Source organism: Zingiber officinale, chromosome 5B (assembly GCF_018446385.1).
Source record: "Zingiber officinale cultivar Zhangliang chromosome 5B, Zo_v1.1, whole genome shotgun sequence".
In the NCBI taxonomy this organism is placed as follows: Eukaryota; Viridiplantae; Streptophyta; class Magnoliopsida; order Zingiberales; family Zingiberaceae; genus Zingiber; species Zingiber officinale.
The window spans coordinates 55,477,281-55,549,369 of NC_055995.1; the positions used below are offsets into that span (position 1 = coordinate 55,477,281).

Genomic DNA, 72,089 nt, shown 5'->3' on the forward strand with positions numbered 1-72,089 from the left:
AATGAAGGTAACTATGTCTATCAAGAAAAATATATAAAGAAATTACTTAAAAAATTTAGAATAGAAAATTTTAAAGAAACAAAAACACCCATGGAAACAAATGAAAATATAGACAGTGATCCAAATAGAACACCAATAGACCTAAAGTATTAGAGAAGTGTTATAGGTAATCTGTTATACCTAACTGCAAGCTGACCTGACCAGATATATTATTTGCAGTTAGTATGTGTACTATATATCAAATCCGTGCTAAGGAATCCCATCAGAAAAATATTTTAAAAAAAATTTAGATATCTAAAAGGTACGCAAAATATAGGAATATGGTACCCTAGGATAACTAATTTTGAACTCTTAAGATATTCTGAAAGTAAAATACAGTAATAAAAGAATAATAAAAGAATAAGGTTTAATGGAAGAAAAACCTTAACAAAATTTTCAGAAATTTTCTAGAAATTTTTCGGAGCTCGTCTGACGTATGTTAAGGGGATCAATTATTGGACTAGGGGAAAGTCTGTTTAAGCTACCCTATTTGAATGAGGAAATGTTTAAATTATTTTTTAGTGTGTTTCTTTTCCTCTTATTGTGTCGTGCCCTATTTCCCCCCTCATCGAACCCATCCCCTCCTCTTCTCATCGCTGCTTCTCCTTCTCTTCCCCCAAACCGATGGCGCCGCCTCGACGCCTCGTCTCCATCGCCAACAAAACCATTGGCCAAGGAAGAAACCGGTGCACATCTATTTTTCCCATTTCTCTTCCACTTCCTCTTCCTTATCTTCTCCTCTGCCCTAGCACCAGTAGTCGATCCCCATCCACCTTCGGCCACTACAAGGGCTAGCCAAACCATGATGAGCCTTCCTCTAACGCCGCTGCCCAAGATTGCTGGATCGCCGATCCACCATTCGCCGGCACTTGCGCACCACTTGATCGCCGACTCCTCTCCCTTCTTCGGCATCGAGAGCGTGGATTTACCAGTGGAACTTGGAGGGGGAGCTAGTTTCCTCCGATCTTTCTCATCCCTAGGGCTGTAAACAAGCCGAGCCGAGCTTTGGGGTGTTCAAGCTTGTTTGATAAGATAACCTAGCAGAGCCGAGCTTAAAATGAACCAAGCTTTTGAAATGAGTGTTCAAGCTTGGCTTGGTTTATTTTTTATGAGCTTGAGCTTGTTTGAAGCTTAACTTGAGCTTGGTCCATCTAGAGATGCATACAAGAGACATGATATGTTTGGTCTGACGACTCTTATGTCCGGATAGGAGGTCTTGGTGAGTACAACTTCTTTGCTTGTTCATTTTTCGCATTTCCTATTTTTGATCAGGAGACTGTACTCTATGGTTATTACTGTTAGATATATCTTACTATACATGTCATCTTGATACCCGCTGAGTTCATTGAACTTACCCCATTGCTTTATTTCTATTTCAGGTTGAGGTTGTCAAGAGGTTCTTGTCGCTAGTCCCCCACCTCGTGTAGATATGGTTTTCTACTTTCAGACTTTGTTTCCTTGTTTTGTGATCTACATGCGTGTGATATGTAGATCTTGTACTCGTGGATGTTATATCGAGTTTTGGTCTACTACCCTTGTTTTCCGCTGCGATGGTTTTCCGTTGTGGATTGTGTTTTCCTCGAGTAGTGGACTAGGTTTTATAATAAACTACGTGTTGTGATTTGTTGTGTAGTCAGCCAGAGGCTAATTTATTATAAACTATGTGGATTGTTTGTTTATATTATTGTATATGTTCCAGCCATGTTGGCCGGGGATTGTGAGGCCCTGCGGGTTATGTAGTCAAGTATCAGATTGTCACTCGTACAGGGGAGATGCTGCCGAAATTTCCTATGGCAAGGACTCCCCCGGGACATGACAATTTATTTGGTATCAGAGCCTAGTTTTGCGAGTTAATCTAGGTATTTTTGGATTTGTATGGATTTCTGTCAATTTTCAAGTTTCAGAATTTTGAGGTATTGTTAAACAAGATCATATTGGGGACTTGGCAGCGACGGAACATCTCCAGATGGCAAATAGGTATGATGATTGATTTTATAATTTTGGCACTTGTTGTAATACCTGTGTAATGATTTAACAGATATGAAGAAATCTACACGTGTTCCCACTCCAAAACATGGTGCAGGATATCCATGCAGTAGGACGATGGAATCCCTGGTGACGGAGTCGCCAGAGATGTCTACTGGGGTCGAGCCTGTCGGTCAGGGACAAACTCCACATGGTACTATAGGCGTGTCGGGCTCTCAGAATCCGATGGTTTTAGAGGTACCTACCTCGACCATACCTGTTGTACCCACTCCTATAGTATTCACAGTGCCTCTAGCGGTACCACCTATAGTGAAACATCCCGTAACCAACCCTCAGTTTTTTTTTTCTTTTTTTTTTTCATTTCATCAACCCACCAAACACAAACTAAGCATATACTTATGACATGATACTAAATCAAACATTTATTTTATCGGAAGTAAAAGCCATCATCCCACACCAGAGTTTAACAAAGAGAAAACCCCACCAAGAACTCTCGACAACACCAAAGCAAAAAACCCTTCCCATGGAGAACATAAGCTCAACACTCCTAATTCCCGGACAATGCCATGCATCCATCCCGCCTCCTCGCCTACTCCGTCCATAAGCCCTCCGTCGTGTCCAGAGACACATCCTCACCTGTAATGTAGTCATCATGAGCCTACAACCCAGCAAGTATAATCTCATGTGATGAAACATGACATCCATAAAGTAATAGGGATAGGGGCTAGATAGTAAACACATATCCAAAATGCTGTATAACAGAGAAAGAAAATGTGGTAAATAAAGTTCCTACACAGCTAATAAAGGTGAATATATTGCATATCCGGTAACCACAATTAGAGTCAATCAATCTAGTCCCATGATCCTAGAGGTACCTCCTAGAGAACATGCAATCATATAGCCGAAGCTAACATAAATTCCAGTATCAGTCAAGTTTGGATGGGCCCTCCCCGGAGCTCATCCCGGGTCACCCATCCCGTACTGCTACCACATATGCACATATTCAACCAACTAGCCACATAAAACTTATTCTACCCATATATATCAGAGACATAACATTAGCTCCATTCATTAAATTCTGTAACATGTCCGTTTACCATAGTTATCTGTATCCACAACACAATCATAACTTAAATCCAATTTCATTAAGTTCAGTAAATATGTACATTTACCATATTCAATATAAATATATATAACATAAGTAAGAGACAAGCAGCTATAAAGTCCATATGAATTGAGGAAACTGATATATTGCAAACAAAACTTGCTACGCTAGACTAAGTGCTTTAAGGAAAAGAAATCATTACCCATGGCGATTATCACTCCAGCAGGAACCAACACAAAATTTTATCACTAAGTGCAAACTACAAAATTTAACAATTCATTCTATGAATTCTCTACCAAACCGTGTCCACACAAATAAATTCTAACAGCATAATTCTTCAAACAAAAAAAAACTTGCTAACCAGTCTACTCAATTCCAGATGTAACACGAAATACATAAACACAATAGAGTCAGCTAAATCCCTCTTTTACACATACAGAAACGGAACAACCAAAATTTCCACCGAGCGAAATAATCAAAAACAAGCCCACAAATCCCACACACCAACCTCCGAAACGAAAGGTTCACAACATCTTCCCGAAACCCCAAATCAAAACATGTAAACGTTAACATTCACATAATAAAGGTATCGGATAGATCTGCCCAAAGATTTCAAAGAGAAAACAAAACCACAGAACTCACAAAACCAAGTCCAGATCCTCACGAAAAGCCTTATCCAAATCCCAAAACTTCATTCAAAGCTCAAATCACACCATTAACTCTATCTAACATTAAAACAAACAAGTGTCATGCAGCCTAACGCACAGCACACTAATCCCCATTCATCACGGAAATCTCAAAATTTCAACCTCGATTCAAAACTCGTCGAATGCTAAACAAACCTTCAGCCAAATCCTCAAACCAAAACACAACTCTACAGTGACAAAGCTAGTCCGAAACATTCACAAGAAAAACCGATCGGATGCGTCCACAAGAAAGACAATCGAAAGCATATACAAATGAACCAATCGGAATATCTCGAAGGAAATCCCATCATAACAGCCACAAGAAGAAAACCATCGAAATCCCTACCAAAACTCACCTTCCCTAGATGTTCCATCCCACCCTACCTCACAGATCTCAAGCTATCACCGTGAAATACACTTGCCTTTCTTGCCTTTCTCTTCCTCGTGTCGCTGTAGAATCCCTCGCTCAATGATGTCACGCCAGTAGAAATGTGTTTGGAGACCTCCGCGTCCGGTCGTTGAGCCCTCCACCACTCGCCGACTTGAGAAAAGGAGTCAAATCGGAGCTTAGGGTTCAGCGAGCAGTTCCGTCGAGATCGGCGGGACTGAGCAGGGAATGGAGAAGCGGTGAGGTTTGGGGAAACAGTGAATGAATCGGTGATAAACTTGGACTTTATACCTAGATATTAGAGCTCTAACTTAGGACAATTAATCCTAATCTGGGATAATTATCGTCAATCAGCTCCCAACTTAATTAGGTATTATATATATTTCCCTCAAATTTAATAATTCTATCCCCTAAATTATGTCATACGAGTTCATTTTAATTCCCAAAAAAAATCCCTAAAATTTCGTAAGAAATTTAGTAAATAAATTCCTTTATTAACGCTCGTGATACCTTAATTTGTTATTATTATTATTATTTTAAAATTAAATTCCTTAAAACGTGTCATACATGTTTATTTAAAATTCTGAAAAAGTTCTATAATTCGTAGAAAATTTTATTGATTAATCCCCTAATTAATGTTCATGTGACCTTAGGAAATTCTATAAATAATTTCCTTAATTTCACTCGTGGGACCTTACATATAGTACCAGCTCCAGTGGTTCTGCCAGTTCCCACGACGATCCCTACTTACCTTACTGATATAATTGCGGCACGAGCTCGAATCCCAACTTTGGCAGAGTCGATGAAGAGCTGATTCACGCTATTCCGCGGAGAGACCGATCCGAGTGTGGCTCAATCTTGGATAGAGACCTTGGAGTGGACTTTCTTCTATATGGCTTGGTCTGAGTGGAAGAAGGTAGAGCTGGCTGCTTACCATTTACGGGACAAGGCTGATATCTGGTGAGATACGCAACGCTCGATTATAGGTGAGCATCACATCACCTGGGCGAGATTTAGAGAGGCTTTTGAGAGCCGATACTTTCCACGGTCATATCAGATGACACGCCGGCAGGATTTTCTAAGTCTTCGGTTAAATAACCACACGGTGACGGAATACAATGCTTAATTTAATCAGTTGGCCAGATTTTGTCAAGAGTTAGTTGCTGAGGACAGGTCTCGTATGCTTCAATTTGTCCAGGGATTGGATGGGTATCTACAATTAAAGATTGCCGATTTTGGTAATTTATCTTACATAGAGGCATTGGGCATAGCCCTTATGATTGAGTTGGCTCAGCAGAGAGTGTATCCGGATAAGAAAAGGAGGTAGACAGACCGAGCTTTAGGATAGACCCGGCAACCACAGGCTATCGGACCGCAACAGAGTGGTCGCATTCAGGCGGGTCAGGGTACTTCTGGGGCATCTGGCCAGCCTCAGAAATTAGGGCGGACTTCATCAGGACATTCTCGGTCTTCTCAGCAGAACCGGAAACAGTCCTCTAGTGACATGCACTACACCCGATGTGGGTCCAAAGGTCACATCACATCAGCCTGCTCCCTGGGACAGTCAGTTTGCTATTATTGCAAACTGCCAGGGCACATGAGTTGAGATTGTTCGCTGAAGGCTAAACATGCGGCTTCCGGGGGTTTTGTTCAGGGAGGTCAGTGTAGTCAGATAGGGTCAGCGAGGGAGGTAGAAAGCCCAAACTTCGCATCGCCAGCAGAGGATAGCCCCTGCAGTAGCTACATATGGCATGCACGAACAGGAGTACTCCAGTGCCCTTGCGGTATCACAAAGTTCCGTTTCAGGACCTCAGTATCTGACGTAAGGGCAGTACTAGTCGCAGCCGCAGCCACTAGACTAGTATCAGCTGCAGTCTCATCCACTAGTGCAGTTTCAGCTGCAGCCTCAGCCACTGGTGCAGTATCAGCCGTAGCCCTATCCACCGGTTCAATTTCAGGCGTAGCCCTCATATCCATCTCTGGTACAGTATCCAGCACCGCCTTAGTGGCAGGCTCAGGCTCAGACGCAGTAGCCTCTGGCATTACTACCACATCCACCTCCACCAGAGACTGGACATATTCACTCAGTTACCACAGAGGATGCGCAGCGGGCTGACGGATCTATTTTCTGTGGTACGGTTTTACTTTATGCATTTTCAGCCGATATGCTAATTGGTACTAGTAGTTCGCATTCCTTTATTTCTCGTGCATTTATGAGGGAGATTGGTAGACTACCTATCCTTAGACCGTGGCGGCTGTCCATCACTCTACCCTCCGGTGATGCATTAGATGTCACTCAGGGGGTTAGAGGATGCCCATTGGACTTCGGTAACAATATACTCATTGTAGATTTATTAGTACTGGAAATGGTCGAGTTCGACATTATCCTTGGCATGGATTAGCTCTCAGTATATCATGCCATGGTTGATTGCTAGATGAGGGTGGTCACATTCTGACCTCCAAACCAACCCTCGTGGGATTTCACTGGCATCAGGGATGACGGTATATCGACCATTTTTGTGATTCAGGCTCAGAAATTGCTGTCACATGGCTGTTAGGGATTTCTATTGTCGTTAATTAATGCTGACAACAGTAGTAGTTCTCAGCTCTCAGACGTTCCAGTGGTCCGAGAGTATCCAGATGTATTTCCAGATGAGCTACCAGGCTTGCCTCCCCGAAGGCAAGTGGAGTTTGCTATTGAGCTAATTCTGGGGACCGCACTGACATTGAAAGCTCCTTACTGTATGACACCGAAAGAGTTGGACAAGCTAAAGGTCAAACTCCAGGAGTTATTGGACCATGGATTTATTCACTCTAGTGTATCTCCATGGGGTTCTTCGGTATTGTTCGTCAAGAAAAAGGATAGTACTCTGAGATTGTGCATTGATTATAGACAGCTGAATGCAGTGACCGTCAGAAATAAGTACCCCTTACCACAGATCGAGAATTTCTTTGATCTTCTCAAAGGTACATCAGTGTATTCTAGGATTGATCTGTGATCAGGATATCATCAGCTGAGAGTTAAAGATTCTGATGTTCAAAAGATAGCATTCCACACTAGATACAGATATTATGAATTTTTGGTAATGCCATTTGGGCTTACCAATGATCCAGCGATATTTATGGATTTGATGAACCGCGTCTTCCTGGAGTATCTAGATCAGTTCGTTATCGTCTTCATTGACGACATTTTGGTCTACTCGCGTTCTGAGGAGGAACATGCACAGTATCTTCGCATAGTCTTGGAGACTCTTCGACAACATTGACTATATATGAAGTTCAGCAAGTGTACTTTTTGGCTATCCTTAGTCAGTTTTCTGGAACACGTGGTTTCTAGTCGAGGTATTTCCGTAGACCCTCAAAAGATCGAGGCTGTCACCAGCTGGGAGCAGCCGAAGTCAGTGCAGGAGATCCGCAATTTCTTGGGATTGGTCGAATCTTACAAACGGTTTGTTGAGGGTTTCTCCTGCATTGCTATGCTGCTGACACATCTGACCAGGAAAGGCATGAAGTTCACGTGATCAGAAGCCTGCGAGACTAGCTTCCAGGAGTTGAAGCGGAGATTAGTGTCGGCACCAGTTCTGGTTTTACCTTCCGGAGAGGACAAATTCGTACTCTACACCGACGCTTCTTTACATGGTTTGGCCACTGTGTTGATGCAGCACGACTGGGTAGTCTCCTATGCTTCTCGTCAGTTGAAGGAGCATGAGCAGAACTACCCGGTACATGATCTGGAGCTGGCCGCTATTATCTTTGCTTTGAAGATTTGGCGGCATCATCTGTATGGTATTACATTTGAGATTCTCACTGATCATAAGAGTCTCAAATATCTTTTCATCCAGAAGGAACTCAATCTCCGATAGAGGAGATGGATAGAGTTCCTGAAGGATTATAATTATACCATTAGCTACCACCTAGGGAAAGCTAATGTAGTTGCCGATGCATTTAGCCAGAAGTCCGGAGGGACTTTAGCATGTCACCGAGGTTTGGTCATGGAATTGATTCAGGGTTTCTTCGAGTTGGGCCTTGAGGAGCAGGGACAGACAGAGCAGGGTATTCTAGTTACCATGATTGCTCAGTCGTTGATCAGGACGAGGATCTAAGAGGCCCAGGCTGGTGATCAGTGCTTACAGTCCATTGACAGCCGGATAGCTTCTGGGCAGCAGACAGAGTTCACTCGAGATGATGAGGGTATTCTTTATTTTCGAGGCAGGTTATGCGTACTTCAATCTCATCCGATTATGGAGGAGTTACTTTAGGGGGCTCATCGCTCTCAATTTGCGATCCACCCAGGCGGAACTCGCATGTATCAAGATTTGAGGCGTTCCTATTGGTGGAACGACATGAAGAAAGACATCGCGGAGTTTGTAGCTAGATGTCTAGTCTATGAGCAGGTGAAGGCTGAGCACCAGAGACCTGCCGGTTTACTTCAAAGGATTCCTATTCCGGAGTGGAAATGGGAACACATTACCATAGATTTTATGGTGGGATTGCCTAGGACACGACGTGGCTATGACGCGATTTGGGTAATCGTTGATCGATTAACCAAATCTGCACACTTCTAAGTGATTCGGAAGATAGATTCGCTATTGTCGGGAGATCATCAGGTTGCATGGTGTTCCCTTGAGCATTATATCAGATAGAGACTCAAGGTTCACGTCCTGGTTTTACGTTAGGAATTTCGGAGGCTGCTGGGAGGACCACTTTCCCTTAGTAGAGTTCGCCTACAACAACAGCTATCATTCCGCTATCCAGATGACACAATTTGAAGCGTTGTATGATAGACCTTGTCGGACACCTACCCCCTGAGAGGAGGTTGGGGAGGCTTAGCTGCTAGGACCTCAGAGAGCTTAGTAGGAGGCAGAGTTGGTCCGCACTATCAGATGGAGGATGTCAGAGGCGCAGGACTGCCAGAAGAGTTATGCGGATCGAAGACGTAGACCCCTGGAGTTCTCTACTGACGACCATGTATCTTTGAGAGTCTCACCCATGAAAGGGGCGAAGAGATTTGGTCTCCGAGGTAAACTAGCTCCACGATACATTGGGTCTTTCAAGATCTTGGAGAGGATTAGAGCGGTAGATTATCATCTGGCGCTACCACTTGCTATGGCAAGCATTCACGATGTATTTCATGTGTCTATACTGAGGAGATATGTGTCTAACCCAGCACATGTTCTGTCAGATTAAAGATTGTTGCTACCCATACTGTACTTTCACACACATAATATCCTATCTTGGAAAGCAACAAATCTAGGAGATTGCGCTATGTGCACTTGAACCTACTTACTCTGATGAGAAACTTATACCTATAGTGGCCATCGAGATATAACTTCCAAGGTGGGGAAGAGACAAACTGAAGCAATCTTAGCTAAAAGTGAGGAAATGAATACGGGTGTGACAACTTTGATTCTCAATGAGAATTTGTGTTTTTGTCACTTGATAATTCTAATATGCAATTTAGGAGGATGCATTCTCGTTCACCATCACTAGGCAGATCTAAGGCCAGGTATTATAGAACATCTTTCATGATCTTTTTGCCTAATCAAGAGTTGAGATTAAACCATGTAGCAGTCTTCATTCTTGACCTTTCTTCGCATTTCACTTGTATATATAGTTCTTTCTAGGGAAGTTTTATCCTTCTAAGTTGTTCGGAATATAAATGTATTTTTATATTGGTTAGTCAAACCCACTTTAACATGGTTATGCAATAGGAGTCTCTAAGTTTGAATCCTCCCCATGTCACTATCATGCATGTGATGGACTTAGGCCCATAAGTTTACTTTGTCGTTGACACATGAAAAGAGAGGAGAGGGTATTGAGAATATACCGATCACTTCAGAGTTGAGCATTGTGACAAGTCATCAGCCAATCAACCTTAACATGAGTATTGAATTTTCAGTTGTCCAATTTGCACATGCTCATTAAATAAACTAGTAAGATTTTACTAACACTAGATGTAGGTCATTTTAGTTGATTTGGGGATTTACTGTATCTCTTTCAAGACTTACTAGTCTAACATGTGAAAAATAATGGTATAAGCTGGAGGTTGAGAGACCTTAATCAAGCTTCTGGAAGATCAATGTTTAAGTTAGCTCAACAAATTTATATGATGGAAGAATTGTGAATTGGTGATGCATGCTTGTTTCTGTAATTGTTGGAAATTTCGTTATAGATTTGGGAATGCCAAGTTAATTTTGAAGTTGTGCTGTTTTTCTTCGATTGCTGGAATCTTAAGATAGCTTTGGAAAATATCAAGCATGCCAAATTGCCAATAGTTGTAATGATACGACTGGATAGTGCACATGGTGCTTGAGGAGCTTGTTGACTTGAAGAGATTGAGTGGTGGACTTAATGATCATAGATATCATGTGCTCAAGATTAGAGACTTAAATTGGTTGGATTGAGGAATTGTTTGGAAAGTTTGTGAGGGACTTCCTGATCAAAGAGGTTCGTTGCTAGTGTGTGTTATGGATTTTGGTGGCAGTTGATTACCCACAGTTGTCTAGATAGAAGTGTGGGAGAAGCGGAAGCAGGGTGAGCTCATAACCCACAGAGTCATTCTTTGAGGTTGGAGATTTGTTCATGATACTATGATAGAGTAATATATATGTATGCTGCTTAGTTGTTACCCTTAGATGAGGATTCTTGGGTTGAGCAGTAAATTTGGGGACCAAATTTTTATTAGTGGGGGAGAATGTAAAATACGGCAACAAATAATAATTAAATAATAAGGTTTAATAGGCAAATAGCCTTAACGGAATTTTTAAGAATTTTTAGAAATTTTTATAGAATTAATCGGAGTTCGTACGATGTATTTAATGGGGATGCATTGCTGGGCGTGATAAAAGCCTGTTTGGAATACTTATTTATTAGGGAGTTGATTATTTTAATTAACCTAAGGTTTATATTAATTACCTTAAGTTTTATTTCCCGTGCCCTATTCTTCCTCCCTGTTGCCGAACTCCACCACCTCCCCATGTCCTAACTCACAACGCCGAACTCCTCCTTCCCTCTCTTCCTTGTGTGCGCGCACCCCAGCAACCGGCGACTCTCCTCTTCTCCCTCGAGCCACACCGTCGGCTCTCCTCCTAACGCAGGCACCACAGGCCGCCGTCCTTGTGCCCTAGCATTGAAGCCACAGAGCCGCTGCCTCTTCTCATCGTGGATGCCAAGCACTCGCCGGAAGTCGAAGCCAACCCCGCCTCCCTCTTCTGTGCCCTAGCGTCGTCTCCTCTGCCCTAGTTTGGTCTTCACTGTCTGTAACGCCCACCCTTCTTACCTAAGGGCGGCGCTACGTTCTTATACTACTTACGTACATGTTTTACTATAACAGCGGAAGAATAAAAACTTTAAAGAATTTAATTTATTAAGCATAATATCACATATTCTGATTTGTTCAAATGTGCATATATTGAACTTATAACTAAAAATATTAATTTGTCCGAATCGTCCTAGCCGAACCACCACCACACACATCACTATCTACTCCTCCTGCTGCTCCGTTGTTCATCCAGCTTTCTCTTTTATCTGCGGTACAAGGAAAGTAAGCTATGAGCACTCATGGCTCAGTAAGTTCCTTTCCTACTCACTAAAACCGAGAATCATCGTATATCAAGAATTGATCAACATATCATCGTCTCAACTAATCATAACATAACATATCATTCTATTCAAACATATCATGCGTATTTCTTATTCACATATCATTTCATAGAAGCATGAATATCATATCATAAAACAAATAAATCACAAGCATAAGACATACAAGGGCATCATATTCATATCATAATATCACATGACATTATATCATATCATCATATAATTCAAGCACATATGAATGTAGGCAATGCATCGTGAATTTGAAAACTTATACTTAATAGTACTTGAAATTAATATTATCATCATTTGGGATCCCGGTTTGTACCACATACATAATGTGTAGGTCCAAGGTAGCAAGTCTTGAGCCCTACCATGCATACATACTAGGCCCGAGTCTTACTCCATCGACCTAGGGCACTCAAAGGCCCATTACTGACGAGGCCCGAGTCTTACTCCATCGACCCCGGGGCGTTTACGGAGCCCACCCTTGGTACAAACCATAAAATAACTTATCATGCATAACTATCATATCATGTCCTTAACAATCTTTCATGCATTTATTCTTTTCATTTCTTTTCATTATGTATAGCATTTTCTATGCTATCACATATCATAACATGACTTCATTTCTTTTCATTATGTATAGCATTTTCTATGCTATAACACATCATGACATATTTCATAATATAACTTCATTATGCATATCATTTCGTAACTAAAGCAATCATGCATTCTAACTTATTATCATATCATTTTCATACAGCATGGCATAGACATATTTAATTTTTGTTCTAGGGTTTCTAGGGCATCTATCCCTTCATGGCCGAACACATAATGATTCATTTAGGTCATACAAACATGTATCACATTCACACATTATCAAGTTTTCATAAGAAGTACTTTTAACCCCTTAGGTTTCATTTCCAAGGCCTCTAGGTCCTTTAAACCTTACTTGGCCGAAATTCATAGAATATAAACTTCCTTTAAGTGGCCTAAAGCATGGGAAACCTAAGTAAATTTCATAGCAAGATTTACTAAGAACATCATACACAAAGTTGGATCATAAACAAGCTAGGACTCTTGTGATCTTACATGTCATAAATCATGTAACTAATTTTCTACATTCCAATTAAACATGAGAGCATTAATCATCTTTCATAACATAATATCACAGAGGTCATTGAGCATATTAGAATTTTGTTTAAGCTTCTCTAAACCATCACCTTACCATGGCCGAAATATTAAGAGTAAGGTTCATGAGTTTCTTTCAACATACAAGTATACAACTCTTAAGAACTTTATATCATGTCATATAAGCATAGTTATTTTAAATTAAACATAAAAAATTTAAAAAAATAATAAAATAAAAAACACATAAAAAATGTAAAAAACAAGAAAAGTAAAAAAAGAGATTTTTTTTTAAAAAAAAATAGAAAAACATTAAAAAAAGAAAAAAAATGAAAAAAGTAATATGTATGGTTAGTTTTGTAACTAAGGGTAATACAACAAAATATTAAACTAGGTTATTCATTAAAACCTTCAAATAAATAAGTTTTTATTGTATTACCTAGGTTGAATAAAACAACATTTGGTTATATTTAATTCCCCATAACCTTGGTTATACATGATAACTTGAATCAAACGCACTCTAGTAGTCTATAGCTTAATAGAAGATCATACATCATCTCCTTTAGAGTGCGATTCTTTTACTTAGCAACTCCATTTTGCTTAGGAGTATAAGGAGATGTTGTTTAATGTCTGATCTAATGTTTAGCACACAACTCAGTGAATGGTGATATATATTCACTACCTTGGTTAGTTTGAACCACCTTAATCCTTTTATTAAGTTTATTTTTAGCCTCATTTTATAGAGAATGAATTTTTATAGCTTCATGCTTACTTTTGAGTATATACACATATAGTATTTTATGTAATTATCTACAAAAGTGATAAAGTACTTATTCTCACCATGTGACCGAATACCTTTTATGTCGTATACGTGGTGTGAATTAAATTAAGTAGTTCGTTGCTTCTTTCAATATGTTGAATGACCTTGTCATTTTTACTTTAACATACATCTCACACTTGTGTTTTGAATCAAGGTAGATTTTATGTATGTATTGCATGTTAATTAATCTATACAATACATCTTAGTTAACATATCTTAGTTTACCATGTCACAAATACGAAGACTCAAGTATATAAACAAAAGATTTTTTAATTTTATTAACCTTAGGTCTAATAACCATTACACTAACCTTGAATAGTCCATCGGTTTCTAACCCTTTCCTAAAAATACTCTATTTTTAGATAGAACAACTCTGTCCAACTCAAAAATAATATGGAAGCTATGCTTGCTTAACAATGATCCAAACACTAGATTCTTCCAAATCTTCAAAACATATAACAATTGTTGAGAGTCAACTCTTTGCCCGAGATCATCTTCAATACCATTTTTCTTAGCCCATAATGTCTGAGGTTGTAGAATTCCCCATGAACAGTTTGTCCCCATATTTGATTTCTTTAAAGTTGTGGGGAAGCTCCTTGTTACAGCATATATGTCTGGTGGCATCGATATTGATCCACTATTACTGAATGTTTGAAACCACCAGGTCCAGTTTGGAGACCATAGTATAGAGGTTGCCCATTTCTTGTCCCTCGTTCAGGTTGGACACTTTCTTCTTCTTTGCCTTTCTTTACTCTGAAGATTTATGATCGACTCTGTCACAATTGAAGCACTTCCTAGAGGACTTATTTTTGATTATGCCTACTCTGGGTCACATTTTGGAGGACTTGGGATTCTTTCATTTTGAGTTTTGACCATGATTGACCTTGTTGGTTTTCATAGTAGCTTGAGAGAACAACTTTCTTTCAGAAATCTTATTGTCTTCCTCAATTCGAAGTCTAAGAATGAGCTCTTTCACGTTCATCTCCTTCTGCTTGTGTTTTAAGTAGTTTTTGAAGTCTTTCTAGCTGAAAGGAAACTTCTTAATGATAGCAGCTACTTGTAAGGTTTTATTTAGAACCATGCCTTCTGAATGAATTTCATGTAGGATCACCTGAAGCTCTTAGACTTAGCTGATCACCATCTTGGAGTCAACTATCTTGTAGTCTAGGAATCAATCCATAATGAACTTCTTGGCCCCTGCATTATCTGTCTTGTACTTCTCATTCAGGGACTCCCACAACTCGTTCGTTCTCTTCTTGTTGTACACAACATATAATGTGTTGACAAGGTAGTTGATGATATAATTTCGATATAGGAATTTAGAATGAGTCTATGCTTCTATTGCACTGATGGTCTAGATATCAGTAGCATCCTTCATAAAATTGTACTATTGTGATACGATATCAAAGAATTAAGTACCGAATCTATCTACGCTAGTATAACATAGGGTCAACTCGAGTCGTCTCCCAACGAATGCAATGATGGAATGATAACTATAGGATTGTATGTTATTTATATTTTTAGATTTTTGATATAGAAATAAGATGGTACGGACATGTACTTAGACGACCAATAAATGCTCCAGTTAGGCGATGTGAAACTATGATAAACATGCATATCAAACGAGGAAGAGGAAGACCAAAAAAGACTTGGTTAGCAACAATAAAACAAGATAAAATTTATTTAAATATAGATGATGATATAATAGGAGATAGAGCTCAATGGCGTAAAAGGATTCATACAGCCGACCCCACCTAGTGGGAAAAGGCTTGGTTGTTGTTGTGATATGGAAATAAGGGTGTGTTTGGTTGAGGGTTATTCTTGATAACCTTGGTTATCCATCCAAGGTTATCAACAAAAACCTTGTTTGGTTTAGGTATTCAATGATTCCCGAGTAATGTTCCATGCCTGACACGTCAGCAAAAGGGTCATGCAGCCCGGAATCGGAAAACCTCATAAAACTAAAGTTTTTCTTGATTCCGGGGTTAACGAATTTTTTTTACCAAAAATACCCTCCGATAAGAAAAAACATGAAAAAAAAGAGAAAAAATGTAAAAAAAATATTTAAAAATGTAAAAAAATAAAAAAAATGTTTAAAAAAAATTATAATTTAATTTTTTTTTAAATAAATAATTTTTAAAAAAAAATTAAAAATAAAAATTTTAAAAAAAAAAAAATTTAAAAATTTTAAAAATTAAAAAATTTAAAAATAAAATAAATAAATAAAAATTAAAATTAAAAAATGTAAAAAAATATAAATATAAATAATATAAAAAATATAAAAACATTAAAAAATAAAAAAAACACATAAAAAAGTAAAAAAATATACCAGAAAAAGAAAAGTAAAAAATATTAAAAAATAAATAATTATAATAATAATAATAATAATATTATTATTATTATTATTATTATTATTATGTATAGTTGGTTTTGTAACTAAGGGTAATACGGTAAAATATTAAACTAGGGTATTCATTAAAACCTTCAAACAAATAAGTTTTTGTTGCATTACCTAGGTTGAACCAAACAACATTTGGTTATGTTTTCTTCCCCATAACCTTGGTTATGTGATTACCTGGTAATCACATAACCAAGGTTATACATGATGACTTGAACCAAACGCACCCTAAGGGTTTTGGATTTTGATCATAAACCAAACAAATGAGATAGCAAAACAAGTATGAAATTTACCTTAATGAAATGAACAACATCCTATCTATCCATTAATAGTAATCTCACAACGCATTGTCACTTTATACTACAATTTCACAATCAATAGAATTAATGATGGAGTCAAAGAAAGAGAGCAACAAGCTAACGATATGGATCATGGTCAACCCACTCTAGATATTAATGATGATCCATTATGCATCAAGGGAGGGTCAATTACAAGGGCTAAGGCTAGAAAGATGAAGGAAGCATTTAATGTACTAATTGAAAATGTGAAGGCCAAAGCTACCATTAAATAAGGTTTGACCAAGAGCAAGTCATTCGACATAGTCAACCTAATTCAAGCCTTAGATGAGCTTAATTAGCACTTAAGTATCATGTCTATGTAGTAGGGATATGTAGGCTCAATTTAGATTCAATTTCTACTTTTATTTGAGTTGTAATAAAGTCATAAGCTTAAAATGACTAAGTAGTCTACATAGGCCTTTACTAAATGAGTTTTCTTTTGGCCTTTTAGGGTTTTTTGGTCACCTTATAGCTATAAATAAAGGGGTGACGGCCACACATGTATCTTTGACATATTTTCAATCTAAAGTACGATGAGGCTCTCATATGTTGGTTCTTCATTGAATTATAACTTATCAAGGCATTTCCTTGTGGCGTTCGAAGACTTATCAACCTCCATCCCAAGGTTGTGGCGTCTTGCATCTTCTATACCAAGGTTCATGCTTTCCTAAGCATTGGGTCAAGGTTCTTTTCATCAATCTTATCGATTTAGTTCTTTCTTTTTTTCTTCCATTCGTTGTGGGTTCTTGAGATATTTTTCTCTTTGGATTCACATCAATTAAATTAAGGAATAAAATAGCAAAGCATTAAATGAAACATAATCTAGTAAATGAAAGACAATGCAAGTAAAGGAAAGTTAAGTCTAACCTAACTATAATTGCAGAAAATAAAAGACAACATAAAGTAAAGTAAGCATAGTAACGAAACCTAACTAAGCATAGAACGAAGCCTAGAGCATGTAACGAAACCTAAGCTAATCTATCCTAATTGCATTAAATCAAAACTAGAACTTAAAGAAATTGGAAGAATAAGACAAAGCAAGAATTAAAAAAACTAAAATGCATCAAATTAAGCTTAACTAATGGTTGAAACAATTCATCGAACATACTGTGTGCTTAAAACTATTTAAGCATAGTGCGTGCAATTCAAACATGGGGAATTAAGTTCAATACAAGCATTCAATCATAATTACTAAACATCAACATGAATAAAACTAAGTTACCACTCCACAATTCACACTCAACTTTTAATTCCAAATGACTACCCTTGCCATCACACAAGGGCCCGGAGATCAAACCTCTAACTCCGATGAACAGTAGCTCACTGTCAGTCTGTTGCTTACTTCGACAACAACGATGGATGACTCTTCACTTAAAGAAAGCCTTAGTGCTCGCCGCGCGGAGACTTCTCCCATACTTCCTCGCTCACTCGATAATCGGGATGACCAACAATCCCTTGGAAAGAGTCCTTCTCAATCCTGAGGCGTCCGGCTGGATGATCAAATGGATGATGGAGCTTAGTAAATTCGACATCCAATATCAACCCCGTACGGCTATCAAGGCACAATCCTTGACATATTTTGTTACCGAAGTCCAAAGCCCTGAGAAAGAGGTCGTTTGGAGGATATACGTGGATGATTCGTCCACTTGGCAGGGCAACGGGATTGACTTAGTCCTCATCTCGCCTCAGGAAGATCGGATGCAGCTGCCCGTCTGGCTAGACTACCGAGCTACTAATAACGAAGCAGAATATGAGACACTGATAGCTGGCCTACAAGCAGCTCGGCACATGGGAGCGGATAAAGTCCTCATCCACTCAGACTCCCAGCTCGCCGCTTAGTAACTATCCGGGACCTTTGAAATAAGTAGCTCGCAGTTAAGGCTCTATGCAGAGGCTTTTGAAAAGCTGAAGGTCAACTTCCAAGAGGTGGTTATCCAAAAGATCTCTCGATCGGAGAACCAAGCGCCGGATGAACTAGCAAAGCTGGCCAGCTTGTAAACGCCGATCGTCATAGGTCAATCGATCGAACAAGTATTGCTAGTGGCTCACATCAACTGTATGGAGGGAATCACCTTTCCAAACGACTGGAGGACATGCCTAACAGAGTTCTTGTGTTCGGGGATTGTACCTATCGATCTGGAGGATGCTCGCCTGATAAAGAAGAGAGCTGGTCGATTCACCTTGATCGGCGACCAGCTCTATAAGAAGGCTTTCGCCAGACCTTTACTCAAGTGTGTGGGGTCAAATGACGTCGGCTACATACTATAAGAGGTGCATCAAGGATCCTGCGGAGGGCATCCGAGCGGCCGCTCACTAGCGAGGAAAATTCTGCTGGCCGGATATTTTTGGCCGACCCTCCAAGAGGATGCTGCTCGGATGGTGGCCACGTGCTTATCCTACCAGAAGTACCACCACCTCTCGCACTGGCCTACAGAGAAAATGAAGGTTTCCACTATCTCTTGTCCGTTCAACCAATGGGGCATGGACATCGTAGGACCATTCCCAATGGTGACCGATTAGTGGAAGTTCCTGCTCGTTATGGTGGACTACTTCTCCAAGTGGGTTAAAGCCGAGCTCCTAGCCAAAATAACTGAACAGATGGTGATGAAGTTCGTATGGCAGAACATTATCTGCCGGTTCGGCATCCCTCGCCGGTTTGTCTCAGGCAATGGAAGACAATTCGTCGGTCAAAGGCTCAGGGAGTGGTGCGAGGGATATGGTACCCAACAGGCCTTCACTTCCGTGGCCTATTCGCAGAGCAACGGGCAAGCTAAAGTCACCAATCAGGAGATCCTTTGAATCTTGAGCGCTCGGCTTGACCACATGGGGGGGGGGGCAGCTGGGTGGATGAGATCTCCAATGTATTGTGGGTGCTCCGTACGACCCCAAAAGAGGCGACCGACGTAATCCCATTCAAATTGGTATACGGTGGCGAAGCAGTCATCTCGGTGGAGGTCGAAATAGAATCCGATCGGGTGCAGTATTACGACGAGGGGAACGTCGAGCGGAGGATGATAGAGCTTGACTTGGTGGACAAAACAAGGGCAAGAGCCGTCATTCGCCTAACAGCCTACCGGCAATGCATAAAGCAGAATTATAATCAGCGGGTGATCCCTAGATCCTTCCACGTATGTCGAGGACCTCGTCTGGAAGAAAGTGAAGTTGGTTGGCGATGTCGCCAAGCTCGAGGCACCATGGGTAGGACCATTCAAGGTCGTGCAGAAGCTCCGTTCGGGCACCTATTATTTGGAGGGCGAATAGGGGAGGCAGCTCGAGAGGTCCTGGAGCACGAACTATCTACAACCCTACAGGGCGGATGAGAGGTGCGCAAGTGAATCCTAAACTTTGCAGCTATTATGTGTTTGCCAAGTGCAGGGAAAATTTTGAATAAAAAGAGCAAAGACCTCTCTTAAGTGCGTTTCCATAAACGGGCGAGCGGCGACCTTAAACCCGAGTGCAAATATATACAAATCGTCGAGCAACGATGTTAAACGCGGGTCTTCACCAAATTGTCGTGCGGCGACGTTAAACGCGGGTCTTCGCCAAATCGTCGAGCGGCGATGTTAAACGCGAGTCTCCACCAACGGTTGAGCGGCGACTTTAGACCCTCGCCTCCACCAACGGTCAAGCGGCGATCTTAAACCCTCGTCTCCACTAATTGTCGAGTGGCGATGTTAAACACAAGTCAACTAGACAAGCGGCAACGACAGACCCAAGACTACGCAGGCGGTCGAATGACTGATTGCAGATAAGGGTTGTCCAAAAGCCCCCAAGAGGGAAAATGAAAGGCCCATTAAGAACGCCCCAGAATACTTCAGGCCCAACGACTTGAAAAGAAAGGCGAATCTAGTGGGCGCGCATAAAAATCACGGTCGGACGGAAGAATTATGAGGCTACAATACGGTTAGAGGAAGAACGGAACGAGAAAACAATAAGAAAAAGTCACGCTGAACGACGAAGCATGCATTAATACTTGGAAAAGCTTACAAAAGGGGGATTACAAAGATCAAGCTCTCAGCCTCACTCTAAGTAGTCTAACACGTCGTCGGGTAGAGCGGCTGTAAGCTTATCCCGACTTATGACTTTGCCCGTCACAGCGGTCGGTAAGTGGGCCCCCTCGTGAAGCTGGCCGATCGTCCCTTCGATCGCCAAGTCAAAAAGTCGAAGGGCTCGAACAGTGAATCTATCGCAAAATGCGTCCAAACAGAGGTAGGCTTGCTTCATGATTTCAAACCTGCTCCCCTCGGCGTCCTGGTAGGTACGTAGGGCCGCCCGGGAGCCCTCCAGCTCGTCCTTGGCGACGGCTATCTGGTCCCAAAGGGATTTTGTTTTGGTCGAGCGGCTGCTCCGCTCAGTCACTATAAAATCTTCGGCCTCCTTGAGCTTCTGGGCGAGCCTCCTAGCCTCCTGGTTCTTCAGCTCGAGGTCATTGATGTTCCGTTGCTTCCGGGTGGTAGCCGACTCTATTTTCTTGTCAAAGGTGGCGACTTGTTTTTTATATTCAGTCAGCATCACCTCTTGGTCGCCAGCCTTTTTTCGCTCAGCCTCCAGAAGCTTGTTACTCTTCTCCAGGTTAGCTTTCAGTTTCTCGATCTCGGAGATGGATGGCTCTTGGGAGGAAGAGGCGCCGCCCGAGACCTTCAGTTTCCTAAACTCATCCTCCAAATGGGCCAGCCTGTGGCACATGGCCAAACTCTCCACCAGTACTGCAGGTAAACTAAAGAAGGTCAGGGTCGAACGGAGGTAAGCGATGAATTTGCAATAAAGAACTTACTCCGGTGGTCATTTGAGTATGACTGTTGGCTAAGGCACTTGGAGGGAGCATCGCCACATGGGCCTGGGCGTCCTCCCAAACTTCGACGAGTTGCCCCCGGATGAGGATCCGGTGCTCGGGAATCCGAGACTGGGCGTTCGACTCGTTGTAATCCTCCATTGGCAGATGGAGAATCGCCATGAAAGATCGGCGGCCTCTCGGAGTCGAGTGGGAGGAGGCCGCTGGACCAGAAACCGGTAAGATTCCAGACTGTTGGACTGCTACAGGCTTTGGTGGTGGCGGCAGGAAGGCCACAGGCGCTGCAACCATGGCCCCTTATGGCAGCTCGGCCAAGGAGGGCGTCCGATCGGACAATGATGCCTCCACAGTTGCTAGGAGCGGAGTCAGAGTCGAAGTCTCGACCCTCTTGACCGATTGCGCGCCCGAGGTAGCAGAGCGCGAGGACGCCTCCGCTCGACGCCTCTTGCGTCGAGTTAGCGGCATGTCGAAGGAGCCCAATTGAGAGGGTTCCTCAGCAGGAATGATGGGGCGCTGCTCCATCTGAAGCTGGGAGCTCAGGGTGGCCCCTCCACTCAGCGCATGGCTGCCCGTGCTTTCGCCCACCTCTACGGGTGTTTCTTTGCTAAGCCTGAGTGGGTCTTCGTGAGGCCTGACTGGTTGTAGACCTCGGCCCGTCAACTCTTCAGTGGCCACCGCCTCGATCGCAGCGTCCAAAAGCTTCACTTTTCCGGGCACCCATGCTCACATCATGACTTCGGTTGCAGAAGAAAAAGAAAAAATAGTTAGCATCGAAGGGAAAGGATAAAGTTGTGGCATACCTAGGCTGGTCGGCAGCCGGGTGCGAATCGGGCTAAGCTCGTCCGATCGGGGGATTGTTGGGCCGATCGGACGAAGTGGGTAGGACGATCTCATGCCCGAGAGGGAATTCAAAGGTATTTTTCAGAGCTTCCGCGTCACCTGCATCAAACCAGGACTCCATATTGGTATAACAGAGTCCAAGAACGGCGACCGACAGTTGCAAAGAGCTCGCCATTGCGATGGAAAGCAAAAACAACAAAAGAAATGCGACCAAAGGAGCGAAGAGACCACTGGAAAGTCACTAGGAAGAAAGAGAGGTCGAAGATCGAAAGAGAATGAGGGAAGGAAGCTTACGGGATGAGGATCCAGAAATGGTCGAAGAAGACGCGCAGAAGGCCGCCAGAGGAAGAGAACGAAGGATTGCCGGAGAACGCACACAGGATCGCTGGAGAGCACAAGGAGCATGAGCACGAAGGTTGGGAATGCGATAGCAAAAGTGTGGAGAAGGAGGTGGGGCAGCGAGCTCATATCCCCTGGGCTCGGCTAACCAGAGTCGTCCGATCTAGGTCGTGAAAACCTATGTGAAGATCTGACCGTTGAATTTAAACCGCCAAACATCTCCATCAATGCCTGTCACATCAGGCGTGCGGAGGTTGTGGGCGTGACACATGGCGTGCTACCATGGGTCGGCAATTAAGGCTGACATGGGAACATGCTCCACCTTAATGAAAAGGGATTAGCACGCTTCCCGAGAAATCGGGGTGACGTTAGGCCAGCCTGCATTCGCCCGAGATAGACGGATGAAAAAGTCTACAAGTGTAGCCCTTTGATTGTCCGATCGGATCAAAGGAGCATACTCATGACCGAGCGACCACCTTCAAAAGGTCGATTGGCAAGGGTCAGGTCTAGCCTAATCAGGTCATACGGAAAGGAAGGCCGAGAGTACATTCATCTGCTCATGTAATAGTCCAGTCAGTTGGACCATATCCTCCTTTTACTAGACTTGAAGGGGAGGCATGCGATACGGTGATAAGGAGGGGCCCACCTTGGGAAAGGTCTTCGCCACAATGGAGGTCAAAGTCAAGGCAATCAATGCCTCCTATCACAGGCTAGGCGGGCGAACAGTTCGCCCGACCAAGATATGAAAGGTTCAATCCGACATCATCACTAGCTCGACCATCGGCTGAGCTAAGACGCTCTAGACATGAATGGATGTCAAGTGTCCGCAGAAGCATGCCGAGCGGCCACCCCGCTCGATTTTACATCAATGACTAGATCAGCAAAGTAGAGTCACGACCGAGCGAGCCACACGCGGACAATGCTACTACAGCCGAGCGGCTATCCCGTTCGGTCTAGACATGTAGCAACCAAATAGTGGAAGTATCGATCGAGCGGCTATCCGGCTTAGCCAAGTAGTAGATTCATCAGCCAGACTCCAGCCGAGCGGCCACCCCGCTCGGCCCAGCAACGAACGACACGGGGACAAGGAACTCCCAGCCGAGCGGTCGTCCCATTCGGTTGAGCAACAGACACCAGAGAGATATCCTTTAACATCCTTTTGGGAGTTAGAGTCGTCGACGGGTAGCGGGGTCAGGCAGAAGATCATACGGCGAAAGCTTCCATTGTCACTTCAGAGATATGCTCGGCTCATTAAGGTACTGTATCAAGGACATTTTACCGACATGACTATTCACGGAAGGTTTGGGACAGTTTGTTGGTGCAACCTTAGGTCAAGGTTGACCTGGTTGACCCGACTCGAAGTGACTTGACTCGAGTTGTATTTTGATGTTTGACTTGGGAAGATTGTCGGTGCAACCTTAGGTCAAGGCTGACCTAGTTGAGTTGCATGTTGATGTTTGACACTCGTGAGAGAGTTCTATTCTTGATGTGAGACAAGAATAGATGGTTGGGAGATTATTGGTGCAACCGTAGGTCAAGGTTGACCTGGTTGACCTGATTCGGGAAAAAGTCCAAGTATGGAGACTTGGCACTGGAAAAGTCCAAGCAGGGAGCTTGGCACGCGAAAAGTCCAAGTATGGAGACTTGGCACGGGAAAAGTCCAAGTATGGAGACTTGGCACTGGAAAAGTCCAAGCAGGGAGCTTGGCACGCGAAAAGTCCAAGTATGGAGACTTGGCACGGGAAAAGTCCAAGTATGGAGACTTGGCACGGAAAAGTCCAAGCAGGGAGCTTGGCACGAGGGAAAGTCCTAACTGGGATGTTAGGCAAGTGGAAAGTCCTGGTGAGTGAAGCCAGGCAGTGGGAAAGTCCTAACTGGGATGTTAGGCAGGTGGAAAGTCCTGGTGAGTGAAGCCAGGCAGTGGGAAAGTCCTAACTGGGATGTTAGGCAGTTGGAAAGTCCTGGTGAGTGAAGCCAGGCAGTGAGAAAGTCCTAACTGGGATGTTAGGCAGTGTGGAAACCCTAGTGAGTGAAGCTAGGTGAAAGTCCTGGTGAGTGAAGCCGGGCAAGGGAAAATCCAGATGGATCAAGGATGATCGGACATCTGGTGATGGGAAGTCCAAGTAGGTCATAGGAGTGACCGGATACTTGGCACAAAGAGGAAAGTCCAAGTGGGTCAAAGGGATTGACCGGACACTTGGTGGGGAGTCTTAGCAGGTCAAGGGAGTGACCGGATGCTAAGCATGATGTACCAATAGGTCAAGGTTGACCGGATATTGGTTTGAAAGGTTTGGGACTTGGTTTGGGCAAAAACCAAGCTCTGGATCGGTCTGCAGACCGATCCAGCGATACGTTTGTATCGATCGATCCGGTGACCGATCAGATAACAAACAGAAGGCAAAGCGCAGTTCTGTGCGCTTACTGATCGATCAGCATGAAGCCTGATCGGTCTCCACGACCGATCAGAGACGCAGCCGAGAGAGGTGGGATCGGTCTGTCGACCGATCCAGCTGTGTCCTGATCGGTCTACAGACCGATCAGGAAACGAACAGAAAGTTGGGCACTTTCTGTGGAGCAATCTGATCGGTCTAGGGACCGATCAGCCTAGGACCTGATCGGTCCTGGATCGATCAGGGTGGAGCCTGATCGGTCCACGATTCGACCGTTGAGTCACAACGGGTCGCTCCGTCTTCTCCGCTGGCTTCTGTTTTCAGTTATAAAAGGAGATCAAGGCTTTGGTGCAACTACTTCTTCTTCTCTTCTTTCTTCTCTTCTGCTGAAGATTTGTGGGCGGTGATAAGAGCTCTGTTTGAGTTCCTTCCGAAAGCTTCGCGTGAGCTTCCCCGACTGGAACAGCTGCTGCTGTTAGGGTTTTTGAAGCTGTTGTTTCATCCGGACTCCAGTCGACGAGAAAGCAAGATTGGTAGAGTGCTTGTGTATTCTTATTGTATTTCTTGCTTATTCTTTGTACTTGTACTCCTGTTTGCTGTTGCAAACAAGTGTGGCGAGGTTTCTCCACCTAGAAGGAGTTTTTATTAGCCGGTTTTCCGGGGACTCATCCACCGACGGATTGATTGGGTTCGTCCACCTTACGGACACGCCGAGGAGTAGGAGCATCATCTCCGAACCTCGTACATCACTGTGTTAAGGTTTGACATTCTTCCTTTCGTTTCTAGTTTATTTTTCCGCTGCGCTAACGAATTGTAGGAAGAAACGAGCGATTTGGGGCGGCTATTCACACCCCCCTCTCTAGCCGAGTACGAAGAGATCCTAACAAGTGGTATCAGAGAAAGGTCGCTCTTCGCCGGATTAACACCCGAGGGAGCACAAGCTAGAGATGGATCAACTCGGAGAAGACATCACCATTCCACCCTTCTACGATCGCGACGACTTCGCGTATTGGAAGGTAAGGATGAAGTATTTCCTTATGACTAACATTGAAAATTGGACTTGTGTACAATTAGGTTTCACTCTTCCGATGGATAAAGAAGGAAAACCTTTTGAGAAGAAGAAGTGGACGAAGGAGCAAATCCACCAATCCACAATCAACGACGAGGTAATGAAAATATTTGAATTCTCATTACCTAACGATATATTGTGTAGGATAGATGGATACAACAATGCCAAGGAGTTGTGGAACAACTTGGCTAAGTTCCATGAGGGGAACTCCACTTCAAGCCATGAAGAGGAGTCAAGTGAGCCAAGTAGCTCACATCATGGAGAAGAGGAATTAGAAGTTGAGGGCTACTCAACATCTAAGGAAGAAGAGGAGGAGAGTTCTTCTTCAAGAATGAAGCAAGAGGAAGAAGCTTCTATCTCCGGAAGGGATGAAGAAGAAAGCATACATCCCACCTCAACCCTAGGTAACTCAAGCATTTCAATTTCAAATAAATTACACATAATGTGCTTTGAGTGTAGGGAGTATGGACATTACAAGAGTAAATGTCCAAAGAGGGTTAGAAAGACTCCACCGGCACCAAAGGTCAAGGAAGCCGGAGTCCCAACACGCAAGGGCAAGGAGCACGTGATGTGCTTCCAATGCAAGCGAAGGGGACATTATCGGAGCCAATGTCTGAGAGGGAGGCAATCTCACAAGGACAAGAGATCGAGCACATGTATAGGGGGAGCTAGGGCAAACTCTAAGGTAATCTCTAAGGCACATTCTTGCAATTCTAGTAGGATGCATGCTAGTAGCCTTATTGCTATTGTCAAGAATGATAAGCATGTTAATTATAGAAATCGATACACATGCTTAGGTGCCAAACATGTGAGCCTAGATAAGGATAACACTAGGAAAGTCAACCCTAGAATTAACTCATCTAAGGCTAAGGAAAATCTAGGTAGAAATCCCAAATCATCTAGACATATGCCTAGGAATATCTCAAAGAAAAATGACAAATTAACACTTGAGGTATTAGAGAGGGAAAATCAAGTCTTGAGGTCAAGACTTGATAATTTAGAAAAGGCTCTTAAAAACATGGAGAAGTCATCTCTAGGGTTTAAGAGTCAAAAACCCAAGTCCAAGGACAAGAAAGGTTTGGGTCACAAACCTAAGTCACAAGTGGTCAAGCCCACTTATCATAGTGTTCCATTCGATTATGGAACAAAACCTAGGGCTAGGAAGACCACCACCAAGGTCACAAGGGGAGTCACCCCTAGAGTTGATCTTGATGAGTCCCAAATGACCAAGGCTTCAAAGCCTAGGAGGGTCATTAGGAGGGTTGCTAGGGAAGTCATCCCTAGTGAATATTTAGTGAACCCAATGAGCTCACATAGATATTGGGTTCCTAGGAGCATCTTCTCTATCCCATAGATGGGTTAGAGAGTGTCAACTCCAATTAGAATGGTACTTAACCCAACTTTGAGGAAATTGACACTCAAGGAGCATTTTCAAGGTTTTGATAACCTTTGAAAATGAAAAAGAATTATTATTTACTCCTTGAAGAGTAAAGTGTGTCATATTTGAAAAATATCGATTTTAATCTTATTTGGCATAATTTAAGAAAACCTAGAGAAATACCATAATTGGGATTTTGGTTTTCTCTTAGGGATATATGGGCAATCTAGGGTTAGATTTTAAGTTAGCTAAGGCTAAGGATACTTAGATAGGGAATTTAGGTATTTTATTTGTGCTAACTTGTCATGATTGGTTGCCATATGTCATGCCATGACATCATATTTAGTTTATTATCATTTGAAATGTCATGATAATGCTTAGGCTAGTTTATATGTCATGCTTTATTTAAGTTTTCAAACTTTATGCCATGACATCATGACATTAGCACATATTTTTACTTATGATATCATTATATGCCATGTTATCATCTCTTGCATTATAATCAATGAAATTGATTTAAGGACAAACATATAATTTGATATTGAGATCAAATTAGTGTTTAGAAAATGCATGAGAACTTAGCCTAAGTTGACCTTAACCCATATCTCACATCAAATTGACTTGAATGTGGTTTGATACACCTTAGATGTGTGTGAGATATTAGGATCATGAGTTAGGATCAAGGTGCAATGTCCTTGTACCTAGATGACCCTAATTTAAGAAATTAAGGATCATAGGGAAAGCTTGTGTACAAGTCATGTACATCTAGCCCTAAGATTATGGTCCTAAATTCAAATGGTTTTAAAAGTATTTTAAAATTGATTTGAAAAACCTTGATGAAGCTTTCCTAGTGATAGCATTCATCATTGAACATTGTGATACAAAGTTGAGTTAAACTTGAACGATTTCAAAGTTTTTGAACTTTGTATCAAGATTGAAAAATGGAAGTTATTTTCATAGAAAACTATTTTTTCCATGATAGTATATGTTATGAGGAATGTATCCTCAAAATTTCACAATTTTTCGAATTTTCTATAATTTTCTGTGAGTTTATGAACTTCTCCCGGGGAGAAAATCAGAAGTTCTGATTTCAGTGGCTGGATCGGTCCGGGGACCGATCCAGGGAAGATCTGATCGGTCTGCGGACCGATCCAGTGAGTTCCAGTAGCACGAGTGCGATCTGGTGAAGGGCTGATCGGTCCGGTGACCGATCAGGCGTGCCGAATTTCTGATTTTTCAGCTGTTGTCTGAAATTTCAGTTATGGAAGTGGTGTTGTTGGAACTCTCAAAGACATTGTTGGTACAATGGTCAAAGGGGGAGTTGACCTTTAGGGGGAGTTTTACCTAATTGTCAAGGGGAAGTTGACTTTTAGGGGGAGTTTTTACTCCTTAAGACTTTTGAGGATTAGTGATATGGGATTATCACTAAGTTGATTGTTGAGTTTAGTATCAAGGGGGAAATTAAGAGTTTCAATGAAAGGTATGGGACTTTCATTAGGAAGAAACTCTTGACCTTGATACCCTCCTTTTTCTTTTTGACGTGTGTCAAAAAGGGGAGAGTGTTCATTGGAGAATTATTGGAGAACCTAAGTTAGGTTATCGGGTTAACCTAAGCTAGGGGAAGAATGTCAAGGAATGTTCAAGGAAGAACATTGGAATTCTTTTTGATGTGTGTCAAAAAGGGGGAGAATTATTGGAGAACCCAAGTTAGGTTATCGGGTTAACCTAAGGGGAGAATGTCCAGAGAATGTTCAAGGAAAGAACATTGGACATTGGAAGATGGTTGGAAAACCTAAGTTAGGTTATCAGGTTAACCTAACTTGATTATGGGTTTTGTCAAACATCAAAAAGGGGGAGATTGTTGGTGCAACCTTAGGTCAAGGTTGACCTGGTAGACCCGACTCGAAGTGACTTGACTCGAGTTGTATTTTGATGTTTGACTTGGGAAGATTGTCGGTGCAACCTTAGGTCAAGGCTGACCTAGTTGAGTTGCATGTTGATGTTTGACACTCGTGAGAGAGTTCTATTCTTGATGTGAGACAATAATAGATGGTTGGGAGATTATTGGTGCAACCGTAGGTCAAGGTTGACCTAGTTGACCTGATTCGGCAAAAAGTCCAAGTATGGAGACTTGGCACTGGAAAAGTCCAAGCAGGGAGCTTGGCACGCGAAAAGTCCAAGTATGGAGACTTGGCACGGGAAAAGTCCAAGTATGGAGACTTGGCACTGGAAAAGTCCAAGCAGGGAGCTTGGCACGCGAAAAGTCCAAGTATGGAGACTTGGCACGGGAAAAGTCCAAGTATGGAGACTTGGCACGGAAAAGTCCAAGCAGGGAGCTTGGCACGAGAAAAGTCCTAAGCTGGGATGTTGGCAAGTGGAAAAGTCCCAGTGAGGAAGCCGGCATGGGAGGTCCGAGAGGGCTCGTGTTGGAGTGTATACTGAAAGCCGAAGCGGTGGAAAGAGTCCTAAGCTGGGATGTTAGGCGGTTGGAAAGTCCTGGGTGAGGCGGTGAGAAAGTCCTAACTGGGATGTTAGGCGGTGTGGAAACCCTAGTGAGTGAAGCTAGGTGAAAGTCACAGTGAGTGAGCCGGGCAAGGGAAAATCCGGATGGATCAAGGGTGATCGGACATCGGTGATGGGAAGTCCAAGTAGGTTATAGGAGTGACCGGATACTTGGCACGAAGGAGGAAAGTCAAGTGGGTCAAAGGATTGACCGGACACTTGGTGGGGAGTCTTAGCAGTCAAGGAGTGACCGGATGCTAAGCATGATGTACCAATAGGTCAAGGTTGACCGGATATTGGTTTGAAAGGTTTGGGACTTGGTTTGGGCAAAAACCAAGCTCGGATCGACCGATCAGTGATCGTTGTGTATCGATCGATCCGGTGACCGATCGGATAACAAAAAAGCGCTGAGCTTCGATCGGGGGACCGATCAAGCTGATCGGTCTCCACGGACCGATCGAGACGCAAGAGAGGTGGGATCGGTCGTGGACCGATCCGGTGGCTGATCGGTCCACGATCGATCAGAAACGAAAAGTTGGGCACTACGTGGAGCAATATGATCGGTCTAGGGACCGATCAGCCCAGGGCCTGATCGGTCCCCAGGATCGATCAGGGTGGAGCCTGATCGGTCCACGATTCGACCGTTGAGTCACAACGGGTCGCTCCGTCTTCTCCGCTGGCTTCTGTCTTCGCTGTGCAGGTTCGCAGGTTATAAAAGGAGATCAAGGCTTTGGTGCAACTACTTCTTCTTCTCTTCTTTCTTCTCTTCTGCTGAAGATTTGTGGGCGGTGATAAGAGCTCTGTTTGAGTTCCTTCCGAAAGCTTCGCGTGAGCTTCCCCGACTGGAACAGCTGCTGCTGTTAGGGTTTTTGAAGCTGTTGTTTCATCCGGACTCCAGTCGACGAGAAAGCAAGATTGGTAGAGTGCTTGTGTATTCTTATTGTATTTCTTGCTTATTCTTTGTACTTGTACTCCTGTTTGCTGTTGCAAACAAGTGTGGCGAGGTTTCTCCACCCAGAAGGAGTTTTTATTAGCCGGTTTTCCGGGGACTCATCCACCGACGGATTGATTGGGTTCGTCCACCTTACGGACACGCCGAGGAGTAGGAGCATCATCTCCGAACCTCGTACATCACTGTGTTAAGGTTTGACATTCTTCCTTTCGTTTCTAGTTTATTTTTCCGCTGCGCTAACGAATTGTAGAAAGAAACGCTACGAAGAGATCCTAACACAGTTCACCCGCTTTAAGAAGCATGCACACACGCTACAGGAACCCTATATAAAGGGGGGGGTCCAAGCATCGATGGAGGTATGCTTTTCTTGCGATCTCTACAGTTGCGCTATATTTTCCTTTGCTTCTTGCTTCGCCAGAGACTGACTTGAGCATCGAAGGGTCATCGCCGGAGATCCCTTCCCTAGCTTGGAACTGATGCTGCTTGTGTTGCAAGCAGAAGCAAAGTCCCTCGGAGATCAACAAGAGTGCCACGTCCCCAACATCCACCTCTTCGACTTTCAGACAGGATCAGTAAATTTTCCATTGTTTGATAGATGATAACAACAATATATAAAAGAGTTGTATTACTTCAAACAATGATTAATCAGGTTGGGTAGTGTCAAGTCTGGGATGACCGGTCCAGCTCCACGAAAATTTTCCACCGGCTACTAGGATAAATCGAGAAGCACTTGCGGCGAACAGACCAAAAACCCAATATCCCTTAGTTGCAAGTCCTATTTGGAGAAAAAAAAATCCCTACAATTATGTTATAGCCTATATTACTTCAAACAATAACATAACTTTGGGACAATATTTTGTCATATCACATAATGCCAAGTTAAAGTCATGACATCCATATGGAGTATAGAAGCTTAAAATTTATTTTAAGTAATTTTATTGTACACCATTATACTTTTCTTTCACATGTGATCCATTGTCATACCCCTTCGCTCATATATAATCAATCAAGCTCAAGACTTCTCAACACATTTTTAGTTTAGTAAAAAGTCAATATCTTGATGTATCATCTACCTTTGAAAATATTATCCAATATCCTTTAGGACCCCCAAGAAGAGACATTTGTTCTTCATGATTTTTAGTTTAGTAAAAAGTCAATAACTTGATGTATCATCTACCTTTGAAAATATTATTCAATATCTTTACCTCCCAAATATTATCCAATATCTTTACCTACCAAGAAGAGACATTTGTTCTTTCTTCATGATTTGCATCTAAAATATAATCTAGTATAACCAGATAATATTTTGCTTTTTAACTTTTACAATAATGGTATTTTTCACTTCAGTTGTCAATGTGTTTATCAATTTATTTTGAATTTTAAATCCAAGATATGTACAATGCATCTCTTGTGTTTATACAACGAATGTGCTCTTGCACAATCATTTGCAAGAGGTTACCATCCTTCTCAACATAATTTTTTTTAAAGTAAATTTTTTTGCTAGCCTATGCTCAATATGTATTATCCGTTTTAATACTAATCTCCCATGCCCTTGTCTTTGTTAATTTCTATTTGAAAGCTTTTATCAATTGTTTTATTTCTTTACAATCTTATTGTAATACAATCTAATTAGTTATACAACTTATATGCTCCTCACTCGTTTCATCATAGTAAACAAATAATTACACTCATTCTAAATGCTCCTCACAATATATTCTCAGATTATATGAAAGAAAATACATCTCGAGGTTCAACTTCATGCATTTTTAAGACGTCGATTTAAATTACGTCAATCTTTAATCTTTATACCCTTCGTTAGTTAATTAACCGATTTTATCTATGACACATTCAGTTTTAAACAACTGGTAACAAAAGTAAAACACTCTATAAAAAAAAACAAATAAACTAATTATTTTCTATCACTTATTACACATTTTAAGCAATAGCTTATAGTGCAAGGTATCAAAATGTCTACTAATACTATTTTAGGAAACAAGATATCATCCATTCTAATTTATCCCTTTTCAACTTAAAAAGTCCCTCATATATTGATTATTGATGAATTTTATCTCAATTCTCTGAATTATCAAGATTCAGAATATTTTTTACAATATTAGTATTATCTTCATCATCAAATTCATTTACAATAAGAGGTTGACTCAATAATTATTTCTTCCAGGGCATTTTATTGTTGTTTACAAAATATTTATAATATCACAATTAATAATTTTTTCCTTTAGTTAGGTGATTATATTCAGTAAAATATTAAAAATGTATTAAAACACACAAATTATTAAAAATTTATAAATTACCCAAATACTTCGAATATAACTTAAGAAATCGGCATACATTATACATAAATATACCCAAGAAAAAGAAACTTAAAAAATTAAAGTACATTATAGCGATAAAATATAATGAATCTTTCTAATTATTTTTTTTTAATAATTTTTTAAAAATTTCAGTACCCAACTTTTTTACAATTCAGCTTTGCTAAGTAAAAAAGATGCATATTTTAAATAATAATATATAAATTAATATGATAACATTTTGCTGTAACTATTTTAAAATTTTTTGTAATTTTTATGCATATTACCGAATACAATTTTAAATTGTGAGACAAGTGCTTTAGAAAGTAAATTTAATATTAAAATTATCAAACATTAAGTAATTTTCACAAATGTCCCCCAACCAAAAAAAACACAATATATTTTTCAACCATATTTTAAATGGTTATATAAACCTTTTTTTTCTCTTAAAGAAAAGAAAAAAAAGATAAGGGTGCGTTTGATTTGCACCGTTTTCATTTTCATTTTTTAGAAAACGCGCGTTTTCTAGAAAACAGAAAATGACTTTTTGTCATTCTCTGTTTTTCTAGAAAACGATAGCCAATTTTTTAGAAAACGCGCGTGAAAAACGCAAACCAAACACCGTTTTTCAGAAAACGCGCATTTTCCAGAAAATGAAAATGGAAAACGCGCGTACCAAACACCCCCTAATAATTTAGACAAGTGGTCTTGATCTCAGATCTAAGCAAGTGAAAATTTTCAATAAGATGTTTTGTCTCGAGTATATTGCCATCGAAACACCATCAAAGCACCTGATGAAGCACATCAATATAATCTGAAGGAGGTAAAGACTGATATCAAATAAATATTTATGAGAAATTATACTGCTTATGCATATCAAGAATTAGAATAACTAAAAATAGCTATCAAAGATTTGCAACAATTCACATTGATACAGAGGATGTGCCTGTAGTTGGGGAGAAGGGTGTCAAGGATTTACCATACTTATAGATCCTGAACTGAATCATCATCCATCCCTGCTGCTTGCTTTCCGAACAACTTCAGTGCAAGTGCATAGACATGTTTCCTTCTTGCTGATGTGCCCCCGGTAACCAATTTCACCGCCTGAAAGTACAATAAAATTAGGATAAAATATAGTGCAACACAGTGTAGTAGTGAAAGGGCGATAGCATTCAACTAATTGATTGTGCATGTCGGAATAGGAAGAAAATATAACAACAATAAGTCTTATCCTATTAGATGGGGTCGGTTTGGAACATAAAAAAAATGTAGGCTAAAATATAGCATAGAAAGGTTTTTGCTGTCGTACCACAATCTTAAATGACAGCTGTGTCAATTTTATCAAAGATTAGCGTTTTGATACTGAAGATCTAAAGATATATGACCATATAACAAATATAAGAAGATCGTGCTTTAAATAAATACTTGAATTTTCACTTGAAGATGTGACTTGAACATCCAAGCAAATGGTAGAAAGATTTAAACTATTTAAGGCAACAGTGGGTAAGAAATTGGAAACAGGTTATACTCCTTGAAGGTGTCTCTAAGTAAAACGCAATATTACCAACATGAAAATGCAACGAGGCGACTTGAGGATAGCATAGAGAAGGAAAAATTTTGATTAAAAATCAATTTAGATTGTAGTCAAAATTCTTCTGTTACTACTAGAAACCTAAGAATCTGACAATTACAATCGCTGATCAAATGAAGTTGGTAGGACCATCTATCTAACTCATGTTAAATATGATCAAAATTGCTATAAAAATAAGAAAAAGTTAAATTAAATGATAAGAGGCAATATGGAATCTTCAATCATTCTTTAGCATAGCTTCCCTAAGAGAAACATAAGATTTGCAGATACACTCTTTTCATACCTTCTTTTTTGCAGCCATCTTACAATTACCATCCTCATTAAGTCAAGTAGATCTATATTGACATGATCTTTAAGAATTCAGAATATATGAATCACATTTTATTTGAGAAAATATGTGTAAAAATGAAAAAACAGTGCAAGAATGTATAACGTTGTCATTATGACTCATTCCATAAGTACAGAAATAATGGATATATCATATATTCGCATTAAAGTAAAAATAGAACATTTGAACTACCAGAGGATAAGGTATGAGATTCAGCCATCACCAGCACAATTATCAAAGCAGATAAGACAGTGATCCACTTGAGCTCTTAATCGCTTGGTTCTAACCATGTGGAATATATATTGTCACACAGAAATCTTTACTGGATGCATAAAAATATTATATAATGTAAATGACAAAATATAAAATATACTACAAGAACAAGAAGTGCAAATGGTTTTATAAATATGCTACTCAGTTGTATTAGCGGCAGCAGAATTGAAGGATACATTATCATACTCTCCAACTATTTTTTAGAAATATGTGGATAATATTAAAATTAAATTCTTAGCCAATTTGAATGAAATATTTTTGTTTTAAGGACCTGTTTTGTTGTTGCACAAGTTCAAACTATGTTGGCAAATTAATGAATAGATGGATTGCCAACCAATGAAAAAGAAATACAGAAGTAAAGCAACAGAAGCACAATACCAACCACGGAAAGACTATGGCCTTTTGAAATAAGTTCTTTAAGTTCAAGCTCAAGTTGGTCATCAGTTAACTCATTCTCATCAGAAGCCATCTTTCCCTCAATCAAAAGTGTTATTTCTCCCTTTGGCTGCTGAGTTGAGCATATCTTGTTTGCTTCACCCAATGTGCCTCGCCAAAACTGAAATGGACATTATTTTATTACAGAAAATGAGCAAATTCTAGTTCAAGAACACAACAACCCAAATATTGTATGCCACATGTATATAGCTCGTTTACTCAAAACACCCCAACTTATGCATTAATATATTGTTAACAATTTTATCTTGTTATCCATTATCTGTTAGATCTTTTTTAAAAAAAAATGAGAATGAAGGTTAAGTGTATTGTTAAAATCATTAAATAGTTACATAAATTGTCAAATATAAGGTCATTGTTGTTTTCTCATTTGTCACCAATGCATCTTTGCATCATTCTAACCGACAACACTTTCTAATAAGTTCAAGCTTTCCCTCATCCAAGTTGCAGATAATATTGTGGATGGCTCACTGTTGATGAGGGAAGTTTTATTGGTGATTGCATTGTTCCCAATGGCATAACAGTGACAGTGAAGAATGTTGCATTTAGTAAAAAAAACCTAGCCAGAAGCAAGGAGCTCCTTGAGTTCATTAATGACCTCCCAGTGCACCAAATCTGCAACCTTCCAAAAGTAACAATCCTTGAATGTGTTGACTCCCGGGAAAACCAAAACATGAGTTTCAATTTGTCTTCTCCTCTTTAGGTCAAAGGAATAGCACTTAAGTCTAATCCCAGCATAGCCAGTGAGCAGAAGAAAAAGAGGCTGTATGATGAGGAAATCTTCTGCTTGAGGCAACTCAACTACAGCAAATATCACTTTTTATTTCACGATGGTTCAAGTTGGAGGAACTTCAAGCTTTTGTCTTTCACTGGCTCTTCAATCTCTAAAATTCTTGCACGTTTGAGGCATATCTTGATGTGCAGAGTTGGTAAATTTTTATATTTTGTTTTCCCAAATAGAATGCAAAGATATCCTCTATGGTCATTCTCAACCTCATTGTGTTGTGATGCAGAATGAAAATATCTGCAAAAGAAGATCTAAGGCCTCAAAGTCATCAAAGAAGAAAAATATTATTACCTGAAAGATGATTCATTACATGGGACCCCTAACGTCTTTTATAAACTATTAATGCAATCTCTAAATATAGCAAATTTTTATAAAACTTAAAATGACTCTTAAACATTATATAAATTCATAGAAACTTTAAATTTTAAAAATTTTAAAATAAATCCTAATTTTATCCCAAAATTTGACTTGTGTCATTCTAAGTGACCAAGGAGAATTCAGCTCCAAGCAAGTTATCATATGTCAATGTTTCTATGTGCAAGTAATGTTTGCCTCATGATGTCTGTTAAACATGAATTATTTATTATGCTATCCTGGGCGATCCTTCCAATGAATTAGGGTTCTTTCTAATTTTAATTTTTGCAAGATTCAGCATTGATTTTGTGCTCTTACTTTTAAGTTATCCTTTCTAATAAGTCAAAAAATATTCCCTATCATATCTGTGGAACTACTGATATGACTTCCTTATGGATTGTAAGCGAACTAATGCCTTTAGATGGTATTATCACGTCTTATCTTAGTCTCTAATGGTTTAGACACATCGCTAACAAATTTTAACAGATCCACTAAGTACAAATTTGATAAATCATTCTCATTTAGTAGAGGTTATGTTATATCGGTCAAAATAATTTTCAATATCGTCTGTCAATCAAGAAATATAATAGGTTCACCGTTCTACATACAAACATAGGTGCATATGTTCTAGCACACAGATATACAATAATTATCATTTTCAGAAAAATAATGAAATTATTCTCTTGTTTGCGTTAGTTTATTTGATATCCTTATCCTAAAATCTATATTAGATGTAATTGTGGTAGTTTCTTGTCATGCCAATTAACTATAGACCAGTAATGATAATTATAAAATTAAAATAAAATGATGTTATATGAGTTTTAACTTTCTCTCTCTTATTTATTTTTCATTGTTTTCCTTTTTTGTTTTTTGTTTTTTTGATAAGTTTAACTCCGTCAGTGACGAACCAATCATGACTGGTCCCAAGCTTGGAAAAAGGAGGGAGGTTGTGTTAAGTTGTCAAGCATCGTTACAACTATGACAAATATTTAATGAATGGATCCGTTAAACTATTGTACTAATGCTAGGTTATTCCCCGGAAGAAACGCATTGCAGGATCCGACTATAACGTCTCAACAAGGACCATTACATCTCCAGAACTTAAGTGTAGTGTTAATATGCAAGAGTTCGTGATGCAAATCCGAATATAACATATCGACAAAGACCGCTACATCTCTATGAGAACTTGGGTGTAGTATTAAATAGGCAAGAGTTCTCACATCATACGTTAGATAAAAACAAATATGATAAAAAAACTAATAATCTAAAATTTGGAACATAGGAACCCTCACTGATAAATCAATAGAGATAGTAGATATGATGATTAGAAGAAAAATTAGTATTTTATGTGTACAAGAGACAAAATGGGTAGGAAAGAAGGTAAACTAATAGCGAACTCAAGTTTTAAGTTATGGTACACAGGTAAGAGTAAAGCAAAAAATGGAGTAGGCATTGTTGTAGATAGTTCGTTAAATGAAGAAGTTGTAGGAGTAATTAGAAAAGGGAAAAGAATTATAGCCCTTAAGATAATAGCAGTGAAAGAAACTATGAATATAATTAGCGTATATGTACCGCAAGTAGGATTAGATGAAACTACCAAATCAAGGTTTGCAGACGACTTAGATGAAATATTATAAAATATTCCACCAAATGAAATGATTTTAATAGGAGGTGAACTAAATGAGCATGTCGGAGTGAAGAATGAGGAATATGAGAGGGTACATGAGGTTATGGGTTTGAAATAAGAAATGAGGAAGGAAAAACTATATTAGATTTTACGATAGCATATAACCTTATATTAACTAATACGTTTTTTTTAAAAAGAGAAGAACACCTAGTCACATTCAAAAATGGAAATAATAAATCGCAAATTGACTTTCTTATGGCTAGGAAAAAGGATAGAAAGATTTGTAAATATTGCAAGGTCACCCCTGGAGAAAGTTTAACTACCCAACATAGGTTAATAGTGTTGGATATACGCCTCAAGCATAATATCAATAAAAAGAAAAAATATACGACTCCTAAAATTAAGTGGTGGAAGTTAAAGGATGGAAAGCAAAATATATTTAAGGAGAACGTAGGAGTACAAGCATTAGGTGAAATATATGGTGATTTTAATACAACATGGGATAAGAGAGTATTAAAGTTAAAAATAGTAACTAAGAGTGTACTCGGTCAAAGAGACATGCACCACTAAGTAAGAAATCTTGGTGGTGGAATGAGAAAGTACAAGAGAAAGTGAAGGAAAAATGAATATCTTATAAGGAATTATATATTTATAAGAACGAGGAAAACCTAAAAAAATATACAATAGCCCATAAAGAAGTTAAGAGAGTAGTGAATGAAACAACGAATAAACTTTTGAACGATTATATCAAAAATTGGATATAAAAGAAGAGGAAGGAGACATTTATAGAATAGCTAAAGTGAGAGAAAGGAAGACAAGAAATCTTATCCAAATAAAATGTATTAAAGATTAATGTAATAGGGTACTAGTAAATAATGGAGAAATAAAAGAGCGATGGAAAAGGTATTTTCATCAACTTTTTAATGAAAGTTTAGATACCAACTTAACTTAGGTAATTTAAGTAAGTCAAATGAACATAAAAATTTAAATTTTTATCGTAGAATTCAAACTTTAGAAGTAGAATAAGCTCTAAATGAATACACAATGGAAAAGTCTTTGGACCAGATGAAATTCTGATAGAGATATAGAAGTGCCTAGAGAAACAAGGTATTGAATGACTTATAAAATTATTTAACATGATATTGAAAATAAAAAAAAATATTTGATCAATGGAGAATAAGTCCTCTAGTTCCCTTATATAAGAACAAAGGAAACATACAAAATTATACAAACTATAGGGCCATTAAACTAATGAGTCATAGCATAAAACTTTGGAAAAAAGTAATAGAAAAAAGATTAAGGAAACCACGGTGACCGAAAATCAATTTGAGTTCCTGCATGGAAGATCGACAATAGAAACTATACATCTTCTTAGACAATTAATTGAAAAATATCAGGAGCAAAAATAAGATGTACACATGGTATTCATTAACTTAGAAAAAACTTATGAAAGAGTCCAAGAAAAATTATATGGAGAATTCTAGAAAAGAGAGGTATTAGAGTAACATATATTGAACTAATTAAAGATATGTACGAGGATGTAACGACTAGAATAAAGACTTCAGGTGGAGTAATTGTAACATTTCCAATAAAGATAGGGCTACATCAAGGATCAACTGTAAATTCCTATCTTTTTATATTAATTATGAACGAACTCACTACACATATTCAAGACACAGTACCGTGGTGCATGTTGTTTGCAGATGATATTATTTTAGTAGATGAAACACGTGAAGGAATAAATGCTAAATTAGAATCTTAGTAGGAAACACTAGAAGGAAAAAGTAATATATGGAATTTAAGTTTAGCAATAATAGATATAATAAGACAATTGTTAAGATAGGAGATGACAAGTTGGCCGGAACCGAGAGTTTTAGATATTTAGGGTTATTTTTACAAAATGATGGAGGGAGTGAGAGATGTTTGACATAGAATACAAGCAAGATAGTTGAAATGGATGAGAGCATCGGGTGTTTTATGTGATAGTAAAGTACCTCTAAAACTTAAAGGAAAATTCTATAAAACCGCAGTTGGACCTGTTATGTTATATGGAGCTGAATGTTGGGTTATGACTTGAGCACATGAGCATAAGATGAGAGTTCCAAAGATGAGGATGTTAAAGTGAATGTGTAGACATGCGAGAATGGACAAAAAAAAAATGAAAACATTAGAGAGAAAGTCAGAGTTGCATATATTGTGGGAAAACTCTGAGAAACACATTTAAGATGGTACGACCATATACTTAGACGACCAATAAATACTCCAGTTAGGCGATGTGAAACTAGGATAAACACGCATATCAACTGAGAAAGAGGTAGACCAAAAAAGACATGGTTAGCAACAATAAAACAAGATAAAATTTATTTAAATATAAATGATGATATAGTTGGAGATAGAACTCAATGATGTAAAATGATCCATATAGTCGACCTCATCTAGTGGGATAAGCCTTGGTGGTTGATGTTGTTTCTTTTGATAAGTTTTTCCATTTTTCACTATTTCTTTAATTTCTCTTTTTTTGCTATTTTTTATCCATTACTATTGCAATAGCAACAACATAAATTTTAAAAAGGATTAATATGAAATTTTAAAAGTTTGCAGACTAAATTCTAAAATGATATATTAGGGTTTCAATCAAATCTGAAGCCTATTCTGGCATCATCTTTGGTTCGGAAGGATCAATGGTAGTTTGAACATTGATAACGCCGGAGAGAGACGTTGGCTGGACCAATCAAATTGTCAATGTTTAGTGGCCACATAACAATGAGATTATAATCTAGTAATCAACAGAGTCATCATCAAGCAACTTTATTGGTGTTGGCATTGGCACAAAGGGAGAGCTGCTCCTCGAGAATGTAGTGGAAGGGAATGGGTGGCAAGGAATGGTGATCAGAGAAGAGGAAGGAGGTATAGAACCAAATCATGTTTCAACTGTGATGTCAATTAACATAGCATCAAAAGCGAATTCTATCCTCAAATCATTCAAAAGATTACGATGAAAATGATGGAGTAAAGGGGATAAATATATGAGAAAGAGAAAATAAAAAACTCACCCACATGAAAATCTCTCTCCCAAATAGATCTAACACCAAATAAAAAGAAAATTTATTAATTTAAATTTGTTTGAATATATGAGACACTAACGACTTTTTCTTCGTAAATAAAAACTCTAATTTAACATCTTTTAAACATTATTTATATATATTTTAGAAATATAAAAAATAATAAAAAATTTTAAACAACTTAGCCAACTTTAGAATTTTCATCGATTTTAAATAGGATTTGAAAATCTTGACGGTATTAATCCCAATTTTGATAAGCTTGCTCTACAAGTACAATAAACATTGATAACCAAGAAACATGAAGAAGACAATTAAATTGCAACCAACTTGATTAATCACAAACAATAAGCAGATTTGTTTTTCCCATTATTTCAATATTTAATAGGTCGCTAACCTCACTGACTAAAACTACGCACTTTATGATGAGTACTAATTGACTTCAAGCTGTCTCTGATCTAGTTTTTAACCCTCTCATTACTAATTCTGTTAGATATCATGTTCAATTCAGTGAATGTTTCATCAATTTCAAAAGTTGGATAACCTTCTCCAAAAGTATCAGCATTAATTATCATTTTTTATAAATTTTTATTTTTTGTTGGAAGTTAAAAAATAAGGTTTAAAATTTCGACCCGTACCGAGGTTTCGGTCCTGGACTGGAATAATACGGTTTTGGTACCGTATCGTGTCAATATAATTTCGATATTTTTAAATATAAAATATATTAATTAAAAACTAAAATATTTAACATAAATATTTAAAAAATAAACAAGATAAAAAATAATCTTTTTAAAAAAATATGAAAATAGATAAATAAATAAATAAATAAAAATTTTATTATAATTTTTAAATTAAAATAAATGAAATATAAAATTAATTAGATAATTTTATTAGGGTTTAATAAAGTTTCTTTAGATTATCTCCACCATAACTAAGAGTTGAATAAAAAAATTAACCTAAGTTTAATTAAAAAAAATCTGAAATCCGACATCACTCGCGAGCCCGCACGATTTCGGTGTTGTCGCAGGGTTGCGCGAGCAGCCATGGCCGCGGAGATTGCATGACTCCTTCGGCGCGACCACGTTGGTTGTGCGACCCCTCTGCAATGCGGTCGCACGATGCCTCCACGACGACAGCGGAAGGGTTATGCAATCTCTTCGTTACTGTTATATGGTCAAGCGACCCCTCTGCTAAGACCACGGGGTCGCGCAACACGTCGCACCTGTCGCACCTGTCGTGGGTCTGGTGCCAGGGTCGTGCCGGTGTCTGTCACCGAGCGGAACGAGACGTTTCGCCCGTTTCAACCTTTTCGACATGGCACTTTAAACCATGCTAAAAAGTACGCATCATAAATTTAAACTCTAACTACTTATTCTCGATTTAGTTAGATGCTATCAAATTTCTAAGAAAGTCAATCCCCTCCCTGCTTTTAACTATTTGAAAAATATTCAAATGTGATCTGAACATAGTTCAAAATTTCGTTCCGTGCCAGGCGGAACGGACAAAACTTACTGTTCCGCCCGCGCACCGAAACTGGCACCGAACTACGGAAGATTTCGTCGTGTCATACGTCGCTCGTCGTCGCACGGCAGCATGGACAGCGTCGCCAGAATCTTCCCGTGCCGGCAGAAACGTCGCAAGGCGCCAAAAGCTTCGGGGGCGACGGAGGCGTCGCGACGCGATGTTTCTGGCGACGCCGAAAGCGTCACGGGACGCTTTCGGCACCACCGAAAGCGTCGTCGGACTCCTCCGATGTTGCCGGAGGTGACGCCAGACGCCTCCGGCGCCGTCGGAGGCGTCCGCGCGGCGTCGGATGGGTCGCGACGTCGTGGGTGAGTCGCAGCTTCGGCGTGGTTACTATGCAAAATTAATTTTGCAATTTAAATAAATCAAACAATTCTCATTCCCACTTAATTGTGATATTTTAAAGAGGCTTTTGTAAACCCTAATTAAATTATCCAAATAAAATATAAAAAAATATATTTAAATTTTTTTAAAAAAATAAATTTTATTAAATAATATTCTGAAATTTTTTTTACTATTTTAAAAAATCTAAAAAATTCTAAAAAAATTTAAAAAATTCTAATAAATCAAATTTTTATTCTTATATATTTTTTTAATTATTTTATATTTTTTTACTGTTTTAATATTTAATTGATATTCTAGTTTTTTTACTATTTTAAATATATATTATTTAAACTATTAATTAATTAAATAAACATATAGTTAATTTATATGATTATTATATATAAAATAGTATTTTGTATTAATTTATATAATTATGATTATTTACTCTGGACATTGGAGAACTATAAAGGTTATCTAAGTAAAATATTACAAGAATCATTGCTTCCATTTAACATATTATATTATGATGTATCAATTTTAATTAAAATTATTTATACATCAATTGTTTTTTTAAAAAACCTATATTTAATTATTTTTTATAACAATATTAAGTTATTTAATAATGGAGAACTTATATAAAATCAATATATAACTTATTTTTAAATTATACACAATAAATATATTTATCTAATAATTACTATATATATATATATATATATAATACCGAAACTGTATCGGCACGCCACGATACGATTCCGAAACCGTATCATTCCGGTCTAGGACCGAAACCTCGGCACGGGTCAAAATTTTAAAGCTTGGATCTGAATATAAAAAATACGAAGATTAATATTATTGAAAAACAAACAACAGGAAGACAAATATTTGACCTCGAAAAGAAAATGAAATTGATCTTGCAAAATGGAAATTCGATTGCTTCAAATATCTGATTAGATTCATCAATAAAATTGATTAGAACTAGAAATGCAGTATAATTTTCTGAAAACCAAAACTATGAAAAAAATTTCAATAAATTCTGTGAAAAAGTGCTCACAAGTCACACCTTAAAGTTTGTGCAAGTGTCGATAGAAGCCAATGAGTGAATAATGTCGTCACCAAAGAGGTGGTCCTGCTGTCACAACAAAGGTGGTCATCTGTGTTTGCCACTTCGCAAAGAGGGAGACTAGGAGAGAAGGATCGTGGGATCATGTTGTTGGCTTGACAAGTTGTGAAGGTAGACATTGTAAGAAGGCTAGGCCATTAACATAGTAGACACCTAATTCTATTAGTGTGTTAACAACCACCACCACCACCGCCAAAAAAATGCAATAACAACCAACCCTTTATTTCACTAAGTGGGATCGGCTATATAGATCCTCCTATGCTATTGAACTATATCCCCTACTATATCATCATGTATACTTAAACGAACTTTATCCTCTTTTATCCTTCCTAATCAAATCTTCTTTGGTTTCTCTTCGTCGATTAAAGTGTGTATTTGTCATGGCCTCACGTCACTTAACTAAGACATTTATTGGTCTCCTAAATATATATCGGTATCATCTTAAACATGTCTCTCGAAATTTTCAATCAATAGGCATTACTCCGACTTTATCTTGTCCATCCTTTTATGTTCACACATCCATCTTAATATCTTCATCTCTACAACTCACATTTCTTGCTTGTGTAGTCGTTTTCTAGTCCAACATTCAACTTCATATAACATAGTAGGTTTAACTGTCATTTTATAAAATTTCTCTTTAAGATTTAGAGCTACCTTACGATCACAAAGAACATCATATGTCCTACTCTATTTTAGTCATTCTTCTTGTATTCTATATAAAACATCTCTATGAATGCCTCCATGATTTTGCAAAACAAGTTTAGATACTCAAAGCTCTTAGTTATAAGTCCTCTCCTATCCTAACAATTTTCTTACTATGTCTAATATTCATAGATTCAATCTTTACTCTACTATGCCTAAAACCTTTTACTTCTAATGTTTCTCACCATGATTCAAGCTTATCATTTACTTCTTCATGCGTTTCATCAACTAGAATAATGTCATCACCAACAACATACACCATGATAACTTGTTTAGATGTGTCCAATTTACCAACTAGTGTAAAAAAAATAGACTTAGAAATAATCCTTGGTATAACTCCATCGTAATGGAAAACAATTCGTAACCTGCTCGGACTCTTCATTCTTGCGTTACATCCTCGTACATATCCTTTATTTCAATATACGATATGCTAACACATTTCTTTTCTAGAATTCTCCATATAAGCTTCTGTTGTAAACCTTACAAGTGTGAATTTAAATTGATTTTCAATCACCTTAACCTCCTTAATTTTTACTATCACTTTTTTCCAACGTTTCATAATATGACTCATTAGTTTAATGTTAGTGTAATTTGCATAATTTTATGTCTCGGTTTTTATATCAGAGACATTGTACATTTTCTTCATTTTCAATATCAGATTGAATAACTTCATAAATCGTTTAATTCCCTACTTCCGTAGGCACTACTTCTATTTGATGGATTCATATATAATATGTCTATGTTTTACATTGATAGACAATCTAACATAACCATCCTCCTATATTCGAACTTGGAATCGACCATGACAATATTCGTCATGGGCGGGCTTACTACCACCCCAAAAAATAATAAAAATTATAATAAATTTTAAAACAAAACAAAAGATTCTAAATTTTGATAGGACACCGAAGTACCTTATTTTTTTCCCATAATCATAGAAAGCATATGCCTTGCGCTAAATGGCACATTCAATGAAGCTTGACAATGATTGATGTAGGCCTAGAACCTAGTTGTGATGGCCTTACATTTAAGGATTTTATTAAATCTTTAATGATTAGGCAACCCAGTCGACTTCCTAACAAAGGGTACAAATGTGTTATGTTAAAAATGTACAACTCGATGCAAAAAATGAACACAAATCAAAGTTGCGGATAACTGCACCAAACCTACAAGCAGGGTGTTGTTTGGCTTTCATGATTATGACCAGGATAATGAAAAGAGCTGTGATAAATGGAAGTGTCCAATGTATTATTAGCATAGATCGCCTTTAGTTGCACGCATTGAAAACAGAAGACAATGTACTTCCAACAAAAAAAAAACAAAAGAAGCAAAAAAAAAAAGAAATGAAAAGAAAAGGAGGTAGATTGTTCCTTAATAAAACTGGGTTAAGGTTGAATTGATTCCAGAAGATGATGGGATACAAGAAACGTTCAAATATATATTGAAAATTTTTCTATATATAGAACCAGTGATTAAAATCTCGCGCCAAACCACCCATACCGAGTGAACATTTTGTTCCACTCGAAGACCGAAATCGGCACCGGCACTCCAAAAGTTACAAGGCCCACGGCCGGCCTTAGAGGCATTGTGCGAGCCCCGCAGCCACAGCGAACTCATCGCGCAAGCTCGTGGCAAACTTGTTGTGCAAGCCCTGCAATGGCCTCGTCGCTAAAGCCCTACGGCCACGGTGGACTCGTCGCATGTTGCGACGGGTGGCAGACTGATCAACAATCGGCATAACAATTGTAAAATTAAATAAACTTATTTTAATAATTTTAATCAACTCCTAGTTATAGTAGGGATATTTTAAATAAACTCAAATAAACCCTAATAAAATTATCCCATTAATTATATATATTTTAAAAATATTTTTATTTATATTTTTGTATTTTAAATATTTAGATTATTTTTTATTCTTAATTAATATATTTTATATTTAAAAAAATACTGAAACTATATCGGCACAACACGATATGATACCGAAATCGTATCATTCTTCAAGATTGAAATCTTGGCACAAGTCGACATTTTAAACCTCGTATAGAACTGAATCTAGACTCCAAACAAGAAAAATAACTTGTGACTAAATCTTGGCACAGATCAAGATTTTAAACCTTGTATTAGAACTAAATCTAGACTCCAAACAAGAAAAACAACTTGTGACTACTTTATCATTATTCATAGAACGAATGCTTAAAACATGAATGGAAAGCAATAGAATTAATAAGAAAACAAGGTATGTTAAGAAATTTAATACCAAGAACAGATCCACCTCGATACATGGTGGACATCAAATACCTCTTCATGAATTTTTGTCATTTCCCGTGCAATAACACATGACCTGATTGTAGTCCAGAATAATTTCATCTTAGTACTTTATTCACAATGTTCATAGAGAGAATGACACTAAATGCACAATAATAAGCAAAGAACAGATAAAATTTGTTTGGTCATATTGAACATCAATGGCACTTTTGTCATTTTATTATAAGTTGTCATACATAATAAATGTGGGTTGTATGTCCCCTGAGAATCAAAAGAAGTATATTTGACTATCCATGAGCCTTTTGTGTTATTTATTATAAAAGGATTTAACAAAAATTACATCTTACTTCAAATTCATGCAAAATACACAGAATATTAATTATTTGAATAAAGTTCATTAATGATAATGGTTCTTCGATTGAGTGGGAACATTTCCACTTAGGATATCACAATAGTGAGGCATTATCCCTATAGCTAAATCAAAATAGTAGGAAGCTATTTTTCATGTTTATTGACTATCTAGCTCACGTCTCTACCAACAAATTCAGCCTTTTGTGGTCCGTACATAACCCAATAGACTGTTGAAGTTTTTGTTGACTAATATTTTCATATCATCTCTTTGAAGTTTTCTTAACAAACTACCTATCTATATGTAACACCCAAAATGATTATGAAAATTTGCACAAGCTCAACCATCATTCAACAGAAAGGTAAAAAGGAATCAATTATAACAAAGAAACAATCCAAAAAGTTGCAAAAAAACAAAAAACAAAAAAATATTACTCGTATGGTTAAACCCCCAAAACCTAATTAACATGGGTCAACTTTCGTATAGACCACTATTGAAATCCTTGATGATTTTCTTGTAGATCACCCTCCCTTCACACCAAAGTTCTTTTGCTAAACCCACAAAAGATTTATTGTTATGCTTCATTTTTCTTGTGGTCTATTATTGTAATTATTGATGATTAAAATTCCTGTAGATGTCTCTTCTGCATCTTCGAATCTGTTAATTTATAAACCACCTTTCTCACACGATAGAAAAGCCAAGATTACAAGATATGTGCAAGGAAAAGGAATTAGCATAATATACATGGATGCGTAGCATGGGAAATTTTTTTGAAATTTTGCACTAGCAACAACTTCTATCTCCATTCAGCACAAACATGTAAAACAATCAATTGTACAAATGAAATAATCACACTGATCGGTCAACAAGAATGTACGAGAAAATGTTCCTAGTCACAAATAAGAATTTCTTATCACATGACTAAATGTATCAAGGTAACAAGACTTTCTTGTGAACAATTCGGTTCAATTCTCAGTTTAACCACTATGGAGACTAATTTACCATCAAAAATAACCAGCAACAAACTGTTAGCACTTTGCAATGTTCCAACCACAAGGCATCATAAAATATGACAAGATAATTGAGAAAAAACAAAGATCAGACAGATTTTAAATGACATCTGGAATTATAAACTACCTTGCATCTCCAAAAATTAGGGACGCTTCCTCAAGAAATTGATGAAGCTTATGGGGAGGTACAAAGAATATTTGTGTTGCAGTATCAGCAGCAGAAACTTTAAGTTTTTCTCTTCTTGTCCGTGCATGCTTGGATAGAAATCCAACTGCATGCCAAAGAAGTGTAAGAACAAAAGGCCTTAAAGAAAAATCTCACACATAAAAGTAATGTTATAAATAGTTGTCCAGACATATGGGCATATGGATGGTTACCAAATTTGAATTCATCAGTAGACAAGCCACAAGCTGAAAGAGCACAAACTAAAGCTGATGGCCCGGGGATAGGAACAACAGGTATATTTTCTTTCACACATACCTTTGCCTGAAATACAATTCCTTCATTATTTCACAGCATTCAAACTGACAACTTCAAACCATGAACTAAAACTCTTGGTAGCTGATATCGACAAACTTCCAATATTTTTTCAATCAACAAAGATCTTAAAAGGTTAACTAACCAGTTCCATACCAGGATCACTGATGCATGGGGTACCAGCATCACTAATTAGTGCAATGACTTCACCTAGTCGAAGCTTTTGTAATATCGAACGTTCACGTTCAGACTCATTGAATTTATGATAACTAAGCTACAAAACAAAATTTATATTCAGAGAAAGATAAGTTGATAATATACAATTCCAGATCATGGGAATGCAAAATAATTATAAGTAATGCTACAAACTCACAAGTGGAGTTGTAATTCCATAGTACAGAAGCAACTTCCTAGAATGTCTTGTGTCTTCAGAAAGTATTAAATCTGCAGATTTAAGAATGCGCAATGCCCTGTATTTTGTGTGAATTCATTGTTATGGTAAGAACTAAGATAGGATTTTACATTTTGACAAGAAAACCCAAAAGAAGATGAAATTCTCACAAATAATAATTTATTGTTTGTGTATGTTTTATGTTCCCAATGGAAAAAATCTTACCACGTGTGAGGATTACACAGATTGCATCACAAAAAACTAGATAATTCCTATATGTACAAAAACACACTGTTTTGTATCTTCTTCTCACCCATGGTGCACAACATACCTCCAAAACCTAAAAACACAATTAATTATTCTGCTACTACATTTTTGTAAGAGCTTAAACAAGATCTTTCTTCAAAAACAAATATGAACAACCAAGCCTGTTTACTCTCCTATTTCCTTCAAAGACTTGAAATCAAATTCACATTAGATGCACTACTAAGTTTAAATATCATCCACATATATATGAGCTATATCTCATTAATCCACCATATTAAAAAGGTATTTTGATCTTTAATTTTCAGTTTTCATCAAGTTCAACGTCTTCAGATTTAAAAGATTGTCTGACAAAATCCCTGTCATTTTTAATCTCATCTTATAAGTAACTTATCTTCATATAAGAATCATAATTAGACTTTTAAATTTAACAACGATTTACCAACAGATCAAATCCATTGCTGATATGTGAGAGAATCAGCTGACTGTGTACATAATATATGATGATCTGGTAAATGTTCTAAATAATGCCCATGAGATTATATAAGATATGCACTGATAATAAATAGATTTTGACAACCCCATAACTCACCGTAAGGTGATATCTTCAAGATTTCCAATTGGCGTTGCAACTAGGTATAAACCAGATTTTACAGGTCCCTGAAAGTTCAAATATTGCACTGTTCAGAAAATGAAAAGTACGGATACTGTGATACAGAATTAGTTAGACTAAGTACATCCATCAACAGAATGATCCCAAAAAACAAATCATAGAATTCAGAATGCACAAAGACAAGTTCACAGGATTAATATCATGGCATTCTAACATGGCTCCTACCACCAAGTTACTTGAGGTATGGTGAGTTTCTTATAAGTCTACAGTACATCATCCAGTGAAAACCACTTCATCGTCAAGCAGGTTAACTAACCATCTTGAAGACGCTAGCAAATTTTTTTTAATTTAATTTGGAGGTCTCTCTGCAACATCAGCTTCGGGCGATTTTATGTGAGAAAGTCTTGTATTCGATGCGTTAAGGCCAGCCCAGGGAATAGTAGCCTTTAGGGAACCCAAAGGGGATCAAAAATTTTAATTATAATATCTTATCTTGGAGACTAATATCTTATCTCGGAGAAGCGCTTTTTTGCGCGGATTTGCCACTATGGAAGGAAAAAAATAAAAGGAGAGGCGCGCAGAGAGCACACCTTGGGCGAAGTGCACTGCGGCAGGCCAAATGCAGCGCAGCGGAATGAACAATTGAAGTGCAGCGGAATGCACAATTCCACAAATTCTAACACTTTGGGTGCATAAAATATCAAATTTTCCTATTACAAACCCAACTTTGACACACCTATCCACATTCTTAACAATTTCATGTAGTATGCTACTACTCAAAAAGAAAGGAAGGGTTTTACTTTACAAGAAAGCAAATAAGGAGAAATAAACCACACCAATTTCGAGGAAACGCCATGTCCATGCTCTTCTTGACGATGCTGCTGCTGGACGTTGGCACCAGAGGTGGAAGATGAGAGACCAAGAAAGTGAGAGGAAAAATGAAGACTACGGAGGGAGTAGGAGAAGTGAGGGGCGGAGGTGGGCACGAAGAACCCAACAATGGCGGACGAAGGCTGCAGAAAGCGTGGGAGCATCGGAGGAACAAATAGGTCTTCTTCGGGACTAGACCGGGAGGTTGCTTGCGTTCAGGATGCCTTTGGTTTTCTCTCTCATCCCCGGAAAAACTAAATCGAATTTAGTTTTGAAAAAAAAAAATAAAACAAAGTGCATTCCAATTTTAAAAATATCAAAATAATACTCTCATTTTTAAAAAAAATTATTGAACTACTGATACATTAAAACATTTTATAATTTAATTAAAATTATATTAACTTATATTATTGTATCGGTTTGTTTATTATAATAAATTTAATTAAATTATCTTATGCTATAGTAATCTTGAATAAAATTATTATAAATAATATTAAAAAAAATATTTTTAGATATAATTAGATGCTCTTTTTTAAAATAATAATAATAATAATAATAATAACAAGGCACCTTTAATTTTTATCAAATATTTTATCTAAGGACAATTTATCAAATAATGTAGGTAAATATATATTTTCCCCAAATATGAATATGATTTTAGAAATGTCCAAATAATATAGTCTTTCTTCTTTTTACGATTCACCTGACAAAAATTACATGCAACCACTCTAAACATTTCTCTCTTTCGTATGCATACAATAAAAAATAAATTTCTCTTTTTTCTACTTACCAATCAGCACCATTGTGTTACTAAATTTTGAAAATCAACAACACAATGATGAAAAAAATTAGAAAAAAAAATTATATTGTTGATTTCTTTATATTGTTCATCCAAAAAAAATCTTGAACCATTTTTTATTTTGTTGTTGATTTCTAAAACTTAGTAACATCGTTGATACGATGCATAAAGGTGGGGTCTGATAAGGCCAGACAGTTAGGAGCCAAGGGGACGTGGTAGTCAGAAGTCAAGGGGGCATGACATTCAGAAGTCAAGGGGACGTGACAGTCAGCAGTTGGGAGAAAGAATGAGTTAGACCATCTGACGTTATCAGCCACATAATTCTCAGGCGGGTACTGACAGATCAGAATCCCAGATCAGAGACATAAGATGCAGCCTGGAGTAAGGTTTGACCTTCCCTCCCTGGCTGGTCTGGTTTTCTCAACCTGATTTGCATAGACAAATCTGGTGCTTTCAGTAAGACAACTCTCGATCAGCCCTTTAGTACTCTAAGCGTGAAAACCCCTCCTCGTCGTAACTCGTCTCCCTCACCAAAACTCGAGACAAGCGCCACACCCTAACAGTCAGCCCGAACGGCTCGTAGCTAAACTTGGGCGGGACAGCAGGCACTAGGCGACAACAATGTCAGAGAATCGTAACCGCATGTCAGGGAATAACGACCATATGTCAGGGAATATTCCAATTATCTGCTGTCATCTGCGAATAGAACCTTCTCTCAATCCATAAGAGGGTGTCACATGTCTTCCATCACCCGAAAGGCCCTGACACCCTACATTCTTTGACATCGGTCATGCTCCAAAGGTACACATGGTAATATAAAAAGGGAGGTCATCTCCCTTGAGCAGGTACACGCACATTCACACTTGTTTTCTACAGTTCTTTTCCCTTCGTACACTGTTCTTCTGAGAAAAAAATACCTGACTTGAGCATCGGATGGCCTGCGTCGGGGACTTTTCCCTTGATTTCTAGTCTCTAACACTTCGTGCGCTTGTTTGAGTGTGCACAGAGACCAAGTACCGCCGGTTTAATCACCGTCGTCCGCCAGTACCATGTGGAGGGTCCATTTTCCTAAGCACACACGCTAGGGGTGTCCGAGTTGTCTCTCCGTCAACACCAACGACATCTCAGCTGACTTTCGTTTGACTCAGATTCCGAACAGGATTAATTTAGCGTCGCCTGTGGGAACTTCCTTCACCTGCTCCGGAATGTGATGATGGAGGAGACTAGAAGAATCAACGTCACCATGACAATAGGAGAATACGAACTATTCAAGAAGGTCAAGAGGCAAACGGCTTCCGAAAAATACACCACTGCTTCACATCCACATAAGATGCATGTAATTTCCAAGGACTATACCCATGTCTCATATCGGGGGTCTAAAAGAAAACAACCCAAGAATTTCCCTCAAGCCTTCTATCGGGAGCCCTGCCTGGACCATTATAACAAGGGTTCAGACTATTATAATAAAAAAGAGCAACCACATGCTTCCATGGCCGAGAGTTCTCTGCCTAGAGATTTAAAGAAGGGGAAAGTCATAGTCCTCCGGGAGGAGCCTAGGGAAGTGCCTGAGGAGCAAGTGTCCTTCTCTCTAAGGGTACTCGAGAAAAAACTACAAAACAGGTACAAGCTCCCAGCTATTGGAGAGTATGATGGTAGCAAGGATGTGGACGATCATCTCCGAAAATTTCAGAACGCTACGTTGCTGCACCAATACAACGACGCCATCAAGTCCAAGTGTTCTTAAACACTCTGTCCAAATCGACACAAAAATGGTTCGATGGATTGCCGAACGGGTTCATCACCTTTTTCCAAGACTTCAAGACTGTTTTCCTGCGCCATTTCGCCAATAGCAGGAAGTATAAGAAGACAGACCATTGTCTCTTTGCCCTTAAGCAAGGGTCCATCGAGAATGTTTCAACCAGGTAGACTAGGGCATCCCGTCTGCTACCTCGGAGATATTGATGAGCGTCTTCTCCCATGGCATGGTGGAGGGGGAGTTCTTCAGGGCTCTCATCTGAGAGCCTGTGAAGAATTTTGATGAGATACTGGGGAAGGCAGCTAACTACATCAACGTAAAAGAAGTCCAAGCGGCTCAGCGGAAAGCAGACAAGGTGCCTGCTACTGCCAACAAGCCAGAGAAAAGGTCGTCCCAACCTCCAGCTCGGCCTTTTCCCCACCACAAGGATACCCGACAAGGATTTTCGCATGGTCAGGACTCCAAGACAGCTCAATGGGTAGAAGCTATCCAAGCCCCCAGACCCGGTTAGTAGGGGCCCCGCTATTGCACTTACCATAGGTATCACACCCATTCCACTGGAGATTGCATCCAGTTCGCCCATGACTCTCGGCGTGCAACTGAACTAGGTCTGCCTCCACCCGAGATCGTGCCCAAGCTTCAGAGGCTGCTGGCTAGCCAGCCTACTATAGTAGGTTAGTCAAGTAAATCCCTGTCCAAAAATATAGGTCAGGGAAGCCAGCAGCCACGCCAGGATAAGGAGCAAATAAGATCCCCTGAGGAGGAGAACAGGAGAAATGCCGTCATCCGAGAAATCGGTATGATCTCTGGAGGACCCACTGATGGGGACTCCACCCGAGCCCGGAAATCTCATGAACGCCGCTTGGAGATACATGCGATAGGATGCAGTCGGGAACAAGCTGCAGGGTCAGGGAAGCCAGCAGCCACGCCAGGACAAGGAGCAAATAAGATCCCTTGAGGAGGAGAACAGGAGAAATGCCGTCATCCGAGAAATCGGCATGATCTCTGGAGGACCCACTGATGGGGACTCCACCCGAGCCCGGAAATCTCATGAACGCCGCTTGGAGATACATGAGATAGGATGCAGTCGGGAACAAGCTGCAGGACCCATTATCAGTTTCGGGCTACAAGACCTGGAGGGGTTGGAGCTCCCGCATGACGATGCCCTAATAATCAAAGCGATCATCGCCAACAGCCGCATGGCCAGGGTTTTCGTTGACACCGAAAGCTCTGTCAATGTGTTGTTTAAGAATGCGTTCGAGGGCATGCAAATCGACGTTAGTGAGCTCCATCCCATAGCTACTTCATTGTATGGGTTCGCCGGCAATGAGATAAGACCAATGGGCTAAATCAAGCAAGCTATATCTCTGAGTAGCGAGCCCTGGTGAGGACGCGGAAAAGCACTTTCATCGTGGTGGACTCACCATCTTCTTATAACGTCATCCTAGAAAGATCAGCACTGCATGAGTTCCGAGCGACCATCTCCACCTTCTATTAAAAGATTAAATTCCATGTGGGAGACCAGGTCGGGGAAGTTAGAAGCAAGCAACTGGTCTCTCAAAAGTGTTATATCGACATGGTGAAGGTAGAGGCCCGTAAGGCTCAGAGAACCCAGGATGGCGGAATCACGTCATCCAAGATGAACCCCTTCCTATAGCTGAAGAACTTATTCCTTGAGAGAAGGTCCAGCTCTATCGAGAGCGTCTAGAGAGCATCACCCGCATATCAGGCGATCTGCCGATCAAAATCAAGACAAATCTGATTAAATGTCTGACACGCAATAGGGACGTCTTCGCCTAGTCCCCCGAAGAGCTACCGGGGGTCAAGTCTGAGGTAGCTGAGCATAAGCTACACCTCCTGTCTGATTCTCGGCCGGTCAAGTAGAAGAAACGAAACTTCTCGACTGAACAAAATAAGATCATCCGAGCTGAAGTGGATCAACTCTTGAAAGCAAGACACGTTAAAGAGGTACAGTTCCCATCCTATCTCTCTAATGTGGTCTTGGTGTCCAAACCTAATAATAAGTGGAGAGTCTGCATCGACTTCCGAGACCTCAACCGAGCTAGCCCTAAGGATTGCTACCTGCTACCAAGGATCGATCAAATGGTGGACTCAACCTCTGGCTGCGAGAGGATCTGCATGCTGGATGCTTATCAATGATACCATCAGATCCCTCTCGCCCAGGAGGATCAGGAGAAAGTCAGCTTCATCACAGCCGACGACACTTTCTGTTATACAGTTATGTCATTCGGTCTACGCAATGCAGGAGCTACCTATCAGCGGATGATAGATAAGATCTTTTGGGAGCAGATAAGGCAAAACGTAGAGGTCTACATAGATGACATCCTCATCAAATCCACCTTGGCAATAAATTTGATTTCTGACATAGAAGAGACATGCGGCACGCTAAGGCAATATAGGCTGAAATTAAATCCATTAAAGTACCTATTTGGAGCTTGAGGGGGAAAAGTCCTAGGGTACCTCATTACTGAGCAGGGAATTGAAGTCAACTCAGAAAAGGTTCAGGCCCTCTAGGACATATAGGCACCCAGGAATCTGAAAGAAGTATAGAAGCTAGTGGGTAGGATTATGATGCTCTCTCGGTTCATATCCCGATCAGCAGATAGAGCCCTCCCTTTCTTTAAGGTACTCCGAAGAGCTGCTAAGTTTTAGTGGGATGAAGAATGCAGCAAGCTTTTGAGGAACTGAAGCAATATCTGGAGACCTTGCCTTTATTTTTAAACTTATTATTGGGGAGCCGCTCTAGGTGCACTTGTCAGCTACCCCTGAGGCCGTGAGGGCAGTTCTGGTGAAAGAGCAAGATGATGTATAGCTGCCAGTATACTTCTTCAGCCACTTATTGAAAGGGGCCAAGTCCCGATACACGTCCCTAGAGAAATTGGTTTATGGATTGGTCCTCATGGCTCATCGTTTAAGACTGTACTTCTTGGCACACCCAGTTACTGTCCTAACCAATAGCACTATGGGGAGGGCTCTTACTAACATGGAGATAGCCAGCCGTCTCAACAAATGGGTGACTAAGCTAGGGTAATATGATATACAATATCAACCCCGAATAGCAATTAAAGCACAAGCCCTGACAGACTTTTTGACGGAGGTCCATCAGCCTAACTCTGAGGAAACATGAAAAATATATGTGGATGGGTCATCCACTCAACAAGAGAGAGAAGTAGGGATACTTCTAATATCCCCTCAGGAAGACATCATGCAACTAGCCGTTAGGCTAAATTTCAGAGCTACCAACAATGAGGTGGAGTATGAGGCACTACTGGTAGGGTTACAGGCAACCTGGCACGTCGGGGCAATCCGAGTAGTCATTTATTTAGATTCTCAACTGGTAGCTCAACAAGTGACCGACAACTTCGAAGTCAACAATGAGAAGCTGCAGTTATATAGAGAAGTATATGAGAAAATGAAGGAGGGATTCAAGGAAGTCACAGTGACCAAGATTCCCCGAGCGGACAACTAGAGAGCAAATGAATTAGCTAAAATGGCTAGTTCTCTAACCACTTGAGTTCTGGACAAGTTAATAGCCCATATCTTCTTGATAGCTCAGATTAACATAAAGAATAATTTGGAAGAGGCAATCGATTAGAGAGCTCTAATAATCATTTATCTTCAACAAGGCATCTTACCTACCGAGGCAAAAGAGCCAGATCGATCAGAAAAAGAGCTCATGCATATACATTGATCGGGGACCAATTATACAAGAGGGCATTCTCTCGACCACTACTTAAATGCTTAGGCTCGAACAAGCTCGAATATGCCCTGTAAGAAGTTCACAAGGATGTTACAGTAAGTTAACCACGTAAGAGGAAGGACGTTGGTTCGTAAGGTACTCCTAGTCGGGTATTTTTGGCCCACCCTGCAAAGAGATGCTCATCAGTTAGTAACCACCTGTCTCTCTTGCCAAAAGCATCAGAACCTGACCCATCGGCCGACCGAGACTTTGAGAACCTCAATAGTCTCTTGCCCCTTCGACCAATAGGGTATGGACATCGTAGGACCTTTCCTTATGGCTCCCGGGCAAAAACATTTTCTACTTATGGCGGTGGATTATTTCTTCAAGTGGAGGTAGAAGCCCTGACCGGGATAATAAAAGGTGTTGTCATCTAGTTCCTATGGAAGAACACCTTGTGTCGATTCAGAATCCCTCACAAGTTGGTCTTAGAAAATGGTCGACAGTTCTAAGGACGAAAGATTCAGGAATGGTGCCGAGGATTTGACATCACTTAAGCTTTCACTTCCGTGGCCTATCCGCAAATTAATGGACAGATGAAGGTCACTAACAGGGAGATAGTTCGCGGGCTGAAGGTTAAGTGTAATGACTCGGTCCTTTGGCCTCTTGGGTGACCCTTGTGGCGGCCCAACTGGAGGCCCTTATGTCATCGGCTCATTTGGTGACCTCTCATGTCGTCGACCGACGACCCTTGGCCGTGCCGTTACTCACTAGGACTTTCCACCCCTGGCCAGTGGATTTTTGCCTCCCCCAGGATTCGAACTCTAGACCTCCAGGCTTAAGTACTAGAGTTTATGAATCCTGGTAGCCAAATAAGCGTCTCACTTGGCTACCAGGATTCATAAACTCTAGTACTTAAGCCTGGAGGTCTAGAGTTCGAATCCTGGGGGAGGCAAAAATCCACTAGCCAGGGGTGAAAAGTCCTAGTGAGTAACGGCACGGCTAAAGGTCGTCGGTCGACGACATGAGAGGTAGCCAAATGGACTGACGACATAAGGGCCGCCAGTAGGGCTGCCACAAGGGTCGCCCAAGAGGCTAAAGGGCCGGGTCGTTACAATAAAAAACCCGGCTAACCATGTGCAGGCCTCGGGGCCGGGCATGTCGTCGACCGTCGTCCCTTATGTCGTCGGCCCATTTGGCGACCTCTAATGTCGTCGACCGACGACCCTTGGCCGTGTCGTTACTCACTAGGTCTTTCCACCCCTGGTAGTGGATTTTTGTCTTCCCTAGGATTCAAACTCTAGACCTCCAAGCTAAGTAGTAGAGTTTATGAATCCTGGTAGCTAAGTGAGCGTCACTCACTTAGCTACCAGGATTCATAAACTCTAATACTTAAGCCTGGAGGTTTAGAGTTCGAACCCTTGGGAAGGCAAAAATCCACTGGCCAGGGGTGGGAAGTCCTAGTGAGTAACGGCACGGCCAAGAGTCATCGATCGACGACATGAGAGGTCGCCAAATGGGCCGACGACATAAGGGCCGCCCAAGAGGCCAAAGGGCCGAGTCGTTACAATAAAAAGGCGCCTTTTATTGTAACGACCCAGCCCTTTGGCCTCTTGGGCTGCCCTTGTGGCGGCCCTTATGTCGTCGTCTCATTTGGCGACCTCTAATGTCGTCGACCGACGACCCTTAGCCGTGCCGTTACTCACTAGGACTTTCCACCCCTGGCAGTGGATTTTTGCCTCCCCCAGGATTCGAACTCTAAACCCCCAGGGGTGGAAAGTCCTAGTGAGTAACGATATAGCCAAGGGTCGTCGGTCGACGACATTAGAGGTCGCCAAATGAGCCGACGACATAAGGGCCGCCACAAGGGCAGCCCAAGAGGCCAAAGGGTCGGGTCGTTACATTAAGTTAGATCATGTGGGAGGCGATTGGGTCGAAGAGCTCCCTAACATTCTTTGGGCATACTGCACGACTCCACGAGAGAGTATGGGACTCACTCCCTTCCATCTAGTCTACGACAATGAAGCAGTCGTGCTGGTTGAGGTTGGGGTTCTGTCCGACCGACAGTTACTGTATGACCCTGAGAATGCTGAGCGACGACTCCTAAAACTGGATCTAATCAGTGAAACCCAGAAGAGGACGACGGCCCAGTTAACTGCGTATTGGCAAAGGATCTGGCAGACCTATAACAAGAAGATGATCCCCCGTTTCTTCGGAGAAGGGAATTTAGTATGGAAAAGGATCAAACCGGTCGAGAGATAACTAAGTTAGCACCTCAGCGGGACGACCCTTATAAGGTCGTTAAGAAACTAGCGTCCAGCGCCTACTACCTACAGGACACCCGGGGTGGAGGGTTGGACCACCCATGGAGTGCTAACTATCTCCAGCCTTATTATGTCTGAAAATGTTACCCCATTGTAACAGTAGTTGATTGAGGGAAAGATCTAAGGCCGGGGAGTGATCACTACAAGCATATGTGCAAAAACCCAGGTCAGGTAATCCTGACCTGGATTAAGCTTAATTCCTTTAGCGAGGCACTCCAAAAGTCCTCAAGTCATAAATGCAGGGCTTAGTTAAGTCCTACCACACTCCTTGAGCAAGCCTCAAATAAAGCTCTTCTAAAACCTACCTGACTACCTCAGCCAGGACGGGCAAAGATTTAAAAGGTCTCTCACAACAAGCTCTTTGAGCTCACAAGCTATACCTCACTTACACACACGAATCTAGCCCAAGGAAAGTAGGAAACCCCCTATAGAGAGCAAGTACTAGTGAGCCATAAAACAAGCTTTTATAAATAGGAAACAAGAAATACAATATGTTAAGACAAACAGTCATTTAAATTTAGAAAAAACATCATCGGATATTTCTTTAATAATCCGATGATGGTCCAGGAAATCCTCAAGGGGGTCAAACGACAAGTATCTATTGGATCGAGATGCGCTAGAGGGGGGTGAATAGCGCTCGTGGCTTTCACGTGTTTCGGAAATTTACGAGTAACGCAGTGGAATAAAACAACACACACAAACAGAGAAGAGCATACCAAGATTTTACTTGGTTCGGAGCCTAGGATGACTCCTACTCTAAGCTCCACGCTCGTTGAGTGTTTACTTTGGGCAATACTATAATCGCGCAAAATGTACAGGAGATTGTTACAAAAATAATACCGAAAAAGTATACCGATAACAAGAGTTAGAAGAATCGCAGCTTTAGGTCGTTGGAGTCTCCTTGTAGCTCAACCGAAATGTCTTGTTCAGCAGCAAGTTGACGAAAGATCGCTTTTCTGATTGTTGTTTGAAGTGCTGCTCGAGATATCCTTTTATTGGACGTTAAGGACGCCTCCATGCCGATCCGAGGCGCCTCCAATCTTGCCGAGTTAGCCGCGCGAATCGGAACAGAACTGGTCCCAACTTATCCTGTTGAAGGCACCTCCATCACCCTCTGAGGCACCTCAAATCAACAGTCCAAGGCGCCTCCAATGACCATTGAGGCGTCTCTTGCTCCTCTTCGCAACCAGCTCACAGTCTGCACCCGAGGCGCCTCCAAGCTCCATGGAGGTGCCTAGGATACTGTTCATCTGAGGCACACTTGGTTCTTTTTGACCCTTCAAGACATGCTAGTCCTAAAAACACACACACATATCCTGCAAGACAAGGTCAGTACATCATAATAACATATTTATAAATGTTTGAAAGTCACCGAACCGTCTGGTTCTGACTTCAGATTTCCGACCGGAAACCCTAGGTCGAACCGATGCCTACTGTTCCCTTTTCCGGGGAACGCGCCCTCACCTACTCCTATCGGGAGAGCATACCTGATGTCAGTCCGGTCCTCCAGACCGATTGGACTTTCTGCCTAGGGTTACCATCCCCTAGGACCTAGGGTTACCATCCCCTAGGACCTAGGGTTACTATCCCCTAGGACCTAGGGTTACCACCCCTAAGACCTAGGGTTACCACCCCTAGGGTTTTTCTCCACCTAGGGTTACCTCCCCCTAGGACCTAAGGGTACCCCCCCTTAGGATTTATCCTCCACTTAGGGTTACCACCCCCTAGGACCTAGTGTTACCACCCCCTAGAGTTTTTCCTCAACGTAGGGTTACCACCCCTAGGACCTAAGGTTACCGCCCCTTAGGATTTTCCACCTGCCTAACCGTAATTAGGACTTTCTTGCAAACTCATACAGGCATATTAGATAACAATTAAACTTAACTTTGAATCCCTTTTTCCATTATCAAAACTAAGGTTCGATCTTCGGATGCTTCCACACCAACAATCTCTCCATTTTTGATTATGACAACTGATATTCAAAGTTAAGCAAAAGAATGAAAAGATACAAAGCATAAGCAAAAATTTAGCACAAGCAGATTAAAGCTCCCCTTTAATAGAAGCTTCCCCTTAATAAAAGCTCCCCTTAAGTCTAAAAAATTTCAAGCAAGCTTTCTTTAATTTTCTTTGAATTTCTTTATACTCTCCCCCTTTGCCATATATCAAAACAATTTTAAGGGAGCATAAGACAAATGATAAATTTAGTTAGTTTGGAGAGTGATCTTAGTTTTCAAAAATAGGGTGTTTAACTAAACACTTAGCTTTTAAGGAGAGAATGAAAGTTTAATAAACATAAAAGTTTTTAAGTAGAGGATTAAACATACTTCGGAAAACACTTAATGTTCTTTGTAAAACTTTTAGCTAAGTGAAGTTTTTGACTTTGAAAAGTAACTTAGTTTTTGAAGTAGTTTGCCAAATTTAATAAGCATTTGAAAGATCCATAGCACAAAAAAAAAAAATGGAATTGCTTTAAACGTTAAGCTTGAAAGACTTAGTCAAAATTTTGGAAAAAATTTTGTTTTTCCTTTTTGGAAATAATTAAAACAAATGCTTAACTTGAAAAACTTGTAAAATTTTAACTAAGGTTATTTTCACTTTGGAGAATAAAACCAAAAAATATATTCCTAAAGTCCAAGCATGAGTAATTTTAAAGGTAAATACTTGAATTCCTTGGCCACATGTCTAACCATTAGTTACTAGCTGATTACCTAGAAGGCAACAACTTTCACTTAGTTGGTCAAGTTAAGCTAGTGATCTAGTTATATTTGACTAAGTCTAGATAACTTAACTTGATTACTGTAATTTGGTATTTATTATCCAGACTTACTGTGATGCATAGAAATAAGCATACTGAAGTCTAGATTGTACCCTATACATCTCACCCCATTCTAAGTTTATCAAACACAAACAAGTTAAGCCTAGTGTGCTTGTGAGATGCTCTCACTGAAATCTAGGGGAACATGATTTCTAGGGGTAAATTCCTAGGCTAAGTCCAAAATTTGAAAGTCTAAGAAATTGGGATTTTTTTTTGAAGATGTCATTTTTCCTAGAAATTGAAAACCAAGTTGAGCGTAACGAAGATCAATTAAGTACTAACATAGAGGTACTATTAAGCAGAAAGACAACTAATCAAATATCTAAGCAGACAAAGTACTAGTGAGATGTCCAGAACTAATATACAATGCATGGATGTCCAGGACCAATATACAATGCATGTAAGGATAGAGTCAGGTAGAAGAATCGTCAGCTGGTGGTGGGGGCTGCTCGGGTGCAAGCTGTCCCTGACGAAGAGAAGAAAAGCCGGAGGCTATCTCTACGCGAAGCATGCAAAATTCATCCAGGATAAGCCGTCGTGTCTGTGCAGACTGAATCTCGAGACACATAAGTCGGTCCTCGATCGATAAGGAGGTGGATGGTTGTGTCGAGGTCGAGGGCCCTGCCGAAGTGGAGGGCTGTCCATGAATATCCTCGGTTGTAAACTCTAACTAGTCCTCTCCCTCGGCTGGAATAAAGAAGGCAATAAACTCGTCGGCTGCCTCGGGCTCTATCAGAGCAGCGACTGGTGTGCTAGGATCCCCTCAACGGTGACGTCAATGCGGGCTAATATAAGATTACGCTGCCCTAACTCATCATAAGGTCCTAGAGGGACAATTGCCCCTGGGTGGTATCAATCTCAAGGGTCGAGAAAATGGATGTCAAAATGTGACAGTAGAGCATGTGGATCTCAAGGGACGTGACTAGACTGGATGCATGAACGATGTTATGGAACATATGTAATGCTATATCGATGTCTAAGCGCTGGCATAATGCATACAGAAAAAAGGAATGTGAAGGTCGCATCTTCAGGACATCCCGAGATGTGGCAAAATACATGTTGTCAGGACTCTGTACATAACATAGCCCTGAATCCTAAGGGAGAGTGACCTGAACTCAGTCAGGACCTCTGGTCTCTCCTCCCCAAAGAAATACATGTAGATGGTGTCTAATGTGATGTGTGAATAAGGGTCACCAAATGGCAAATCCCTAGCCGGGTAACACAAAAAGGGACATGCAGATGATCTAAGCTCTAGACTAGTGCAAATCAAAGAAGGGGTAAACTGGATATCCTGTCCACCAACTCTGGTGGAGTAGGTCAGGTCGTCAACCTGCTCGAGGTTATTGAAGAACTGAGCACATAGGTCCTGATTTACTGCATGATTGCAATAAACCAGTTTACTAAGATGATAATGCTCTATCATCTGGACTGTAGGCTGACAAAACTGAGCAAAAATGACCTACTCAAGTACTTAGGTTTAATAGGGGTAAACTTATGTCTGGTGAACTCAATCCTATGTCGCTCTGAGGGGTATCTAGGATTGGTGGAAGGTATGCTAGCGGGAGCAGGATCAATGTTTCGACGTTTCCTATTTTGATTCAAGCAATTCATACAGCAAAGAAATGAGCAAAAGTAATATATACGAACAATAGATAAGTTAAGATTATACCTAGGAGGCATCCTGAGGTTTTAATGGAGGTAGAAGGTAGAAAACCAGGGTTGAAGGTGCCTTGGATCGTCGGCGTTCAGCGAAAAATTGATTTGCAGCGAACTCTCTGTTCGCTGCATATGTCGACATTGAGGGCGCCTTCAAGCTCTTTGAAGGCCCCTTCAATGTCGTGTTGAGGGCGCCTCGGACTTGGTCCGAGGCGCCCTAGTGGTTTTTGGCGGGAATTTTCCCGCCGAGAATTGTTTGTTTGTTTTAAATAAGTTTTTAAAATAATTTTTTAATAAGTTTTTAAAAGATTTTAAATAAGTTTTTAAAATGATTTTTAATATGTTTTTTAAAATGATTTTTTAATATGTTTTTAAAACAATTTTTTAATAAGTTTTTAAAACGTTTTTTAATAAGTTTTTAAAATGAGTTTTTAATAATAAGTTCAGCCTAGATCTAAATTTGAAATTAATTACTTAAGTTAATTGATTAATTAAATTGAATTGAGTTCAACCTGAATTCATCTCACCCGATTCTAAGTTATCAATCAAGGAACCTTAAGTAGTTTTGTGAGATGATTATCTTTGATTTATATTATTTCTAAGGATTAATTTACATTTGAGTTAAACTTAGGTTTTTCAATTAGTCAATTAAGTATGTATTTCAAGGATTGGTTCCCAGGTCGTGGCGAGACACTAGACATTCTTGGGTATGAGATCATTCACCACTTCCTAGATAGAACCGCTCAAAGAAATGTCATATTTAATTCTCTTTTTGAAATGCCTAGGTTTAATTGAACAAGTGTAAATTATGCCTAGTCCTTAATCTATCTTAGTATAACCATGCATATTAACAGGAGAGTAAATAAACAATCATCAAACAATTCTATTTATTTATTAAGATAGTTTTTCTATTGGCTCTGTTGGTTGCTACTCGGAATATCATGCCGGTTCCCCTGTACAAAAATTTTGTATAAGTCCTGAACCATTCCTTACAACCTATTGTGTTTTTTAGAAATTAAACTTGGAATCGTAAACGGAACTTAACATTATTGATTCCAAATTTAACTTATCTGTTCTTAGTGGTTTAGACTTGGATCACAAATGATGCTTAACATTATTCATCAAAATCCACCCATGTTACAAATTCAATTAAATATTAATTTCAGAAATCGGCTTCCAGGTTAAACATGGCGAGACACTAGGCCTTCTTGGGTATGGGAGCATCCACCACTTCCTAGACAAAGCCTTTCAACGCAATTTAATATTTAATTTCCTTATAGTAACCCTAGGTTTAACCAAAAGAAACAATCAAATCACAAGTTCGAAAAAAACAAAAGAAACACAAACTCGAATCACAAATTCGAAACCTAGAATCATATGCCTCTTGTGTTTGGTATTTCAAAATCTATACAAAGAAAACTAGTAGATGCGGAATAGAATTACTAGTTATACCTTTCTTTATAAGCAATAACCTCTTGATCTTCTATCGTATTCCTCTTCTTATCTCGGACGTTGTGTGGGCAACGATCTACCGAGATGGGAACCACCAAGACACCTTCCTTCTTGTAAGTTTCGACCACCAACCTTCAAGCTCCAAGGGATGCTAGAACAAAGCCTCATTTCTCTCCTTCTTCTCCTAGCAAGAACCGGCCACCACAAGAACTCCAAGAGAGGGATGCACCGACCACTAAAGAAGAAGAGAAAAGGAAGAGTATAGGGTCGGCCACACCAAGGAAGAGAAGGGAGAAATAATAGAAGATATGTTATGAGGTGAGGCACCTCTACCCTCTCTTTTATATTCCTTGGTCTTGGCAAATAAGGAAATTTAATTATTATTAAAATTCTCTTATTTTCCTTACCATTGGTTAGTAAGGAAAATTTAATTAAAAATTCCTTTTAACCCTTCTCATGGACGACCCCTACAAGTGCTCCAAATAAGGCAAGTTTTAAACACAAAATTAAAACTTCCTTATTTGTTTCCAGAAATTTTAAAAATAAAATTTCTCTTTAAAAATTCCCTTCATGGTTGGTTATAAAAAGAAACTTTTATAAATTAAAATCTCTCTATTTACACATGTGGATGATTTACAAAAAGGAAAGTTTTCTTTAAAATTAAAATCTTCCTTTCAATCTACAAATAAAGAAAGATATCAAATCTTTTCTTAATCTTTTGTAGAAACTATAAAAGGAAAGATTTAATTTTAAAACTCTCTTTTAAATCATGAGGATGGTTACAAAAAAGGAAGTTTTATCAAAAATTAAAAATTTTCTTTTAACTATAAATAAGGAAAGATATCAAACTTTTCACTTAATCTTTTGTAGAAAGCTATAAAAGGAAAGATTTAAATTTTAAACTCTCTTTTAAAACCATGGCTTCCACATAAGAAAATTTTTTTTAAAAAAAAATAAAATCCTTTTATTTTAATGTGGCCGACCACACCAAGCTTGAGTTCAAGCTAGGGCCGGCCACCTCTCACCTTGGTTTGACCGGCCCTAGCTTGGGCTCCAAGCTAGGCTTAGCCGACCACCTTAGGGTGGGTAAGAAGGTGGGTATGAGTGAGTATAATAATTTATAAATAAGAGGTTACGATAGGGACCGAGAGGAGGAATTGGTTTTGATCTCCCGATAACTTGAGTTTCCCGTGTTCGCCCCGAACACACAACTCAAGTTCATCAATAATAACTCATACCACTAAAGAGTTATTATTGAACTACCGCTCCAATCCCAAATTATATTTTGGGCTCCTTCTTATCATGAGTGTGTTAATCTCCCTGTGTTTAAGATGTTGAATGCCCACTAATTAAATGAGTTACTGACAACTCACTTTAATTAATATCTTAGTCCAAGAGTAGTACCACTCAACCTTATCATCATGTCAGACTAAGTCCACCTGCAGAGTTTACATGACAATCCTTATGAGCTCCTCTTGGGGACATTATCAACCTAGATTACTAGGACACAGTTTCCTTCTATAATCAACAACACACACTATAAATAATATCATTTCCCAACTTATCGGGCCTCTTGATTTATCGAATTAAATCTCACCCATTGATAAGTCAAAGAAATAAATACTAGATATATGTGTTTGTTATTATATTAGGATTAAGAGCACACACTTCCATAATAACAAAGGTCTTGTTCTTTTATTCAATCAATATAAAAAAAACTTACCTTAATTGGTCTTGCTTAATACACTTAGAACGTACTAGTGTAATTTTATAGTTAAGATAAACTAATACCAACTTACACTACGACTATTCCAATGGTTTGTTCCTTTCCATCTTAGTCGTGAGCTACTATTTATAATTTATAAGGAATTGATAACATGATCTTCTGTGTGTGACACCACACACCATGTTATCTACAATATAAATTAATTAAACAACTACATTTAGCATATAAATGTAAAAATTTGACCAATGTGATTCTTTATTTCAAAATAAAATATTTACAAAAGGCTAGGCTTTTAGTATACACTCTAACAGGCTCCCCCTGGATCATAGCCTCGATATGATCTATCAAGGTAATGTACTTAATCCTTGGGGACCCAATATTGACCAAGTCCAACTTGATTGACAAAGTCCGTTGACTATCTTACTATTCGGTCTGTTAATAAGTGATAAATAAGACCAATATTTCTTTTTAGCTTTATATCCTAGTCCGGATAGATTGTATACGACTTTCTGTTTTCCAAGAATCAAGTCAAGATTCTTGGAACCCAATGTAAACCGTTCCAATGTAGTCTTCAAATCCTTGACTTGACTTTTTAGGCTGGAATTCTCTTCCTCAAGTTTTTAGACTTGAGTTGAGGTTCCAGTCTGAACTGGGTTAGCCAAGGATTCAGTATTAGTCACTTCTTTAAAGGATATTACTTCCTTTAGAAGTGACTTGATCCGAACATTAGACTTAGCTAATTTACGCATTAAGTAATTAATTAAATTGTATAACCGACTTGTACTTATAGTGGGGTTTGACCCTTCAAAAACGGATACGGATCCGTGGCTTCTCTCAGACTTAGCTTCCGACTCATCCTCGCTTCCTGATTTGTTGATGTAGTCTCGGGCCGACAACGCGAGAAAACTCGTCTGTTCGAGTTCTTCGTCATCAGGCTCTTCCGAGGATGACTCATCCCAAGTAGCCTTCAGGGCCTTCTTCTTCCTTGGTTTCTTCGGATCATTCTGGTTCGGGCAGTTCACCTTGATGTGCCCTTTCTGGTTACACTCGTAGCACGTCACCTCGAACTTTACCTTTGGTTGGGCTTCCTTGGACTGAATGACCTTTCTGACATCCTTTTTGTTGAAGCCCTTCTTCTTCTTGTAGAGCTTTTTTACTAGGTTGACGAGCTTAGTCGTGAGTTCGTCATCGTCGTCATCTGAATCTGGTTCTTCTTCTAGTTCTGGTTTGGTTTTTCGTCTTGGTTTTGATTCACGTGTTCTGCCGGTACCTGCAACCAAAGCTATACCCTTTTCGACCGGGCGTGCATTAATCTGCTCATGCAACTCAAATTCAGAGAATAACTCATCTAATTTAATAGAAGAAAGGTCCTTAGAAACCTTGTAAGCATCTACCATGGATGCCCACAAGGTGTTCCTTGGAAAAGCGTTCAGAGAGTACCTGATTATGTCACGGTTCTCCACTTTTTGTCTGATCGCATGAAGCTCATTGAGGAGATCTTGGATCTAGGCGTGGAGCTGGCTAACCGTCTCACCTTCTTGCAATTTTATTTTGTACAATTTATTAAGAATTAAATATCTTTTGCTTACCTTGGTGTCAGATGTTCCTTCGTGAAGCTCGATCAGCTTCTTCCACAGCTCCTTGGCGCTCAAGAATGGGCCGACGTGGTTCAGCTCCTCCTTCGTCAATCCGCATTGGAGGGTGTAGGTTGCCTTGGCGTTTGCTTCTACCTTTTTGATTAGTGTCGCGTCCCAGTCCTCGTATGGTAGTTGCTTGCCGACGCCATTAGTTGGTAGTTGGAGCCCAGTTTTGACGATCATCCAGATTTCAAAATGAGTCTGGAGATACGTCTCCATCCGACCCTTTCAGTACCCGAAATTGTCTCCGGCGAAGAGTGGTGGTCGAGCGGTGCTATATCCTTCTTGAAGCGCTATTTTAAAACTTGCACATAAAGAAAGGAAAAAAAATTGTTCCAAGACTTGGTCTTGGATTAGCAGTGCGGGATGTATAATAAAAGAAAAGTGAACTCGAGTGGTGTTGCACCAACTTCGAACAAAAATTGATTCAAACGAAAAAAAATAGATTGGAATGTAACAATTGTGCTAATCCCAATTGACTTTGAAAAATTTAAAAGACACCACAAAAAATTGCTTGATTAGTGGTTGCACTAAATTGAAGCTACCCCGCTCTGATACCAATTGTTGGATTGAGATGTGCTAGGGGGGGTGAATAGCGCTCGTGACTTTCACGCGTTTCAGAAATTTACGAGTAACGCAGTGGAATAAAACAACACACACAAATATAGAAGAGCACACCAAGATTTTACTTGGTTCGAAGCCTAGGGCGACTCCTACTCCAAGGCCCACGCTCGTTGAGCGTTTACTTTGGGCAATACTATAATCGTGCAAAATGTACAGGAGATTTTTACAAAAATAATACCGAAAAAGTATACCGACAACAAGAGTTAGAAGAATCGCAGCTTTAGGTCGTCGGAGTCTCCTTATAGCTCAACCAGAATGTCTCGTTTAGCAGCAAGTTGACGAAAGATCACTTTTCTGATTGTTGTCTGAAGTACTGCCTGAGATGTCCTTTTATTGGACGTTGAGGGCGCCTCCATGCCGATCCAAGGCGCCTCCAATCTTGCCGAGTCAGCCGCGCGGATCATAACAGAACTGGTTACAACTTATCCTGTTGAATGCACCTCCATCACCCTCTGAGGCGCCATCCGAGGCACACTTGGTTCTTTTTGACCCTGCAAGACATGTTAGTCCCAAAAACACACACACATATCCTACAAGAGAAGGTCAGTACATCATAATAACATATTTATAAATGTTTGCCAGTCACCGGACCGTCCGATTCTGACTTTGGATTTCTGACCGGAAACCCTAGGTGTAACCGACGCCTACTGTTCTCTCTTCCGGGGAACACGCCCTCACCTATTCCTCTCGGGAGAGCATACCGGATGCCAGTCCGGTCCTCCAGATTGATTAGACTTTCTGCCTAGGGTTACCATCCCCTAGGACCTAGGGTTACCACCCCCTAGGGTTTTTCTCCACCTAGGGTTACCTCCCCCTAGGACCTAAGGTTACCCCCCCTTAGGATTTATCCTCCACCTAGGGTTACCACCCCCTAGGACCCAGGGTTACTACCTCCTAGGATTTTTCCTCAACCTAGGGTTACCACCCCCTGACCTAAGGTTACCACCCCTTAGGATTTTCCACCTGCCTAACCGCAGTTAGGACTTTCCTGTAAACTCATACAAGCATATTAGATAACAATTAAACTTAACTTTGAATCCCTTTTTCCATTATCAAAACTAAGGTTCGATCGTCGGATGCTTCCCGCACCAACAGTATCCTCCCTCTTGAAGTTGTTGAACTGCTCATACTGCTCCATAGGCCAGTGATCAGACGAAGCAATCTCCTACTTGGGAGCCATACTCGAAGAGCGTAGGTACTCTGCCCGATCGGTCAAATAATGCTCATTCTTCCTCGCCTTATAAGTCTCCAAGGCATCAGCTAAGTGAGACAGGGTAGATCGGGCTTGAGATAGGTCCGCCTGTAAGGAGCCCAGTTATGTAGCTTGAGATTCCAAATCCCTTCTATGGTCAATGAGGAGCACGTCCTTAGAGTTAAGTTCCTTGGCTAGGCGGCCCATCTCTTGCTTGTGCATGAGCCTGAAGTCCTCTAAGGCTGCGGTTTGTTGAGCCAGCTCTGACTATGCTTTATCCTTAAGGGATAGCTCCTCTTGGTATTTAGCCTCACATGATTGGTGGAGAGCTTCCAGTTTCTTCTAGTCATCCCATAACCGGTTAGCCTCCCGTAGGGCTTCACCCAGGTTCTATTCGTGGGATGCATTTACCTTTCTCAAGGTCTCTACCTTTGCCTTTAGTTGGGACATGACCGAAGAGGGGTCAGAAAGTTGAGACTCCAGGTTAGTAACACAATCTTTTAAGATCTTATTTAGCCAATGTATATATGAGAAAGTCTGACTCAATAGTATTGACTCGGCAAAAATCAATTCATATAAACAGGAGGTTAGGATAAGAAGAAAGGAGCAATAAGAGAAAGTAGAGGCTTACCGCGGTGGCCCCGTCAGAGAACCGGTCCACTTGAGCCGACAGCGTGAGGGTGTCCATTCGCTGCATAGTCTATGTTAGAATGTATACTAAATGCCTAGCTTTTTGTATGAACATTTATTTTGAAATGAGAATCACATTGGTCAAATATCTATATTTAGTTAAATGCAGTTGTCCATTTAATTTATATTATAGATAACATGGTGTGTGGTGTCACATGGAAGATCATGTTATCAGTTCCTTATAAATTATAAATAGTAGCTCACAACCAAGATGGATTGGGACAAATCATTGGAATGGTTGTAGTGTAATTTGGTATTAGTTTATCATGACTATAAAA

General features: G+C 39.7%; 1 protein-coding gene across 6 annotated transcripts; it reads right to left on the reverse strand.

The window, feature by feature from the left end:
* Nucleotides 1–2,545: 2,545 nt before the first annotated feature.
* LOC121984409 (ribosomal RNA small subunit methyltransferase I-like) lies at nt 2,546–51,682 on the reverse strand. 6 transcript variants are annotated; one of them, XM_042537326.1, is made up of 10 exons: nt 51,407–51,682; nt 50,550–50,617; nt 49,676–49,772; nt 49,448–49,576; nt 49,203–49,311; nt 48,952–49,096; nt 47,499–47,541; nt 35,633–35,806; nt 34,038–34,162; nt 2,546–2,661 (listed from the first exon to the last, which is right to left on the reverse strand). In XM_042537326.1, exons 1-9 carry the CDS (start codon nt 51,602–51,604, stop codon nt 34,043–34,045), a joined length of 1,083 nt encoding a protein of 360 aa, XP_042393260.1. In that variant the 5' UTR covers nt 51,605–51,682; the 3' UTR covers nt 2,546–2,661; nt 34,038–34,042. The 6 variants fall into 6 exon arrangements, 4 of the variants coding, with proteins under 4 accessions (XP_042393260.1, XP_042393261.1, XP_042393259.1 ...); XM_042537327.1 differs by lacking the exon at nt 2,546–2,661 and adding an exon at nt 33,753–33,872; XM_042537328.1 differs by lacking the exon at nt 2,546–2,661 and adding an exon at nt 35,170–35,259 and having other exon boundaries at nt 34,027–34,162.
* Nucleotides 51,683–72,089: the final 20,407 nt, after the last annotated feature.

Coding starts and splice junctions, on each gene's coding strand:
- LOC121984409 (XM_042537326.1), bottom strand. CDS start 51,604: ATGCTCCCACGCTTTCTGCAGCCTTCGTCCGCCATTGTTGGGTTCTTC. Junction 49,097..49,202: donor TACTGATGAATTCAAATTTG/GTAACCATCCAT, acceptor TTTGGCATGCAG/TTGGATTTCTATCCAAGCAT. Junction 34,163..35,632: donor AAGGCCATAGTCTTTCCGTG/GTTGGTATTGTG, acceptor TTGTACTTTCAG/GCGGTGAAATTGGTTACCGG.